The sequence below is a fragment of the Neopelma chrysocephalum genome, unplaced genomic scaffold, assembly GCF_003984885.1.
Source record: "Neopelma chrysocephalum unplaced genomic scaffold, ASM398488v2 Primary Assembly neopelma1_42, whole genome shotgun sequence".
NCBI classification, from domain to species: Eukaryota; Metazoa; Chordata; class Aves; order Passeriformes; family Pipridae; genus Neopelma; species Neopelma chrysocephalum.
Window position 1 is genome coordinate 3,139,263 of NW_020897700.1, and position 72,089 is coordinate 3,211,351.

At 41.8% G+C, this 72,089-nt stretch overlaps 1 protein-coding gene across 1 annotated transcript; it reads right to left on the reverse strand.

Moving 5' to 3' along the window:
• Window positions 1–6,327: 6,327 nt before the first annotated feature.
• KDR (kinase insert domain receptor) lies at window positions 6,328–36,627 on the reverse strand. The gene is made up of 30 exons (XM_027676401.1): window positions 36,537–36,627; window positions 35,228–35,318; window positions 34,525–34,721; window positions 33,240–33,364; window positions 32,764–32,932; window positions 31,398–31,537; window positions 31,035–31,203; window positions 29,464–29,575; window positions 29,208–29,371; window positions 28,236–28,392; window positions 27,039–27,159; window positions 26,337–26,445; window positions 25,249–25,593; window positions 24,296–24,442; window positions 24,013–24,144; window positions 22,276–22,382; window positions 21,715–21,850; window positions 21,349–21,453; window positions 20,032–20,145; window positions 18,912–19,000; window positions 17,089–17,245; window positions 15,520–15,620; window positions 13,833–13,955; window positions 13,584–13,695; window positions 13,111–13,210; window positions 12,889–12,994; window positions 11,658–11,809; window positions 8,074–8,170; window positions 7,889–7,977; window positions 6,328–7,027 (listed from the first exon to the last, which is right to left on the reverse strand). Exons 1-30 carry the CDS (start codon window positions 36,586–36,588, stop codon window positions 6,808–6,810), a joined length of 4,038 nt encoding a protein of 1,345 aa, XP_027532202.1. The 5' UTR covers window positions 36,589–36,627; the 3' UTR covers window positions 6,328–6,807.
• Between the last annotated feature and the right edge of the window lie 35,462 nt (window positions 36,628–72,089).

The following is a 72,089-nucleotide window of genomic DNA, read 5'->3' on the forward strand; positions in this document are numbered from 1 at the left end:
TTACATATATTAATAATTGTATCGCTTTAGCTGCATGTTCCCTGCTGTTTTAGTACTTAACCAAACTGTAATGCTAAATAGTTGTTGCCAGTTTAAGAACTTTGTCAGACAATATAAAGTTGTCTTTGTGATTGTAATATAAAACTACACATAAGTGCACCAAAAAAGTTCTGCTGGTGAAGTTATCTCTTAAAAGCTCTGTTTATGGGTATTACCCAGAGTTTAAAGAGAGTTTTTATACCCCCGAGTCTTAACTCAGCAAGTAACTGATAAGATAGGCCCTGCTTTCCCTCTGTTCTGCTGGTTCATGGTGGTAAATAGTGCTCCTGTTTGTGCTGTGTTTCAGCCATACAACCTCTGCTTTTGCTTCTTATCCTTCCCAGCAGCCAGCCAGGAGCCAGAGCAAGTAGCTTGGGAACAGGACAATGCTGCATACAGGAGACAAGCCCGGCCCAACCCCTAGAAACTTTTCACCGGCCAAAAATAGCAACACTAAGAAGATGCCAGCAAAGTCGGATCTTGACATTGACTGATGGTCGCCAGTGCTGCGGTACATCTGTCACGCGAATTGGTTGACAAAACATGGTCCTCTGCTGACTGTCCCACACACTCCTTCCTCCCAAAGGAAGCCGGGTATCTTGTGGAGACCTGCTTGGGAACAGTGCCAGACATGTCACCTCAGCAAGGGGCCCTGTTTACAAGTTTGGGGAGATGCAAACAGATTTTACTATGGGCTAGGAATACTCTGACTTGAAAGGAAGCAACTGGGGGTATAGCTGTCCATAAAGTCCTAAGTAACATGGAGAAAATGAGTAGGGAAAACTTGGTCAGTGTACTGGAAAATAGCTTGGGCCATCAAGTCAAAATCTGCATGCAAAAAGTCCTTGCTGCGCGATGTTGCAGATGTTAAGGGTTATACATAAGTTCAAAAAGCAAGAGGAAAAGCCATCAACGGATATTGAACATAAGGGTCCATTGCTGGTTCAGATGCCTTGCCCAGTTGATCAGCTCTTAAACCATAACCTGAACATGGTGAACAGAGTAATAAATGGAGCACTCTGCAAGTCTGAAAGTGAAACCCCAGCAAACTTTAGTTATTATCCTTCCTAGGAATAAAGGAGCTCTATTTCTGCATTAAATATGCATTATAAAGCAGCCCCTACGTAACTAGCAGTAAGCAGCTACTCTTCCTTTGTTGCTGATGCTAAAGCAAAACTCTTCAGTATAAGGACCTATGGATATTTGAAAAGGACATACACAATCATTAAAACTTTCTTTTAGCCTTTTGCTCCTCTCCTCTGCTCCATGCAACACAGCATTGCTAAGCCCAGGCAAAGCGCCGGTCCCAAAACCAAAGCCACCACTGCCTGCTGGTTCCCGTCAGCTGCAGAGTTAACCATGGTCCATAGACCTTCGGTCTGCAACCTTCAGCCTCAGCCGAGTCTGGGAAGAGATTGTAGGAATGACATTCTGGGACCAAAGAGATGAAACACGACAAATAATCTTTGCTGCTGCAGTGCATGATACAGGTATAATCATGGGTTAGTGGGGTCCACTCAGAAGTGCAAGAAATTCCAGTAATCAGATATGACATGCATCCCTGTGGTTACTCCCAAATGTGGAGATGCTGCAGTTGAAAGTGTGACTTCAGCACATATAGAGATTATCCTGAGGCTGCCTTTCTGCTAGTGAGCTCGGTGCCAGCAGCATGGACTTTGCTGTGTGCCCCACTATCAATGGGCAATGCTGTGCCAAGCAGAAGTCCAGGCTGCCAAACCCTCACTGGTACTGCTGCTTAGCTTGGCAGGATGAAAACTACCTTATGCCTATCTACAATGTGTTGCAATCATGCCTCTGACTGTAGTGTGAAAACAGATCAAGAGAAATAAAAGTAGTTACATTTCCACTTGCTTTTGTGAAACAGTGGCTAATTATGCCACTTAGCATGACTATACTGAAAGAGGGAGCAGCATGGAGCCCAGGGAGACAGCTCTGCAGGGTGCTGAACAGCTTCAGCTCTCCCTGAAAGAGAGAATTAAATTTAATTGCATATATTCCACCTTCTAAGAAAGTCTTTTATTTGACCAGGACTTAGGAAACCACATGGCACTGCCATTTTACCTGGCACCAGAGGCTGTGTGGGTGGGTCCGGAAATCAAATTCATTCACTTCCGCCACCCACATCCTAAAACTTCCAGAGCAGCAATCATCCACCACAACACATCATCCTAACAAGCTGCAAGGCAGAGATACTTCACATTTTAACCAATCGGTGGCAGTCAGTGAATAACATCTAGGTAAGCAGAACACCCTTCATCATGAATCTGATATGTTTACCAGCTAATTAAAGCTGTGTAGGGATTAGGCTTTACAATGTATAGTTTTATGGCAACAAAACCTGAGCTTCCTAAGATTACATTGACCAGCTCCTTATCTCTGATGCCGAGATGTTTATCAGCACCATATGTTACAAGCTCCTGCTATGTTTCCCAATGACCCTCCTAGGACTTAATCAGCCCAAATGTCAGGGGTTGAGAAGCTGAGGACATATATTACAACAGAGAATGCAACACTCAGCCAGACAGAATAAAAATCCAGGGCTGAAGTCCAAAGAAAAGGTCTTTGTTGGTTAACTTCTGTCCCTAATAAATTTGTCGATTAGAAAGAACAAACATTAGCTTTGTTTTTCTTGCCCTTGCTTTTGCTTTGTGAGGTCCCATACTGCGAGGTAACACAGGGTGTGTACTCAAGTACCAGTGATGAGGGGAAACCTCAGATGATTCATGGTTTGGGAATGTTTCGCATAAAAATAGTGAATTTCAGCTTTATAGCTGGAGCATGTTTTGCAGCCCTAGAACCATCAAAAAGAGATGCCATTAGGAGGAAATTTTTGTCCCCAACATCAACAGCTCTATGATTGTAGTCGTTTTAGTCACATACTGCTTTTAGAATTAACAAGCCCACTGTCCCAAAAATCCCAACATGATCTTTGGGGACAACCACATCAGAAGACATGGAGTATCATCATAATACTTTTATTTTTGTGTGAAATGCACTTGCTTGCAATTCGAGATGCATTAATAAGAAGAACTTATGCAAGGACTGGATTTGCCAAGACATTTCCATGCAAAGAATGGAAATTTTAAGCATCTTTTGCAGGGAGAAGAACCTACCTACCATACTTGAATGCCCCTGCATTCTTCAGGTGGGATGTGTTTACATCGATAAGAGCTGGCATGAGTCATCTTCAAGCCCTGAAACTGCCTATTTCTGGTATGGCTCTGCTTCATTTTCCATGTCCAAACGGACCAGCAATCACCGTTCATTCTGGCAGTTCTTCTGAACAAGAGGAGTCAATCTCATCACTGCTTCTCCCCAGTCCTATCCAGCTGCTCGGAGTGATATGTTTGGATCCATAATCTCACAAGTGTCCCTTCTATTTGTAGCTCATTGGGCTCAGAGACAGGCTGGATTTCACAGGTAAGGATGCTGATCCAAATGTTGGCACTTCACTGCATTGCTGGAGAATGGAGATAAAGCTAGGACTGGTTTGCAAGGCATTTGCAAATCTGTGGACTATGTCTGTTGTTTCCTTAAAAATATCCTTTTTGGAATTTAAAGCATCTCAAAGACAAATGTGTCATGACGAGGGTTTAGCTGAACGTGCTGTATTCAGAATATAACAAAAAGTCCAGGTGTTTTAAAGGATGTAATGACCGTGATCTAAGAAAAGAATTGTGTTACTGGATGCCAAATATATGAACACACTTACAGAACCTTTGCTAGCTCCTGACACTGAATATATGGTGTGGGTTGTTTTTAGGTTTTTTTTTAAAAGAAACTAATTTCCTTTCCTAAAGCAGGTTTATGTTAGTTCCCACATTTTCCAGGCATATTTAAAATTATTTGGACCCACAAGAGAGTTTCACTAGCTGACAAGGATTATAAGTGAGAACTCACTAGCTGGAATGGCTATCTTGCAACTTCGTCAGTTTGCATTACAGTGGACAGCTGTTTTGGAAGTACTGCAAACACACAGAGAAGCATCTGACTCCATGTATGTGGCATGTATCCTGTATTACACCAAGCTGGAGAGGAACCAAAACTAGAAAATGAGATATTTAAATTGAACATCCCAAACCTTGGGGAGTCCAAGTTTAGGGCAGATGGATATCAATGACAGATCTCCATCTCCACCTCACTGTCAGGATTCTCTAATAGGTGGCTCATCAAGGTTCTGCCAGTGTCAGTATTTTATGTCCATTGTATAATAATAATACATAGAGGAACAGTTTCATTAAAGATATTGAAGACTACTGCAGAGGGGGGATGTTAAAGAATGCAGCATTGTCTGTTGAGCATACTCTACTGGCTAGACTGTTGCCTGGGAAGCAAGAAAAATGTCAAATATATACATGAAAATACAAGTCCTTCCTAGAAGCCCTTACAGAAGTCCTAGGAAGACTCTCCCATTTTTTTTCTAGCTGACCTCCCAGCTCCTGATTTCCTGGCTGTAAAATGCTTTAGATTTAGGAGTAGGAATGGAGAAACATTTGAAGCTTAATATCCCACAGCCTTGTATTTGGGGGATGCATGTTGTGTGTAGAAGGTATTACTCGCATATTCAGCTTGAGAAGAGTTTAGCAGTGAGATCTCCCACTTCCTAGATAACTGTTCTTACTATGCAGTAGCCTACAAAGGTCTCATTTCAAACTGCAATAAAGAGAAGCTGAATTAAAGTCTGCAGTTGGTGGCTTAACTTCACTTGCACTTTAACATAAGATGTTATAATTCTTTGAGTCCTGATACCCCAACAGTGAACAACCTTGCACTGAGAACAAAGACCTACACAGTGCAGAAGAGAAAGTCAAAAAGTGCGCAACAGAAGGAAAGGGTGAGAGCTTTTAAGTACAGATTTAAAATAAAGGAGGATTTCACTGCACAAGAGCAGGGACAATATTTAAGCTGTGAGAAGTGAGCTGGAAGAAACACAAGTGGGAAAAGATGAATAAGGCTTTAAGGGAAACTGCCACTTCCCAGGCAAAATCCACAATACAATTAGATCAAGCATTTCCTAACAACACTATAAACTCTTTCAAAGGAGATGCATCCTGTACAAGCACTCTATTCCTCTGATCATGTCTCTAAAGGTATTCCCAATTGCTAAAAGTCACAGAAGTTTCTTTACTACACATATCCACTGAAATATTCGTAGACCTGGACGATGGTATAAAAAATTAGATTCACTAAATGGCACTTAAAATAAGTAGTCCTTTGTAATCTTCCCTGTCAATAGAAAGTATATAAGAAAAGCAAACAGATCTACTGTAGCCCCCAACTCTAAATTTCCAGTCCCTTTTAATAAAGTGAAAAGTTTTAGGTATTAAAGAATTTTGTGACCTTTGCAATGCTACAGAACACTGATACAAAGTGTGAATAGTACAATATCCATTATATAATATATATTTATATTTTAATATATTACATTTATTTCTACATAAAGAGGCTATAAATACTGTATATGCCTTATATTTATAGTTCCCAGCATTTGACACTTTAGTAAGTACAAACAAAAAAATACTTATAAAAATACAAAAAAACTTCAGTAGAAATAGCTTTACATTTTAAAATCCTGTAGTCTGCATTGTGTCTATCAATAAAGTTCTGGGACTACAAGAGCACAGGTAACAAGTTGTCCAACAATTAGGCACAATTTCACCACTCATAGAAGATCAGAGCTGCCATGAAACCAGTCATGAATTCCCAAGGCTACATAAACCGATATCTCTGCCATTGCAAACAGACTTAGAGTTTGCAAAGAGAATGAGTCAGACCTAAATCTGAGGGAGGGGGGATGAGACAAGAAGGTAGGGTGCCCTTAGGATCCCCCACCAGAACGACAGAGCTTCCTATGGTCCTAAGGTAGATCACATTTGCTTTTCTACCTGTTGCAGAGGCTGCCCAACTGGTGATTTGGGGGGAGGAGAGTATTTTCTGCAGCAACTTCAGGCTAGCTCAGAAGCAGGTAGGCATCTGGCATGTGACAAGGGTGCCGGGGATGATGGAGGTCAGACCCATCCTCAGAGGTGAGGCATGGCCCTGCCACCTGTGTTCCATCACTTGGCTCAATGCTTTGCCTTGTCCCTACTAATCAACTTCACCATGCAAGTCTTGCAAGCAAATGCAGCTCATGAGGTCTTATACAGCAACCCTTTTTCCTCTGCCAAGGACAGAGACCATCATCCTGACCTATATTTAGCTGAGCCTATGTTTAGTCTCAGGCCGTCAGTGGGTGCCAGAACCTTGAGCTGGATGTTCCTTTTTTTGTTTGTGAAGGTACAAGCAAGGAATAACTCTGAGAAACAAGAAGCCAGTGCCGCACTGTTTCCTTCCTGAAGTTCAGCCACAAAAGGGAAAAACAAACAACAACAAAAAAAAAAACAACCAAAAAAGCAGGGCTGTGCCATTATTTCGTACAAGTAGAAACAGTTAAGTTGAATGCTGTGATGCTGCCTGCATTAGGCAGATGCTTGACATATCACCAGGGTCTGCCTCTGCCACAGGGTTGGCACAGCACACACATTGTGGCTGGGGCTTTGCACCCTCAGCCACCAGCATCTCTTTAGAAAAGAACCCCCAGCCCGGCACAGCACAGTTTTGCTGCCAGCTGCTTCTGCATCCTCTTCAGGAAAAATGAATGTCTTTTCTTAGTCCCATGGATGCCATCTTTCTATACATCAAACCTGAATGCTACCAGCCAGGCAGTGAAGGCACATCCCAGGGGGATCTGGAGCTGCCAGGTTGACCCTAGAGTGGTGGGGGGGTGAGCGGCACAGGCCCATCATAGGCGAGGCCATGAGCGCGGCAGAGCGGGGGCGAGGCCTCCCGCACACACAAGAGTTCAGTCTCCTCGCTGGAGTACACCGTGGTGTCCATGTCGTCCGAGTGGTATCCCGACTGGTACCCGCTTGTCTGGTTGGAGGTTTCGGACATAACGGATTCATTACTCTTGCTGGGCACCAGCGTGCTGCAAAAAGACAAGCAGAAAGAGGACTGAGAGAGCTGTGGAGACTGTCTTCTGAAGGGCAGGTGGGAGATTCCAGATGGCAGCTGCTTTCCATCACGGCAACAACCGAAGCAAAATGCTGTACTTAGCATGCCTGGCTTCGAGCCTTTTTAAACATGCATTTGATTGTAAGGATAGACCTTTTCATATGTCCTAATTTCACTAACACATGAAAAAGATGTTTAATTTTATGATGATACAAGGAGTTAGATTGCGACCACAGATGAAATGGAGAGAAAACTTTTAGAGGCTTTATTTTAGCAGTGGTGCAATTGTAACTGCAGTGTATCTTTGTCCACAGTGAAGTTATCCTGGGAAAAAAAAATTCCTGAGAAGTTCTCAGAGAGCATACGTGAGGTTTCAGCTTCATGAACACCATTGTGCTTCCTGTGAACTGCACAATGAAACCCCTGTACAATCCTCTGAAAACACACCCAGGTACATCCTGCAAACTCAAGAGTCAGCTATTAAAAAAAAAAAAGAAAGAAAGAAAAAGCAAGCAAAAAAAGGAGCTCTTTGTCAGTTCAGACAGGCCCTCATAAATATGGCTCAGTTGTGTGCACCAATTCAGTATCTCCAAGGGGTGGTTGATGCTATTGCAGCAAGTCCTTTCCGGGTGCTGACTGATGCTCTCAACAGCTACATTACCTCTCCTCTCCTGGTACCAAATGTGGATGACCAGGCATACAGTGCACAATTTTGCTTTCTTTGTTTTTAAAAGTACATTAAGAAAAGATTTTGTCTTCTAAACAAACTAATCAGTCTTCTAACATACTGCAGGTAAAAGATCATATTCAATCCTATGTGTAGCCTGAGCCTTACCTAAAGGGTATTTTCACTTGTTTATCATTCTCTTCCAAAGTCTTCAGCTCTTCAGATGCAAGAACCATCCCGCTATCTGTCTGGTTTTCCTGCAAAGGTATTAGAAATGCATTAAATGGAAAAGGATTAAAAACAAGAAAAAAGATATCAATAGAAGGAAAATATGTACAAACAGATAAACTCACCTCCTGAACAACTTTTACAGTGGTTACCAATGGGACATCTTCAAATGTTTTCACACTCACAGGACGGCTTTTTCTCTTGCTACCTTGTCGGTACTGACTACAAAGAAAACAAAACAAAAAAGTTTTGTGTCCACTATCCACAACTTGGCTGCAAACAGCACAATGATATCAGAATCCTTTTATCTCTCTTCAGAAAAGTTAATCCTTTTGTCAAAACATATTATGCAAACCTTCAAATATCCATTTATTGAAAAGGATGAACAGCCTAGAAAATGGCATGTTTCTGACCTTTTGCTCCTGACAATCTTGATCTCTGAGCAAATTCTAAGAAACGGCTTTGAGAAAACAGCTTCTTTCCTCAGTTACACTGGAGGGCTTCACTTCCTGCAAGGTTTGCTTAGAAGTACAATAAACAGAGGAGCCTGGAGCACAGACATGTGTCTCTTCCTTTGGACTGCACTTCTAAGACCCCTGGCTGGACCTAGGACAACAACAGCAGACTCAGCAGACTGCCGCCCTCAAACCGTGAGGATCAGGACAGGGAGTGCTACATCTCTCTTGAAAGCTCTTCTCCTAAAGAAGCCCTCTGGTCAGGATGACATCCATAAAAATTACTGGACAAAAAAAATAAAATTGACTTTCATGGAGGTACTAATACAGCAAACAAAATGGCGACCCTCAGCTTTCTGCCTAAGTGAATATGGAATAAAATGGATGTTGTCCCAGTTAAACAGGACAGTTAATCAGGACAAATTTATGTTCTTAACAGCTAATGAAGGAAAAGCCATGGAGTTAGAAGAGTAACCTGCATCCACTTGAAGGGCAAAGCTGAAGGAAATTAAGAGCATCATTCGCCATATTTCCCAGCTTTGAGTCCAGCTATGCTGAGTCCTGCCTATCTCCAACAGCCATTCATTTAAACTAGTGGGGATTTTACAAGTTCCATTTGGAGCCTGCTCAGGTGCTCAATCACACTTCAGAATGTTTTTCAAATATTAAACCCAAGTACTTGCTGCAAATAAAATTTATCCTAATGCTGGTGACACAGAAAGATTCATTAGCACCCTCTTTGGTGCAAATTTTCATATTCTGAAAACTGTTACTATGTTCCCTCTCCATTTTCTCTTCCTAGACTTAACAAAACCAGTTATTTCAAACTCTCTGCACCGGCCATGTCTTCTGCTCCTGTTACTCAGCAGTAGTATCTAATCTACTTTCCATCCAATGCTACCAAGACCAAAAACATCTAATGGACAATATACCTTCCAGGACAGCCTGACCTTGAACGATGAGAAGTTCATTCCACAACTTGCCTTCTAAGTTTGGAAGCTACCTGTGTGCTTGCATTTAAATGTCCATACAGGCACAGAATGGCATAGCCAAAAATACAGTTACCAGGGTGGTGAGGACTGAGAATCCCAGCCTCTTGATCTGAATGACCTCCCAGGTATGGGAGTCCTGCCTCTGCTCAGCACAGACAAAAGTCAGCCTACAAGACTACAATGAATGAGATCCTCTTGCTTAAGCCAAACACTGTGCAAACAGGACCAGAAACAGTGTGCAAAAAGAAAGAGGCCACGTATGGAGTCTGCCTTCTGTCCGGTGGCAGTAAGAGCTCAGCTGATGTCCTGACAGTATTTCCCAACATGCATTTCCATTTTGTAATAGATTGTCCCATTAAAAAAAGGCCAAAAATGTCCTACATGAAATCAAAATCCATCTTCTCTGCTATCCTCCAGACCAATTATTGTCATTAAAAATGAAACAGATTGGTTTGACTTGATTTGTTCTTCACAGATCCATGCTGGCTATTTTTAGTTAATTCATTTTCCTGTAGGCATTTACCATTATTTATATAATCGCTTATTCCAGGATCGTTGCTAGAATTCAAATCAAACTATTTAAGAACCACACATTTGTTGTTCTTGCTAAAAGCAGGCATTATCTTTACACTTTACACTAAATCTTCTATACCTCATCTAACTTTTTAATCACAATCTTTCAAGGTTCAGAAATTGCATATCTATTTTCTAAGCCAAATACAACAGATGTTAGGAGGTCCTGCTGATTTTAATTTATATCAGCAATCTAAATATTCTTTAATATTCTCCATGTTTCCCCTGTGCTTGCTTTCCTCCTTAGCTGTGATTTAGAGATTGTATTAATCAGCCTTTCCTCATAATTAGTACTTCTGTGAAGACTGAAAAAGACATTTCTGAACAGATCGATCTGTTTCACTATCTGTATACTAAGATTCATGCCTATAAAATCATTTTCAGCTACCAGAATGGAAGAATAAAGCCCCTAGACATGTCTTAACCTTTCCACTTTGCCTCTCCTAGCATGGTTTCCCCTAGTGCTTTCACAACCCTGTCACACTGCAAGACAAGAGAAAAGAGATTCAATCTCCTTAAAAGGTTGGCAGAGGGATTTTATTTCTGTTCATAACAGGAAATGGAGACCAGGAAAAGCCATATAGGAAGTATTAGAAGTGGAAAATAAGTGTGATGTTTTCAGTGTTAAATCATGGTTTCTTGTCTTCTAAATATTTATAGTTTGAACTGTCCCATTACTAAAACACAGGGTTGAGAGTTCAGCTGTAGGACCACAAGTTCAATTGAAGGGTGAAATGCAGTGTGCCCTACCTAGTCTTTTCTGGGACCACATAAAAATGTCACCCTTCAGTGACATTTAGTTGGGAAAAAATCTTTGGGAACTTTGGTGGGTATAATACAAGCACTGAGAGAGAGGGCTCCACTTCATGGAAACCACATGAAACCTGCCAACAGAGTCCATCTCTGCCCTGATGGTTGTATCCATCTCTTTCTGTCCTCCTTCTTCTGAGATTGTATTAAGCAATCCAGGGCTCCCGGTATCTAAATGGCTGAATTTTATCTTAGGCAGCACTGGATGAGAAAATACTTTTCTCCTTTACATCCCATGCCTGAGGTCCTTAAAGGGTCCAACATAAGCCCCTTCAGTGCATTAGTACAAACTCCTTACTGGGGAATCACTTCTGCCATGATATCCAACAGCATCCACCACTATTGCTCCATTGTGGATGCCTCAGCATCCCACCAGAAGCAAGCAGTGGACAAGACCCAGTGACAATACTTTTTATGTTATGTTCTCCTTGGATATCATTTCATGACCTATTTTCCAACATTTCACTTTAGGAGAAGAAATGCCAGAGAGGTTATTAATGATAGATCTATCACCATTCATATTCTAGGGACCTGCAACACAGGAGTGTGAACACAATTGAATTGGACCAGTAAAACCTTTTATGTGTTCTGATTCTTAAAAAACAAACAACAAATATTCTTGTGTTTTTTGCTTTTTCTTTTTAAAATGAGAATACAATATCTTAAAAGGGTAGCGACATTAAAAATAATTAAAAAGCCACTAGCATTTGGGGAGGTAAGAAACTAGCTTTTGCCTAGAAAATCTCTACAGATTCCTTCTTATCTGTATCGAGAAGGTTAAATATGGACCAGGCAGCTGAAGTCTCTTCCTTTCATTTTCCCTGCTCCCCACATGAACAAAACCAGAGGCCCCAGTAGGATGTCCACCATATAAAATACCTAATTCCTGCTGTGTTGTCATAATGGAATTTGGGATCACAGACTTCCTCTTCCTCCCTACAGGAAGCAGGTGAAGTTGGGAAAGAGAGACCTGAATCCTCTTCCATATTCAGCGATACTGACAAAGGAAGGACAACGTAGTCTTTACCATCCTGTAGAATGCAGTGAAAAAATACAAAAATTAAATACATTACAGAGACACACAAATAAAAACAGCTACGTATGTGCACGTATGTGGAGAATGCATCAGACCAACAGTTGTTGGTTGTTTTATTAAACTATGAGCATTACTACACCTTTGCAGGAGCAGTTACATTAAAAGAAGGAAACTTAATAAGAACCACTTACAAGTAGTTTTAAATTTAAAAAAATAGATTTTTATATAATATACTGTAACATAATGTATAAACTGAACTTTTTACTGATGTCTTTGAAAAAAAATACAGATTATAGTAATGTTTGACTCCCAATGCCACAAAGTACATGAACCTGATAGTTCGGAAGGGCAGGTAATTATCATCATCATCAATAGGTTAGAAAGGGAGAACTTGTCTAATAGGGAAGCACATGGCCAAATCCAGTGTCCTTCATCCAGTGGGTTAATATCTATTGCCCTGGCCTTGTCCACTTCCATAGTGAATAAAAAGGAAGCTACAAGGTAGAGAACCTGGTAGAGAGACCCATGTACCCCACCTGGTCACAGTGAGCTCTTTTACTGCAATGCCCGCACCCAGGACAAGTCTTAATACATTAATTTGCATGGAGTTGCTCACAGGCAGTGAAATTCCTGCATCCTTGTTTTCCAGGATAGTCATTAAAAGTGTTGCAGCCCACACCCTCACATACACTAAGATATCCATCTTTGGCACAGTAAGATCAACAGGAGCTACCTGCTGAAATGCGTCTGCAGCATGCAGAGAAATCATCAGCAGAGCAGGGAATTGAGCCCGTGCCAGCAACTCTCTGGCAAGACAGCAGTGGTGTCATGGGAAGCCTTTGCTGGCAGGACAGATGGCTTTTGGTCACAACACAACTTCTGGGACCTTTACCCCACAAGTATTCTCTGCAAGTCAGCAACCCAACTGCTGGTCAGTAATGGGAGTGGTGGAAGAGGCCCAGGCTCCCTGACAGTTCCAGCAGACAGTACCCAACTATGGGATGATATGGTGACTGGTAGGACAGGAGGTGTTCAGCTGGTGGTTTTAGTAACCAGAGAATACAATTAATTTACCTGACGGACATTGGCTTGTAGTAAATTTCCCAGGTGCTCTACCAGCTCGGAAAAAGTGGGTCTCTGTTTAGGATCTCCATGCCAGCAATCCAGCATTGTTTGGTACCTAAAAGGACAAAACCAATTAAAATATCAGCATAAAGAAAACATCACCTACTGCTTGCTCCAGCACCTCCTATTATTGTAGGGTTAATGTGGGTAGTTGGAAGAACAATTCCTCACATTTCTGGTGTTGTATAATCTGGTGCTCTCATTCTTGTTCCTTCTTTTAGTCTTCTGCAAAATTCCTCATCAATTTTCACTCCAGGGTATGGTGATGCACCTAAAATGAAAGCATTGGTAATTTTAATGCATTAGACTCTTAAATTTTGGGATTAATTTTCAGACAAATAACTTGCCATGGCCTGTGTTAATAAGACAATTCAGTATATTTGGATGTGAAAACAATTTATATTTATGATGGAAACAGTAAATGAGGCACATCATCACATACTGAAATTGTATGAAGAAACATTGCAAGTCTGTGTTCCTACATTTGCAATTTAAACAAATGTGAGTATTTTATTTTGATAGAGGAAAATATACAGGATTTTTTCAAGAAGTAAAAGAAAATGCTAAAGAGGATCCAAGAACACTTTGACTATTTTCTTCAGACTCTTGTTTAAAGATGGCTCAGTAAAATTAAAGTGACTCACCTAATGAAAATATTTCCCACAGCAGAACTCCAAAGGACCATACATCACTTTGAATGGTATATACTCTATCAAAAATGGTTTCTGGTGCCATCCATTTTAGTGGTAGTCTGGCCTGAAAGAATTTCATAAACAAAAATGTATCACAGTTTAGCAAAACACTGAGATTCCACAAACCCGTTTGAGGGAAACACAGAAAAAAAGTCCTGACTTCATATTAATTCTCTATTGAACAGAGAATCTGAAACTTACATCTCCTTTCCTGACGTAATCTGGGTCTTTGTAGATGTCTCGAGCCAAGCCAAAATCACAGATTTTGACCACATTATTGTCTGACAAGAGGATATTACGAGCAGCCAGGTCCCTGTGGATGCACTGCAAAGAGAAGTAAACAACTTCACATGCTGCCTGTTGTCACAGCTCTGTCCACAAGGCTGATCTCTTTCACATATGTGCTCTTCTACCCTCAAAGGCCAGCTAATTCTTAAAACCTTTTAAGAAAAAGAACCCTCAACATCAACACTTGCTGATTTTAAGTGCTTTTTTGATGGTCACAACTGATTTGGCTCAGGGAGACTTGTATTCCCAAGTCCAAACATACATCTGTTTATCCACTGTGCAGAGAAGGCCTTTGAAGTTGTCTAATTAATTATCCTAGGCAGCTGACACAAAACAGGTTCAGATCTGATTACCTTTAGATTTACTTAGGTTCACTCAAATCTATGTACTCCACTATTTTTCTGAAAAACACCACACTAAAATGCAGACTTGATTCCAACACAAACTAATCTTGACTACAGAGAAAGAAGTCCACATCTCTACCTATGCATAACAACAGCTTAGTCAACAACCCCAAGACTTCAAAAGTCAAACCTCAATAGCTTGAAGTAAAAAAATCAGGCTCTGAAAGTGGCTGCAGATTTGCTTTGAATATGGACTAAAACTGCAGATTCTGGAAAGAGGCATTTTTACATATGCACACCGATCAGGATGTATGAAAGATAGACAGAAGCGTTTTTAGAAAAAGACTCTGAAGTCTACTCTTGAATACCTAGCCTGAACTCTAGAGCAGTGTTGTATTCCCCCCTTTGATTTTTTTTCCCCATTTAGGTTAGATATTAGAAAAAGGTTCTTCACCCAGAGGGTGGTTGGGTGCTGGAACAGGCTCCCCAGGGAAGTGGTCACAGCACCAAGCCTGACAGAGTTCAAGAAGTGTTTGGATGAGACTCTCAGGCACATGATGTGACTCTTGGGGTGATCCTGTGCTAGGCCAGGAGTTGAACTTAATGATCCTTGTGGGTCCCTTCCAACTCGGCATATTCTGTGATTTTGAAGTACTTTTTGTTCTATACAACTGCAGGCAACTCCTCACTCTTGCTGGAACTGACATTCTTTGAAATGTGGGCTCTACGTACACAGAAAAGCTCAAACCACAGAGAAGCACTTCTAGAAGGCCAAAATTCAGGTGAAGTGTTGTTGACTGCCAGGCTGTCTTTGGCAAGAGACTCTCCAAGGAGTCATCCATGAAGTTTCATAGGTGAGCATCGTCTCTCCTCACATTGCCCTTCCAATACCACTGCACAAGGTACAGGCAACCTCCTCAGAGCAAACTTCTTTACTCTTGTTTAGCTTCAGTTACCAGGGATTTGTCCCTAATTCTTTTAATAAAATCCATATAAGTCAGCTCCCCTCCTCCAACTACTTAACCATTCTTCTGTGAACTGGTGGCCTTATATAGACCACTAACATTTGTGTCAATAAACGCATGGGCTGTTTCACTCTGTAGTATTAATGATTTGAGTATGTCTTACAGCAAAAAGAAAATGTTGCGGATGACTGCTAGTCCAAAGATGAACATGCTGTTTCCTTCTATAGACCTACAGCACTACTTCCTACAGTCAAATAAATAACATGCCACCCTTCCTGAGAAGTTCCTTACTTTGCGTGAAGCCAAGAACTCCATTCCCCTCGCCACTTGGAAGCTATAACAGATGAGGTCCTCCATGGTCAAGGGGTTCTTGCAAAGGTCTTCAGGACCAGCTGCAAAGAATCAGATGACAGTCAAACATGCCCTTTGTCACTGATTTCACCTATAACTGCTTGTTAGGTAAAAGTCCATCTTAACCTTACACCACATTGAATTGGAAGAGCAAATCTTTTTTGGCTGTATAGTTAACACGAAACCCATTTTTCACCAAATTGGTCTTGTGTAAAATGAACTTTGAGATGATGGGTTATATCCTAGTCCTCCTTCCTTATTTTCAGAGTTCCCACCAGTGGAAAGATTTGCAAAATAATCCCAAAAGAGAAACAACCAAAACTCAGCTCACAAGTTCCTAGGACAGTAAAGCTTGCTGTGGTTTCAACAGATGAATTTGGAAACAAATGAGAGGGTTTTCTTAGTTGTTGAAGGGAAAGAAAATGCCATGGGGAGAAAGACTTGAATTTGGCAAAAGGCCCAGCTAATTCAGGGTAGAAGAACCCTAACCTCATCCTCTAGTGACCTGGAGGAATAATGTACTCAAATATCTAAAGATATCTAGGCATTTAGTTCCTGCTGAAATAAACAACTCTGTGACTTTGCTCTAGTAATCTACCAGGTAGAAATCTACCAGGAATCAGAACACTGGCTACACTCCTCATCCTAAGGGCTGCTTCAGGTCTACATACTTCTTACAATATCCCATCTTAGAGGGTCAATGTTTACACCAGAGAGTACTAAAAAGGACCAAAATGGTGTGGAAATGCATAAAATGCATGCCTGACATTACCTATTAGATCACATTGAAACTGCAAGATCATCCTCCCCATTCACATAGTGATGTTTTAATTTGCATTAAATGATACTTAGTAGTAGTTGAGGTACAGTAAGTAGAGCTACAGCCTTTCTTTCTCCTGACTAGTCTGATCCTTCCCCTAGGTGAAATTAGTGCTGCCTCTGAGATAGCAGCACTGAGCACTTTGTGCTGCCTCTGCTAAAGAAGGACGTGGCAAATGCATCAGTGAAACCACTGCAGAGGGTATGTATATGCCAGGGAGACTTTGAATGAGTGAATAATTCTGGTTTTCTGTTCCAGACAGACCACCTGTGCCCAGGGAAGGCAAAGCAACCTCTCTGCTAATAAGCAGCGAAGCAGATAGCATTTCACAGCATTTAACTTCTGCGTAAACACTGAGGAAATTCAGCTAGCATCCCTTCATTCAGTGCATCCCTTTCTGCACTGCCTTCAGAGTTTGTGCTCTGCAATTTTCCTGAAGACACTGGGACATTAAATAGACATATCTCCAAAAGGCAGTGCATTAACAATGCACCCTTTTCAGATGGGACATTATCTGGGATTGGGCTGAGGGGTCTGGGATGCTGAACTGAAAGTTCAGGAACTTTGGTCATCCAAATAATACCCTACACACAGCTTTGAGGGAGCTTCAGGAATCACACAGTCCCCAGTGTCCCTCATCAGCCCCACCAATGACACCTGTTCCAACACCAGGAGAAGACATATCCTACCATCCTCCTCTTCCACGTCACTCAGGGACCGCTCCTCCACAAAGCCAGAGCTTGCTGAGCTCTGGCTGCTCGTGATGCTGTCCAACCGTCGCTTCAGGTCTGCAGAGACATCACCAACGTAGTTCTCTTTCCCCTGCCGAAACCTGGCACATTTGGTCTAGAAATATGAGGGGAGGGTGAGAAAAATCAAAAGCTGAAAGCGTGCCAGAAGCTTGGTCTGTGCCAAGGTCACCACTGAAGGCAGGGAGGGCAACCCAGTGCTGGTGTAATCAGTTGCTCTGCTCCAAGACAGCTCTGGTTGGGGCACCCAGCTGGTGCAGTGACAGTACCAGCAAAACCCAACCCGTGGCCACACGGGTTCACCAGCTGGAGCACCTTCTGCCACTTCGCAGCTCAACTTTCACCTCCTCCTTTTCCATCCTCCCAGACAAACTCCAGCAACATCTCCACATGCCAGGGAATAAATGCACACTGAGGACCTGGTCTCCTCAGCCTTGTGAAGCACTCATGGATGAATGCTCCTGAGCTCCTCTCATATGCTCCAGCCTCTCCGTACTGCTACAGCTCTACTTCCCACTGCTGGAAAGGCCCTTCTACTAAACCTGTACCTTGGCCAAAACCCTAGCAGCCATCACAATCTGAGTTATTTCCTTCTTCCCCTAAGCCACTGAATGCCTCCAGGGAGAAATCCAACCCCACAGGCTTCCTCTACCACATATCCATTTTCTCCTGCTTTGGTTTGGTGATTTTTTTTTCCCGGCAGGGCTGGTTTTTAACATTGCCAATTCCCATTCCCACTGCTTGTGTAAGCAAGGGTCAGCACCCTCGTCAAACCCTGTCTCTTCCTTCAAGGCCTCTCAGATATTTATCTTTTTACCTCACAAGAAGATGCAGAAAGTTGCCTTTGCCAATATAAAATAGTAAACAATGTCTCCAAGGATCAAGAAAAATAACCCCCTGGAGAACCAACAAGAAGCTCTGATCTAAACACAGCAGCTGCAGGGAGACTCAGGTCTACCAGTGTGTCATCGCACAGCCCAGGGACCTCCTTCTCGGCTGTGCATGGGGAGGGTCCTGAGTGTGATGCTCAGCATTGGGTTCATGCAGCCATGTTCTTCATCCAGCAATCTCACCCGTGGGGAGGATGGATCCTCTCAACCCTCTCCAGAAATCAGACCCCTCTTAGAGGTGCCCAGAAATGAGTTTGAAAATGCCAGTCTCCATCCTTCCCCTTCTTTCAAATCAGAGTGCAAAGAGGGGGTGCAGTGATGGAGCTCCCTTTTGCAAAGGACTTGGGAGGTGAAAAGCTGAATGTAAACTCATGAGATACATCAATTATACCAAACTATTAATAATACCAAAGAAACATATAGCCTGGTTCAGCAATGAGATAAGGAGACAGTGGAAAAGATAATCACGTGTTAGCAGATACCTATGGATATCTGATGGATATATACACTAAACAGAGAGTGCAATTATTTAAGGTGGTCTGGAGCTTAACTAAGAAAGGAAAAAATTCAGGCTGATAATCAGAAAAAACTTCCTGAAAGATATGGCCAAGCGTAAAATAATCTGCCAAGGGAAATAGTGGAAGCCCAGTTCCTTTGCACATTTTAAGCTAACAATAACAAAACCGCTACATTGCAGGGGCCAGGGGAAAGACTAGATGACCTGTGATGTCTTTCCCATCTCTCATTCCCATGAGAAGTACTAAGAGATTCAGCATCCCCAAGGACTGCCACTTTAGTCTGCACTAGAAAAAGAAACATTGTGCATGGAAAAACCCCACCACTTCACTGGTTTTTTTAACCTTGACTCCTTACCTTGTATGGGACAAATTCACTCCTCTTGCTCCGTAGGTAAGCTGATAGATTTCCGAACTTGCAATATTCCACAATCACCATGAGTGGGCCTGTACAACATACAAAGCAATTCTTTAGAAACACCATTTATATCCCACCTTATTTCACAGCATAATTTGTGACTAGAAATATATACATTTCAAAAAGCATTCTGCTACCCAGAGATTTTTAAAAATACCAGTAATAATAAAAAAATAAAATCTAATCAAAGCAGGGAAATTATTCATTTTTCTGCTCTATAAGGAAGGAAAACAAAGCAGATACTTTTGAAAATCATAGGCTTAATTTCATATGTGAAAGAACTAAATATTTAAAACAGGAATCTTGGTTTCAGACATATATGCCTTACTGTACAGTATAAATGTGGTATTTCATCCTCAGATTTACCTCATATAGACATATGCTACAATGATAAAATTCCATCCTAGGTTCCACATGCTGGCCATCTCTATTTTATTATGGAATAAACAAGGAAATAAATATTTATGGATTATGTTTCCCTCAACAACTGACTTTTCTCATGGAACTTTACAAATTAAATTCTGATCCCACAATGAGCCAACAAGTCAGCTTCCCTGAAAAATTATTACTTAGTTACTGTACACTGAATCTCTTCCAAATTAGTCTGTAGTACTGGATTTGCTAAACAAAACATCTGTCCTGGATTATAAAGTTAAATAGGTTCATCCACACAGAGCTGGACTCCAAAATGCAATTTCCCCTCCTACACACACACAGAGGCACCAACAGTCTAGCGACAGTGTAGCTGGTGACAAGAGTAAGAACAACTTGTTAAATGTGTTATTAGACTCAGCTCCAAAGTCTGTTACATGTGGGGTGTCCAGTGTAAAGGTGGATCTGAAGTACAGAAAAGCAAAGTGATAGAACAACTAAGGAATGGAACTGCATGTTGAACTCAGGGCTTCTGAGCCCTTATTCCACCTCTAGACCTGCTCACCCTTATCAGATTTTTTTTTTTTTAAAATCCACCCTTAATTTTGAAACTCAATTTTCTATGTAGGAGAAATGGCAGAAATAGGGTTTTCTTTAACACCTTCTCACCCTTTGAGAAGTTACTCACCTCCTGGCTTTGTGCAGGCTCCAAGTAAATTGACAACGTTGAGATGATGGCCAATATGAATGAGTATCTTCAGCTCTGACATAAGTGCTCTGTGCTCACTATGGGTTGCCCCTTCTGCAGAGGTAATACAACACAGATCAGGAGCAGCACAGAGAGGAAGGTTCTGCCCTCCTCCCCATTCTCTTCTCTTCTTTATCTGGCCCATCTAGTGAGAAGCCTTGTTGGCTGGTAGCCAGGGCCAGCTATGCTGCAGGACACTGATGAAAACTAGGCACGTGCCTGACAGGGTTGAGTTTGCTCTGCTTTTAAATGTTTCCCAAAGCTTGCCAAGGGCAGTACATGAGAACAGGGACACAAACAATTCAGGGTAGCAAACATCTTTTTTCCTACAGGTCTTTTGAGCAGTTTGTACTCTGCTGTATGAGCCTCACAGAAACATTGTCCCATTGTCGTTGCTGGGGTCCATGCTAAGGGTCCAATGGGTCCACAGACTGGGGGAGGTAGAGCCAGGGCCAAACACGCCTGCAGCCTCACCAAAAGCCTGGAGATATGGCTGGTGTTCTCATCACCCAGATATAGAAGGGGAAGAGGAAAGAGCTGAAGCAGTGGGGAGAGAGGGGCAGAGGAGGCAGCTCTCTGCTGGTTGCCTGAGCACTGGGAAGCTGGAGGGACAAGGCTTTCCAATTTTTACTGACAGTACGGCATGTTCATCCCATTGCCAATGAGTTTGCAACAGCTCTTGCCTGCGCTTCTGACTGCTCACACCATACCATCAGAAATCCCTTGTCTTTTTCATCCTTCTTCCAGTACAGCACAGAGTGGAATACAGCCCCCAGGTGCTGGCAGACCCATTTTGCTGTCCCAGTTATGTCTTTTTTAGGAATAATGTGTGTGGGAACCGCACATTTCAACATTTCTATGGCAAATGTGAGGCAGTATAATATGATTTAAAGCGAGGAGAAAGCTATTCCAAACTACAGCTCATTTTGGAGTGTGCCTAAGCCATTGTCTTGAGACTTGCAGAAAGCTCCCTACCAAGATGCATAAGGCAAAAATGGACCCAAAATTGATTGCAGGAGCAACTTTATCTTCTGAACCTGAGTAGAACTATAAAGCAATGGCTATGAAACCACAGTCACAGTGCTCCAGTTATTTATGAGGAAAAGGCATGTACTTCCCCTAATCATTGCTTCATGATAACAACTGTTAAGCTAAACTTGTATAACCACTGGTACAAACATTTTGATTTTTTTTTATCTACTGGTTATAGCATTGACAATTATCCCTATATTGTGTATTCAAGGTCATTATTTTTACCTTTAAGCATTTTGACAGCCACTGTTTTGCAGGTAGCAGTTTTGTCAATCCCAAATGCATCTGCTTCTATGACCTGGCCAAAAGCTCCACGTCCAAGAGGTTTACCTTGAAGTGAGAACACAGACATATTTGCTTGGCACAGCAGGCAAAAGATGTAGAATAAAAGGCAACTCCAAACTGAGTTCATGTATCAGAAATTAACAGAGATCTTATAATGTAGAAAGGATGCATCATATTCTATGGGTACACAGAGTTCACCCGGGGATCCTGCAGCAGGGCAGCCCCATGGCAAGCCAGCACCTGAACCAGTCCCCAGCACAGGGCTGGTTGCAGTATCACTAAATGGTTCATGCAATGAAGACACACCTAGCTTCAGCCGGTCTCTGGGAAACTCCCACTTGCTGGCATCATACGGGAGCCGTTCGCAGTGCTCGTCTATAGGGACTTCATCAGGATCCATGATGATTGACAAGTAGCCAGTCTTCATGTCCCCTCCGTTGGCCTGGAAAATGGTATTAGTTGCAGTTGCACAGATTTTTTGCTGGCAATGTGCAGGCAAAGTGCCATTTAATCACTTTGTAGTGTTTCATTAGTTCCCAGAAATGCCAGGCTACCATTTCCCTACACCATGTCATCATGAGTGTGATCACTGTTAATTATTTGCACTTTTCTTTTCTTTTTCTTTTTTCTTTTTTTTTTTTAATAAACAAAATCAAATGAAACATTTTTTCTCTTGCAAGGGCCTGTTCAATTAAAAACAAATTTCTGTGCCCTGGGTTCCAGGCAAGAATGTTATGGCATGGAGTGAAAAAATGTGTCTGTTGATTTTAGAACAATGGAAAGAAGCAACACAAAAGGCCTCAAGTCAGCTCTCATTTGTCATGCAAGACCAGTGCTGATAGGACAGTATGAGAATTTTTTCATTACCCGCTTAACGGTTCGGAGGATGATTACAAGAAGCAACCAGAAGAACATGGCAATCACTGCAGTGCCAACGAGGATAATGAGCTCCAGATTTGTTTTCTCTTCAGCGCCTGGGAAGAAATAAATGAATATTTGAGTGATAGTTGGAAGCATATTTGTTTTGTTCATTCATTAAAGTAAAGAATGGAGGTCCTTGTTCAGAAGGTTCGTTTTAAAAGTACAACATGGAGCAAGGAAACGAAAGCAAAACAAAATAAAAAGCTTGGCGGGTTATGTTGGAATATTACGGTTTCATGCTGTTTTGCACATCACCCAATTTCTCAGCATCAACTTTGTTTCAAGGACAGTGCCTGGACCCTTGGCAATTATAAAAAAGTAAAATCTCACATTTTGAAAAGAAATAATTGTTTTAAAATACCCAAAATTAATTACTCTTTTTCCAGAAACCAAAAAGCACCCCCATCATATAGTAAATAAAGTGCTGTGAGAATGACCCAGAGAACAATCTCTCCCTTGTCTCTTGACATGATTCAGCTGGGGCATGAAAAAATGTGGTTCTACAAGAACACATGATAATAAGGTCTTATTTACAATGTCTCTTTTCCAGTAAAATAGTTGCCAGCAGACACCACTTGAACATCTATTAGTGCAAAGAGGCAGTTTTCTTCGTCAGCTCTTGTTTGCCACATCATGCTCCTGTACTTCATCCTTTGCACCATACAGATTTTTATACACAGTAGCACACTTCATTGCACAACCTCAATGATCTGCACTATAAATTTCTTGGAGTGAAACAGTATGTCCTACACAGATTTCCAACTTTTACAGATGCACTGCAGCCATATTTACCACATCAGCTGCAGATATTTTTCACCCCATCTAAACATTTTTCTAACGTCTTAGTATCCTAAAGGGACCTACAAGAATAACAGGATACTGCTTTAATTACCTTAACAGAATAGATCAATCACCCTGACTTATAAGACAGAGGTTTGTGAAGGGTTCAGTGACTAAGTTATGCAAATGTACTAATATCAAGGCAAGGAGCTTTTCGTTTGAGGCTTCTCATTGCAACTCTTAGTGGAAAGCCCATTGTGGTTCCAGCTTCTCAGACTGCAGACTAACCTCTTGCTAAGAATTATTGCATACCATTGCAAATTGCACTGTGTAGTGCCACAATAGGACTGGACCAGGTAAGACATGGGTCTCGCAAATGCTGCTTTCAGAGCCTGCTGGACTAAGGCTGGAGCCCCCTAAATCAAAAGCACTATCTGTTTCAATCACTGAAATGGGATAACAACCACAACAGTCTTCACAGTTTTTCTTAGATGCTGTGAGAGCAATTATATAGTTTGAAAAGGTACAACATACTGTGTTAAAAAACTTAGTATGATAATTATGTTACCAAGACAACAGAGATGTCCCAGTATATCTGCAGGTTTAAGTAGACTCTGTTGCACAGGTTTGCATGTAATACAGATTGACAGAGTTTTCTTTGCAACCACAAGTAGGATGGATTCAGCTTTTGTTGAAAAGCACTAAATAATATGGTGTAGAAAAAAGCATCAACCTCAACAGCTGGGTTTATGACAGCACCCAATTTGAGCTTGATAGGAATGGTCAGGACTCTTCACAAATTTAATTGTGTATTTTCAGATCTCCCATCAGGATAGCCAGTAGATTTTCCTTTTACTGATTCTAAAGATTTCATGCACAGTCTAGAAAGAAGCTAACACTAACCTTCTACTGAGAAAAAAGCCACTGCTTTACTGCATCCAAGGATGTTGCATGCAAGGCAGGTATATAGTCCTCCATCTTCTTTCCTCACTCGACGTATGGTTAGTGTTTTGTTTCCATCTTTCAAAACAATACCTGGAAAAAAATAATGATTCTTAGTTCTTTTTATGCCATTTTATGCCACTTTTTGTTAAAAATTCAAAATTAAACTTTCTATGGTGAAAATCAGCAGTGAGTCCCATGAAAGAAAGCCTTTAAATGATAATAGCAAAGGAGCAATCCTCACCTGAATCTTCCACAAGGGTCTCGTTATTTTTAAACCATATGATAATTGGAGGAGGAATGCCATTCACTGTGCATGACACTTCTATAGTTTCACCAATGTTTGTTGTTTGATTTTCCAGATTTCCTACAAGTGTGGGTGCTGTGGGTTCTGTTGGTTTACAAATATGGTAAAATTACAGACCATTAAAGAAAACATCCAGATCATAGTTAAACTTCCACATGACATGAAAAAACATAATAGCCAAGAAAATTTCAACAGTGTTTGAAATTTGTTGAAATTTGCTCTAATGGGTTTGTAACTGCTTAGACTGCTGAAGGAAGAAGAAATAGTTGAGAAATTGCTTCCTTCACATTTCTATTTCCAGGGCCATTACAAGAGGTCTGATATTGTTGATCCATTTAATGTCCATTCAGGACAGGCCATGAACATGCATAATCAACCTAGACATTTAGGTCCCAAAGCAAAGTCATCACTATTTGCATGAAAGCCGATTGATTATCAGCTCGCATTGCTTGCGCCTGAATACCAGTACCACTTCATGGCAGTTCTAAATTATAGACACTGCTTCAGACTCAAGAGTTAGTGACACAAAGCAGTAGCATTAATGATACGAATGCACACATGCATGTAGAGCTACAGACAAAAATGTGTTTTGAAAAGTAGAGTTGAGGAGTTATTGAGCTAAACACATGCCATTGTTTGCGCAGAAACCAAACTCACTGTGCACAGCACAGTGGCTCGGTCAGTGTTTCCTCACTCATACTCATGAAATAGTCCCTGCTGCCTGGACAAGCCCCAGAAGTGCATGTTACAATAACAGTCTAAATCTATTTAACAAACTGAGTGCATCATAAAGCAAACACATGCAAAGCCTGAAGATACCAAAAACTAACACTACTGCAGTTATTTTCATACACAGTCGCTCATTTTGGTTCGCAGTAAGAGATCCCCACCTTGAACAGTGAGGTGCTTCACCAGGCAGTGCTGTGTTTTAGCCTTTTTGTCCTGAGCAATGCAAACATAGTCCCCTCCATCTTGGAGGGAGATGTTACGAAGGATGAGCTCTAAGGTGACATTTTCACCATTGGTATTTGAAACTGTCTCATTCAACTTCTGGAGAGCATTGAGGTTTTTGCAAACAGGCATGGGCAGCCCTCCAAAGGGAGTCTGTGAAACGTGAGTGCTGAGTTTGTACCATGACAACTTCTCAAAGGTGAATTTATCTGCTGTGCATTGCAAGGACATGTTATCCTTCTCTGTGAGTTGATTCCGAGGCTGGAGACTAATTTCAAGGCCCCCTGAAAGTTAAATAAGTAAAAGAAATTCCTATTTGTTTGCACATTTTGTGGTTAACATTAACTTGAAAAAGTAATTTTGTAAATATATCCTTTCTGTCATGCTATCTAGTTGTAAATGAGGAAAAGAAACACTGAAAAAATTAATCAATCAGTCAACTAATCAATTATCTAAGGAGTACAATCTCATTAAAAGCAATACATTTCAAATAGATCAAAGGAAGGCCTGTGTAATGAATAAAGTTACCCTTCCAATAGAAACTTATAGCAACCAAAGACAATTCTTAGCACTATCTTATGGTTCACTTTTAGATTTGGATTAAAATAAATTTTGGCATGTAAATATGGGGACTGATTTTTAAGGACAGAAGCTCTTTGCCACCGGTTTTGGAAATTTTAGTCTTAGCTCTTACAGTCTTTCCTCATTTTGTGACACTACCGTGATTTCTCTGTAGCTCTTTTAAGTGACTGCAAAAGCCCAACAGTAATCACTCTTGGAGAAACAGTGCCCATCTTGCATCATTTTCACAGGACTGCCACTCCACTGATGCCAGTAGAACTAATCACTTGGCTCAAATTAAGCAGTGACTTCAAAGGCTGCCTAAAGAAAACCTTAGGAAAACCTAAAATCCTACAGAATTAAAGGATTTTATAAAGGACAAGAAAAAACAGTGTTGAAATGCCTTTCATTAGTAAAATAAATGAACATTAATTTAACATGGCTGTCCTCAACAGGGTACACTTACTGGTCACGTGGAAGGAGATCACTCTCTCACTTGACCCAGCCCTGTTCGTAGCCATACATCTGTACAAAGCAGATACATTCGCTGCTTGAATCATGAGGGTGCTCACAGTCTGAAAAAGAACAATCAAGCAATTTCGTACTGTATCCATGCTCAAGTATGCCTGATCACCTCAACAGCTCAGCAAAGGGCTCTGCAGGTACCTGCACAACCAAAAATCCTTCCAAAGCACAAATCCAAGACATGGCAGGAACACAATCCCCTCCTGAAGTTCACATTTTTGTCCTTAAGTGTGTAACAATCAGGCAAAAGAAAACAGGAAAAAGCAGCCTGCCAGAAGACAGACTTTGCTATATGTGTTAATGGATGCTGAACTCACAACTTTTTCTGCTCTTCAGTCTCCCTAGCTTCTCTCTATTAAACTTAATTGCCAAGATTAACTCATCTAACTTCAGACCACTAAAAGGTAAGCACTGAAATCTAAGTAAGTTGTGTTCCTCAATGGAGACTCACTTCAGGTCAGTGTCCAAAGGATCTGAGTGTATCTCTGCCTCTTGGCTTTAGTAGGAGCTTGCAGGACTAGCTGAGAGTAGATCCCCAAGTTTAACAATAGGTGAAAAGAGTCTCTAGTGATATATTTCCAGACACATGGACTGCTGAACAGGGTTAATCATCCCCAACCAACAGAAAATAAAATATGCTAACCTTTGTTTTCCCAGCAATAGTAACGACTCGGTGCTTAATTTCAATCTGATTCCCACCCCTTCTCTCTGAGATCACTTTCCATTTCTTGCATGCATATGGATTGGCTCCTGAGCGAACTTTCCTGAAATACAAATAGACATATGCATTAGATAAGACAAATGTCTGCCTTTCAAGAAAGTGATTTTGTGTGCTCCTATGCAGATTTTTGTAAGTCAGATGCATCACTGGCCATACCCTGTATCTGGGAATGTTTCTGGAAACATTTCTATTAAATTGCACCCTATATTCTGAGACCTTCATGCTTTGTAAAATAAGGAGCCCCCAAGCCTAAAGGTGAATTTCCTAATTAATCTGCCTGTGTCAGCTTAATCATGATGCTTGGAGGAAAGCAGCTATTCTGGGAACAAACCTCCATTCATAAATGGATGACTCAAACTGATTTAGTTCAAAGGAAGACAGAGAGACATAGAAATCGCTGAACTCCCTACAAGAATTTCTTGAGGACAGTAGCCATTGTGTAGGAAGCAACCAGGCACCAAAGGAAGAAACTAGTGGAATCATTTTAAAAACAACAACAGGAAAGAAGAATGCTTTTTTTTTTCCCCTGGGCTTTTTTTTTTTTTTAAAGGAAATCTGGGCTTATGGCAGGCCCAGATAAGAGAAGTTGCGTGAATCTCAGTCAGGCACTCTCTCTATCATTCCACAACATCAATCAGTGCACTTCCTCTGTGATACACTTTCACACAGATAAAGAACACCGTCATACTCAGCACTTGAGTGTAAGAAAAAAACTACCACAAGGACCTGTAATTAGCATAAACAGCAAATTTCCTCTGTTTGGGATGGAGTTTTGGGCCTGCAGCTCATGGGAATATCTGAAGGGAGGGCACACAAACAGCTGGATTTGAAACCCCATGGAAGTTGAGATGCCCTTCAAGAGAGCATGACAGCAACATTGCAGGCACTGCCCTATCCTTGCTGCGGGTGGCCCTTGCCTCTGCCAACAATGATGACCTTGGCAGAGCCTGCCTGCAACAATCTGCAGATTAAGTATAACAATCTTTTCTTCATTGGCCATTGGGTTTGCTCTGAGTGACAAGCCTGGACAAAGGAGGCACCCAAAAAAACCCCAACGCAACCCAACCATCCCTCAAGACCTACATACGCTGCAGAAGATAGCAAGGACTTAGCACTCACTGGGGGCTGAATGTGCACTCCTCCTCCAGCTGCCAGTGCCAGAGGATGGCGGTGGGCGGTGGGACAGCGTAGACAGTGCAGGTGAGCGCCTGCGTCGAGCCGTACTTGTAGGAGTCAACAGGGGCCATCAGTGCGTTCTCACCAATCTGGGGGGGGACTGGAGAAGAGAGCAGCAGGTTACACCTCCTGCTAATTACTCCCCAGTGTGCATGCATTAGACCCATGGTGAATAATTCACACTATGACCCACATCCAAGTGCACCACAGAGCATCTCCAAGGACATGTTGGGAAGCAGTAAACCTGCCCAACACTTTGAGGATCAGGACCTCAACATGCAATACTTAGGATCTCCTATAAAATCTCCCTTCATTACCCCATGGTTAAAAATGCAGTCCCTGGACTCTCACTACCATTCCCAACCATTAAATGCATATTATTCCCCAGGCCCGATCCCACTGCATGTAGCCTCACTGCCTTTTTCAAGACCTGCTGTCTTCAAAGCATAGGCTGCTTCCTGGGGAGCAGAAAGAAGGAGGTAGAGGAGGAGGAGGAAGGTTGTACAGGGCAGGACAGAAGAGAAGCAATAGCCTGTGTGAGGCAGGAAGGATGGGTGAGGCAAGACTGGGCCAGGATGGAGTGGGGTGGAGGAGGACTCCACCAGCACAACCAGCAAGAAGGGCAGGAAAAGAGCAGGACACAGAGGCAAAGAATAATATACAGCAAAAAAACTCAAAGCAAAACAAAACATACAAAGTATCATCCCAACACCAATACCAGGAATCTGCAGCCCCTTGGCCTGGCACATCCTAGAGCCAGGAGAGATGGGCCACCTCTGCCCTCCCAGGGCTGAGGTTCAAGTGCTGTTCTTTGGCACTTAAATCTCCACAGCTATGGGATGAATTTAAGCCTAGGGATGGTAGTATACCACATACACACATGAAAGAGAGTCGCCTCTTTGGTATTCCACTTACCATTCACTAGCAGGGCAAACGTGTGTCTTTTCTGCATCTTGTTAATAGGGTTTGTAAGGACGACTGTGTAATTCCCAGCATCCCTTTCAGTTGCTGCAGTGATCACCAATGTGTATCCAAGTTTAACTGTATGATTTGCATTGATGGCTTTTCCATTTTTATACCTGAAGAAAATACAGAGTGCTTTGAATATTTAAAGACTTACTTTAACTAAGAATAGCTCAGTTTCTCAAACACATTATATGCCAGTTCTTACCATTTAGCCTCTGGTGAAGGATATCCTTTAAACTTTACAGGAATTTTGACTGTGTCACCTAGCCTTGTCTCAATCACATTCTCCATTCTCTCCAGATGAATAAAAGGACTTTCTGGAGAGAAAAAAAAAAAAAGAATTAAACTAAATGGTCTTTCCACATGGACAAAAGTGTAAGTGCTCTCCATTTGGGTTAGCACTTAACAGGAGATGACAAATAGAAGCTAGTGACAAGATGTCACTGGTAAAGAACAGTTGGCTCCAAACTGGGCTCTGAAAAGATGCCACTGTGAAAACCTAGTCCTTTCCTTCACACAGAGGAACAGACCAGTTCCCCCACCAAGAAGCTCTGGAGAGCAGAGACAAGACTCAGCTCTCAGGATGGTATGTCAGCTGTCAGACCTAGTGTCAGACCTGTATACACATATACAGATATATCATAAAACTCTCTCAGTATACTCATTACAGGAAATCAGAGTATTCAAAACTACAGTGTGATAAAGTTAAATACTTTCAGCCTCTTTTTAAGTATGTATTTGAACCACTGCAGTCACAGACAATTTTGAAATGATTTACATTACTTGGCATAAGTTATAAACTTTGTGGGTCCCTTCCAACTCAGAATGTTCTGTGAATATCTGTGAACTTCCATTCAGACTAAGACAGTGATTAGCCTTTCGACTCAATTACCCTTTTGACTACGATTTAGGATGGTACAGACCTAGTATCTGCTACACTCAGTATAGCACACAATCTCATTTTGGCTCCTGAAGAGAAACAAAGAACTCAGGAGAAAATTCAGTATATCTTGAATCACTGTGCCCATAATAATTTTTAAAGTTTTGTTGGGTTTTTTTTAAAGGGCCATTAATATTCTGGCCCCTGAAATCAGAACCTCTGGAAAACCAGTCTCCTCCAAAATATAAACCTCTTTGTCTGACTCAGTGATTAAATATGAGCCATTCTCTTGCTGGCAATTTTTTTTCTAGAAGAAAGCCAATGGAGCTGCTGGGGCTGGGCCCAACAGGGGCTTGAGAAAAGGCTGTAGGATGTGGCCTCGTACTTATCTATGCACTTAGCCAAAGTTGTTTCCTTTGCATCATTTCCGTATGACCAAAATTCCATTTGATTCATCTATTCATAATGTAAAAGCTGCAAGTTTTATTTTCCTAGCTTCATTCATGCTGACCCAGACTCTTGTCTTGCAGAGCCACCAAAATCTAGCTTAAGGTCACCAACAGTGAGAACAGGCAGCCCTTATACAAAGCCACCTACACAAATTCAGCTTTACAGGACCTTAAGAAGGTCAACACTGAAGAGAATCAGAGTCTTACATCAGTTTATTTTACTGCCCACTTTCCAATGGGATTCTACAGCTTTCAGTAACATACAGCGTACTTTAAAATCTTATTAGCTAAGCTTGTGGTACAAAAATAATCCCATAGCAGTTGCAAGAGAAAATACTGTAGCTGTAGTTTGGTTCATTTTGGTCATTAGATTCATCACCAGAATGCCTTCTCCATCCCATTCTGAATCTGAAACAACAAACAAAACTGAAGCGGAAGATGTCATACCATGGATAATGAAGTCACTGCTGTTTTTCATGTTCATACGACCACTGGATGCTGCGCAAGTGTATCGACCTTTGTCGCTTAAGGACACACTGTCAATGGTAAGGGTGCTTACAAACTTCTTTATTTCTCCTGCAGTGGTTTTTACATCCCTAATAGTGGCACGTTTTTCCTGTAATAGATAAAAGACAGAGGTGTTTGGAAATGTCATTGTTATTCCTTCTGTCACCTTTTGCACACTTGTATACACCAGCAATTTCTTTGTGTATTATCATCTGCTTTGTCAACATTTTAAAGGGGAAGAGACATTATATCTAAATCAAATTTCGTTGTGATGTGGGCACCTCTAAGTTATTATGACTTTACCTTGATGGAAGGGTAGTCCCATTTAAAATCAATTCCTACATTCAGCTCTGTCCTTACAGTGCAATTAAGAACAAGTTTTTCTCCCACTGCCAGCTCTACTTGGGAGTGGGGGTTCATCGTCAGGTCATAAATTCGGTATCCTAGAGGCAGAAAAAGGCACACAAAAAACATGGGGGTAAGAAGAGGTTTCTTTATGGCACTCAGCACCAAATTTCCCAGATGAATTGATCAAAACTCCCACTGAAACCCCAGCTACAAAAAAGCCCCTCAATGCCCCCATGCACCATGATGATGGGTGTAAAAAAGAGCCTGAAGAGAAGTGATGCGCCCACCCTGAGCATTTCCCAGCTGAGAGCCTGTCAGACAGTGACACAACAGGATGTATACACTTGACCAGAGCCCCACCAGTGGTGGGAGCAGGCGGGGAACTGTGACACACACAGTTCCTCTGCTTTAGACACATTCTTCTTATCCTTGTGAGACCTAAAACTAAAGGAGATATATACCCATCCCCCTCAGTAAGCGGGAACTTTATATAAAATAACAGTTGGGCATTCACAAAATTATCTAAAATTTACTTTGTGCAATAAAATACTTAAAATATTTCAAAATAGAATATTCTGAATGCAGAAATTCTACAGATATTCTGAATTTGCTCCAAGTTAGAGTGGGGATTTGTGAATTTGTTAGAGAAGCAAGCACCTGCCGCACAGAGTAAAGAGGGGAGGGCTGCTATGCCTTCCTGACAAGCCAGGCAAGACTGCCTTGGTGCCATTTGGACACTTGAAATGGTCACTGTGTCCTCAGCTGCTGAGTTTCAGCTCAGGCTTAAGCCTCCACAGAATCATCATGTTATTTCTAGGTTTTGATGAACAACCGACAAAATATACCAGGAGAGTACAAACCCCTGTGAGAGTTGGGACACAGGTCTTTAAGGAAACAAGACAATCTAACCCTTAGTGCGACCTTCAGATCCCCCATTCCCTTGGTACCACCTCAGAGAAATTTCTTTCCATTTGCTGCTGATGGATGCTTGCCTCCAGTTCCCTTCAACTATGACTTGCATCCTAGATAACTGATTTTAGGAAACAGGCTTGCATTGTCAGAAAAAAACCCAAACCAAACCGTTAAATTCCCTGACATTTATGTAAAACGCTAAAAATAGAAGCACTTATCCCAACAATCAACCAGAAAGAGCACAATACATTGCATTTAAAAGAAAAGTAATATATATCTCAACATCCATTTTGCATTAGCTGCATTGTCAGTATTGAATAACCTAGTGTCCAACTGAATGTAATTGGTTCAGTATGCTGTAGCAAGAAAAAGAACATTGGCTACAGAGAAATAAAAAACTTTGGCTTACCTACAACTGCGACTATGTATATCACAGACTGGTAGCTTTCATCATCTATTTTAGCTTCACAGAAGACCATGCCCGCATAGTTGATTAAATGACTGGGTATAGTGAAGCCTTTTTTATTATTCCACGAAATGGATTTACCATCAGGAACAAATATCTTTTCTGGATATTTCTGTTTGAAATGTTGATAAAATACATAGTCAGATTTCACAGATCAAACAACCCTGAATTTTCACCTCCAACATTTTCCATAATGGCAGGGTCCCCCTTTTAACATCCTAGCTCAGGTAATCGGTACGCACTTTGAGAGCACAGGACCATAGACAAGTACAGTTACAGCACTCACCTTGTAACCATAGGCTGTAAAATTCCCAAGGATGGAAAGAAGTTTTTATGAAATGTATTTATACTTCAAGGAATGCATTTATGCCACAGTGATTTCAACTAACTTTTGAAAAAATAACAAGCTTTTTCCTTACCGCGTGTAGAGATACATTGAGATTTGATACAGTTCCAAGGCACGGCACTACCACAGTTTTATTCTTAGTGATGTACACAATGCCAAGCTGATCGCTAACTGAAGTCACAAATGGTGATCTGTAATCTAGAAGAATATTCAATTGATAAATGGATTTATTTGTCACATGATTATGGAGGAAACTTTTCCAGTTTTGTTCTTTCCCTATGCATTTTTTCTCAAATCAGTTTATGTGGTGAAACACTGAAGTAATGAGACTAAATGAGGAGTACATATTTTGACAGACACTCCACCCCCCAAATTTAGAATATCGTTATTCTCAAAATGGTTATCAGCAGCAGTGCACACTTTGGAAAATGGCTTCCTGCCACTGCAGTCCTTTTGCCAACAAAAAACTGATTTACCCTAGCATGACTTTCCTTGCATAAGTATTACAGGAAATATCAGTTAAAAGTAGTGACATGTTGCATTGGCTCCCCTGATGGCAGCATCCTTTTCAAAGTCAGACAAAAAAAAAATTACCTTCATGATATAAAACATAAAGGTAACTCATGTACATAATAACATCTCATTTCTCAAAATGGTAATTTTAAGTTAACAATAAAAAGGAAACAGGACACATATGGAAATGAGGGTGAAGCCATCAGTGCAAAAAAGGCAGATGCCTCAGTGAATGCATGTACTGAAGCTGAGTGTATAACTGGAGGCTTTTCAGTGTCTGCAACACTCAGCTGCATTGCCACCAACAAAACTGACAGCCTGAGTTTGAAAACTGAGCTCTTACAGCCTAAAGAGATTTTACCACCACAATCAGCAAAAGTATGGAAGTTTATGTTTTGGGGTTTGGATGGTTTTTTGAGGCTTTTTAATGGTATCAGTACAAATTGTAAATGGGATCGTTTCTGCCATTTTTAACACATGTAGAATCTCTGTAATCCTCTCTCATATGAAACTCCTGCTCAGGTCAGTAATAGCTCTGCATTCATGAGGACAGGCTCAGAGCTCAGTAGAGATATGTATCCTAAATTCTGGGTAGAGGAGAAAAGCAGACCATGTACTGCATATGGCAGGTCGGTTCAAAATTATAGGTACAAAGGTTTTTCTGTTGAGGGCAACTAGAATACTGACATTTAATTACTCAACATGAAAACAAGGAAAAAGTTTCACAGAATCAAAAATTCTAGGATTAATAAATTCTAGGATCAAAACTGTTTTGAGACACTTGATATCCATTTTTTCTCTTGAAGCTAGGGAAAGAGACATCTGAGAGCTGTGTAAACACGTACCTTGAACATAAACATAAATGGTTGTAGCTGCCTGATTGTCCATGTAAAGGCATCTGTAGTCCCCTGTGTCATTGCCAATGACTTTGAGAAGAGTAAGTGTCTTGCAGTAGGGGCCATCACTGCAGTCTGTCACAGAGATACGCTTCTCAGCACTGCTCTGGTTGTTTGGCCAGGACCACTCCAGTGGTCTCTGACCGCTGGGAAAGCAAATGTTAGAGGAGCATACGTATGTGATAAGTGCCAGTACTGATGTCTGGGTGGTGAACCCCAGCCCCAGTAGTCGCTATGGAGAGGAACGGACTTCACCCCGTCACGCAGAGCATCAAGCCACGTAGAATACATTCACATACTCAACCTATTGTTAATAGCTATAAGGAAGCTTCTGAAAATTTACATTCTGATGAATCTAAGTGACAAAGCACCCAAAAGAGAGCATCGAGAGTATGGCTCACCAGTGGGCTCCACAAAGACCCAGCTGATGCTTCCTCCTCCCAGCTACCCTGCACTCCCCAGCTCTCTCTTGCTGAAACCCTCTCAGACAATTTCTAAAGCCTGTCAGGGAAAAGTGAGGCAGGGACACAAAGGGAATGGGGAGAAACAGGAGTAATGACAGGGAAGAGATCACATCATCTGTGATTCTGTACAAAAACTCTCTACATAAATTACCAATCATCAGAATCACGCTCAACAGATTTGTCCTTACCTGCAAGTAATATTTAGTGTGTCATTTGCCGTTATTGTGAGGACATCTTTTTGGATGCTAAGGGTTGGCTGATCCAGAGAAATAAATAAACCTGCAAAAACACATATGAAACCCGTTAAATAAACCCAATAAACAAAGTAAGTGGTACTCAGTCAGAAAAGTATTATATCTAGGAATATGCTGCATGTTTTAAGTGGACACTTTCACATCAGCTACTTAGCAGTGAAGGGTAAATAATGACTTTTCACACATCCCAAAAAGTTCAAAAACTCTGTCATAACAGGAAGCAAAGGCAGATGGTCAGGAGCTAGCTGGAGAGCACTACAATTCAGCCAGCCAGGGTGGAGTTCCTGTTTTCTTGCGTTGCCAACTTCAAGGTCTAACAGGAGGATGTGGGACATTGAAACAAAGTGAACCTTCATCTGATGATCTCACTCCCCTGGGGATTACCAACTTTTCTTATAATAAATTGAATATACTTTAGTCCTTTGAAACTGCTGATCAATGAATTATGCGAAGAAACTATTTTAAAGTTTTTCAAAAATTCGAGATCCCATGATATTCTAAGGTTATTTCTTTCCTCCTAAGCAGTTAGGCAAAAATCTATTACTACCAGTCTATTAGCACAAGGGCTTGTATCGCACACACCCAGAGGCACTGGCGCTCGTGAGAGCTGTGATCTGGATGGCAGTGCTTGCACTGAGGCACCAGCCCAGCCGCTGGAACATCTGGGAGTACCGTAAGGAGAGACTTTCAGTGGGCCCTGGCTGCTCCCATCACCTTCAGGAATCCCAACCCACCAGGGCAAGCCGGCAGCCCCAACTGGGACAGCTCGACCGGCTACAACGGGCAGAAGACGCGCGGCCAGACCGCGACCTTGCCTACTTCGCTAGTATTTGCCCGTGCTTTAATCACTTGCATTCCGAGCAGGTTCTTCGCTAATGACGGGTTTCCCGCGTTTGGCTTCAGGGACATTTCGCTCTCGGAAACGACAGCTGATGCTGGAGCCAAGCGAGTAGGACACTATGCCATGGCAGGCAGTCCTCTCCGGCGAGCCAGTACCAGCCGGCCGGACAGGAGAGACCAAGAGGACAGGACAGGAGAGGTCGGCAAGCCCGCAGCCAGGGACGTCCCGTCCCACCCGGGGCTCGCACTGCCCCATCCGCTCAACCAGCCCTGACAACCTCATGGGAAACCCGCACCCGCGCCGCTCTCGGTACCCTCTCATCTCCGCGACCCCACTCCTCAGGGTCCCGTGGGGCTGCCGGACCTCGGCGGCTGCCCGACACACGGGACCGCGAGGGCTTACCGGGAGCCAGGCACAGCAGGACCGCCAGCAGCCGCGCCGTACCGAGCTCCATCCCGCGGCCGCCGGGGCTGCGAGGCGCAAAGAGAACCCTCTGCCCGACGGCAGCCGAGTCGAGCCGAGCCGATCCAAACTACTCTACTCCGCTCCGCTCGCCCCGCACGGCTCGGGGGATGCGGGACCCCGGGGAGCGGCACCGCCCCTCTTGTGCCCGGGGCGGGGCCCGGGGCTAGGCCCCGCCCACGCCACCGTGGCCCCGCCCCCTTGGTCCTGACGGCGCGTCCCGCCGGGGATCCCCCGGTTTGGAGGGGCCCCGGGAGCTTTCACTTCTCCCTGCTCGGCGGCAGGAGAGCCTCAACACTGAAATTCAGCGTCGCCTGGTGCTTCGTCATGCCTTTTTGGAGTTTCTTAAAATCCCCTCGATAGAAAAGATCCCCAATGCCAGCCCCTTGGGGCACTCTCGGTGGGACGCAGTCATCTTCCTGCTGGCAGCGACTTCATCCCACCGGGTTTGTCAGACGGTGTCAGTGCTGAGTCCGCAAAATGGGAGTCTCCTAATCATGTAGCATGTACCCATCACCCTAACTGGCCACATCTCATTTGATGGGATCCAACAACTGCCTGCGAAAGTCACCCTTCCCACCCCCCAAGTACATCCTGCTTTCTGTGGGATGCTCCCCATGTCAGTATCCATTCCCATCTCACACCAAATGTTGGATTTGTTTTACAAAAATGAGCCCCCCCAACTGAAACTATACCTTTTAATCAAAATTACTAACCAGTGATTGTTAAAGAGATGTTTGTGGGGTTGTCCTTCAGGAAAAATAAAGACATGGTTATTAATTCATTATCCATACACATAACTGTAAAGCCTCTGGGAGAAATAAATACATCTGCAAAGAGAGATGCATAGCTAAAGAGGTAGAAAATCAGGTAAATAGAAACACACAGCTGCATACATAACTATGCACAAATATACATATATGTATTTTTATGTGCTACCTTTTCCTCTTTCCCTGCAAATCTGCATGAGAGCTTGTCCCCAAATGACTAAGTTAATGAAGCAGTGATTTTATTTTGAATGCAATGCAATTCCAGCTGTTTTACTGTACTGGGGGTTGAGTGTAATTTCCTTTGAAATTACACCCTTGATGCTTACAGAAAGATATAGGTAGTGGGAGAAGCCAAGTTTTTCCCAGGGATCCAATAAAATCCATGGAAAGTCAAAGAAGACTCCTGATTCAAGAGGCAAATCAACACCATGCAAATAAAATGTGTACTTATTATTCTTATGAGCTCCTAAACCAGAATATTGGCAGCCTTCATTAATATCCCTACATTCATTGTACTACAAGTCAGGTCATTGGTATTTCTAAGTGATTTTGGGAACTCTGGCAGTGAGTTCAACAACTGACCTTTGCTGAGACTAGGCTGCACATAGGGTTTCTGTGCTAATGCCAAATACCTAGTGAGAACCAAGGGTACCTACTGCTAAAAAAGCCAGTTTTGGTAACTATTTGTGATGATGCTGGTTTCATTGGGTTTGACTACAAAGAGAAAAAAATTTGATTGGGGATGGATGACCTGCAAGAACCATTTGCCTCAAATGCAGTTGAGCTAGTCAATAAAGAAATGAAATTATAGGGGTAAGTTGAAAACTATTTACATGAAATTATTAAGGATCTATAGAACACAGTAAAATCACTGGTAGCTCACTATAGTGTTTTCTGCATTCCTGTGTGAGTTTCCAAAATGCGACCGTAGAAAATATGCCACTATATTGGTTTTAACAAGTGTCTTCTGAAATTTAGTCAGATGATGTGCAGCTAGAACTTGCTGCAATACCACTTGGGCTCTGTTTTCATGCACAGTCATTGCTATTAAGTGAGTGTTTTGAAGGGAGGTGGCTGGTTTCATTGTTGAAAATTATTTTGGTGCCTGAGCATTATGCGAACAAATACCCACTGTTTTCCCTAAGCATATCTAAGCCAAGATAGACAAGATAGATGAATGCTAGCCTTCCCCAGGCCCTTTGGCACTTGCCATGTACCCTGCCTCCTTCTACCCTGTAGTGTCCCGACGAAGGGAAGTAAAGGAGGGAGGCTGACCCCTCAAACACACAAACCTCTTGGCTGGTCAGTGCACACATCGAACTGAGCAGCAGGCAGCAAAGAGTTTTGATGTTGTGACTGTTGGGCATCCACAGGGAACTGCATATTTCAAAAGCACAAAATGTTTTTAACTCACTGAGTGATCCCAGTGAGATTTCAGAATTTACACCATCTTTCCTAAGTGGGACACAATCCTCCAGTGCTTTGCCCGGCTGTCAGTACAATCTTGTTAACTAGAATAATGCTGCAGGAACTGCTGCTTCACTGTAGTACCAGGGATATGGCCAATGAGAAAAAAAACTTCTTTACACTCCAGATACTTGAATGGGGCCCTGACCCTGTAAACATTTAAGCACAAGAATAACTTTACTCTGGAGAGTCATTCAACAGATGCAGGGCTTTTCATCTGATTCAAATTACTTATATACGTGGTGTTGGTGAGACTAATCCTCTCATAAGATGAAATAAAAACTAGAACTAAGAATCATGGAAAATGGTAGGTGTCTGGGTAAGTGAGAGCTAGAAAAGATGTGAGGTGACTATACCAACACAGGATGTACGATGTCATATGTACTTTGCTACACTGATTTTCCTATTTTGAACTTCGATGAGTCTTTCTCAAGTGGATTGTCACTGGAAGATGCTGTGGGAAACCTCTGAAAGAAAAATCAACCTGAGCACAGAAGAAAGACAGTCATCTAAAATCCAAGTGAAAGATTCATGTTAATTTACGACTACTGTGATAGCTATGGGATACAGATGTCTGGTTACAAAACCAAAACTCCAGTGATTCAAGGGATGACAGCTTTCTTATCCAGCCTTTTAGGCTGTGACCTCTGCCTGGGCATTTGTGTTATCCTTTAGACTTGTAGAATATCTAGTATAGTCCATTTTGCACCAGAGACTATCAGTGCTGAACCATGGGGAGCTAATGAGAGAAGCCAATCATATTAATGTAATTCAATTAGTACAGGATGGGGTTTCCTCCCTCCCCAGAGACAGTTTAAATCTGAAAACAGTATGCAATGGCTTCTAAAGCTACCCTAGCCTCTGTGTCAGCATCCTCACCTGCCTTGAATAACAGGAAAACCCGTCAAGACTTTTTAAAATCTGCTTTACTTCAGAAAAGTGTTCCTGCCTCGGCCAGACAGTACCAGTGAAAAAACAGGGGGACTGGAAGGAGCTCCACAAAAGTTCAGTCCTCCTGCCACACTGAGCAGATCTCTGCCCAGCATGAGACTGGACATGGAGACTTGCAGGAGAGCTGGTAGCCAACAGACGGAATTAAATCAGACCCTATGCATCACTCCATGTTTTGTCAGATTGTCTCCCTGTTCACACAGCATCTCCCAGATCCCCTCAGAGAGCAGCTTCCATTCTGAAACAAGTATGTTCCCAGTCCCTGGGCTTATCCTCCTCCTTCCCTGCAGCCTCTTTCTGCTGCAGCCTGCATGCAGGGGAAGCTCTGTGTCCCTGAAGGGTCCCTGGGAATGGTCTGTACAATGGGAGGGGGCATGAAGCCTTGGCCAAACAGGGCCAATGAGATTTTGTTTGTGTGTCTGCTCCTCTGGTCACCAAAAGCTCGTTAAAAATAAGACACCAAGAAGCAGCAGAGAAACCAGACAAGCCCCCTCCCCTCTTCTCCCTGACCTCTCACGACTCTCCAAGGCTCTCTGGCCCTGTCAGGGCCTCCCAGGCAGCCCAGCTGAGGAGTCCGGCTAGAGGCCAGAGCAACTGCAGCCACAGCAGCGGCCAAGATGCCTTTTGTTTAATAAATTGCTCAAATTAATTATTCAAATTATTCAAACCTGGGGGGAGATAAGGGCTGGCCCTGGGAACACTGATTATGTGCTTTCTTGCTCGTATAGCTTGATAAGTTTGCAAGTGGTCAACATGCCATGCAGAATACATATGGAATGTGGCACCCTGCAGCTGTACCTGCTCCTGGTCATACCTTTGTGCTATAGCTGGGACTACAGCGCCTCAGTATCTAAGGCAAGGGTGGATGCTACCTTCAGTTCTGTCTACATTTCAGACAGCCCCATTGCAGCAGCCTGCACCCTTGGCCTTAGTGTGGCTTTCCTCAGGCACACATCACCAGCATACTGATAAACCTTGCTGAGGCAGACATGGAAGCACATTCAAGATGTTTCTTCAAGAAAATGAGATGGCATGCAATGTTAAATGCCACACTTTTCATGTAAATGACATGCAAAATCAGAAATAAATTTACCATAACACATACTTCATGTATAGACCCCAGAAAACCTGTTGGTTTGCAAGTGATACTACAAAGGACAAAATCTAACCTTCCAGCTAGAAATTAAATAATAACTATCTCAAGTGAGAATAGGCATGGAAGTAGGAAGAAGAAAGCACAAACCCACCCATTTTCAGACAGAGTTGCCTAAAGGTCGAGATCTGAATGACTCTATTTTAAGAGTATGCCAAAAATGTTGTGACCTTTGCTGGAATCTAGGGACATGTGCCTTGTATTTGGCTATGTCCATCTATAAACAGGAGGTGTGAATTTGGCGTGCATGGACATCCCAAAAGCAGCTTTATTGTAGCTTGGCTGGATGCTGATGGTAACAAAACTGGAGGAGTAGGTTCATTGCTGTCAAGCTCCAGACTAATCTAATGTGCCTTGGATATGTCTCTCTACTCCTAGGCATGTAATTATGGTTGGAGGCACGTGGAATTTTAGGGACATACCTTTGAGAAATTCAACGTCTTTCACTGTTTGTTTGCTTGTCCCCATCATGACCTAAAACTGCATAACTGCTTATGCCAGGACAACAGGATCCTACTCACCCTCCATTCAAGGAGTTGTTCCTTTTTCCCCCTTCCAAGCTGGTTTTCCCCACCAAACCTTTGTGGGGCAAGGGTTTTGTGGAGAAGAGACAAATGTTTTGGTTGTTTATGCGGCTGAAGTCTCTGGAAATTTCTCTGCCACTTGCAGCAGGAAGCAGCTCTGAAGCATCACTTTCTGAGCAGGAAGCAGAGGGTAATTCAGTGTCTGGGCATCGGGTCAGTTAGGCTAATGGATGGGCAACTGGTGACAGGGACAGGCCACATAGTTTTGCACAGAAGTAAGTGACATGCAATATTTTTTTTCCTGTTTATTTTGTTTTGCTTTGCTTTGCTTTTTGGTGGTTTTGGGTTTTTTGTTTGTTTTTTTTTCCCCTTGTTTTTTCTTTTTCTTTTATAGGGCTCAAAGTTGAGTCTGTGAAAAAAGTCTCCAAGCCCAGGTTGACAAAACTTCTAGAGAAGGACAAAATCCTTTATTCTACAGTTCACTGGTGTAGCATGCTTTCACTGTATCCTCTCCCATGAAGCTATTTGCACCTCACAAGAGTACCCTCACCTCCATTCTGCAGGAGTGGAAAGCAGCATCCTTAGACACTTCGTCCAGATGGATGTGTTTTTATGCAAATTCCCTTAATATTCATTGAAGCTGAACAAAGGCGCAAGCATCACACTATTCACAAAGAGAGTCCTGGAGGAACAACCTGGATTCTGGACCTTGCACCTGCAAATTCTGAAGGATTTTGTTCAATGTGGAACAGCACCATCAGGAAACCTGAAATTGCCATCTGCTACAGTGTGGTGTCTAAGGCTTTCTCCAGACCTGAAGCCAGGCCTTCCACAGCTGAATTTACATGGTAGTGGAAGTCTAAATGCTTGGGAAACAGACTGCCAAAGATATATGTTACTAGTTTGTTATGAAATTAAAAAAAAAATTATGAATGTATCTTACAGGGAGCCAGCATATCCAACATATTCTTACAAGTCATCATTGTGTCAGGAGTAGAAGCAATGCAACACAGCTCCCAGGGGGTTTGTGTGTCCAATATCGCATAAGGAAAAATCTCCAGATGAAGGTTTTGTTGTTTGTCACACGTTTCTGCCATGGAGGTGCCTCAGTGTCTGCTAAGGATTTTATCATGTTGAAGCCTTTCACTAGTGAGCAGTCTAATGAGACGTCTCTCCTACATCTTACCACTTCTTAAATGAAATATTGATGAACCTAATATCTTAGAGATATTTAAACACTGTCATGTTTGCTTGAAACTGGCAGAAGAGTTAAAAAATTATGAGTCAAGTAGATAGAAAAAATAAACAGACACACATGATTAGGTAAGTCCTATTTCTCTGGGGAACCGGGCTTAAAATTTACACGTCACACCAACTGGAAAAAACTGCCAGCACTTCATGGGACAGAATTAGAAGTTGAAACTGTAGGCAACTCAAAGGAGAGCAAATTGTTGTCAGAAATTGTGAAAACCCAACCTACAAGGAAAAGCTGAAAGATTTGAAACTTGTTCAATCTAGAAGAAGAGACCAGATAGACACATGTGATAACAGCCTTCCAGTGGGGAAAGGCTGGAGGTCCCTGACCTATTATCGTTATAGCCACCAAGGGTAAGAGAGGAAATAATTTTCTGGACAGGAGATTTATCTCAAATAATGGGGAAGATTTTCTGACTTCCAGGGCAGTTAAGCACTGAATAGTGTTGTCTGTGGAGTCTGGGACTGACATCAATTGCAGTGTTTAAGATCAGGTCTATCAGATCTTTGTCAGGGAAGAAATTTAATTCTGATTTACACTAGAAGTGGTATTAGAGAGTCTTCTCAGGTTTATTCAAGTCCCTTGTATTCATAATTGATAGAAATACAGTTTGTGGTTCCCTGTTCTTTAATAGGACAGCCCAAAAATGAAGCACTTCTTTATTGAGTCAAATGTAACATTTCATCCAGCCTACAATAACATTTCAATATTTTTTTTCAGCTAGAAGAACTAATATGATCAGAGGGAGCTGATACCTCTTCTATATCTTTTTTTGGAAAGTTTGAAGTGACTGGATTTGTTGTCATTTTTTGTGTGTTCAGCACCAAAACTGAGAAAAAAAAACCAAAAAAGCATCCAACCTTCAAACCATTAGCCACATCTCCCTAGTTCCATCTAGAAATTCTGGGAGAGACCTCAGGGCACAACTTGATGAGGACTTCTAAAATATGTCAATAGTTGCCAAAGTACAAATAACATTTTATAATGATGGTTCAAAATTATATCAAACAACTTTCCCAAATCAGTGCCAATGGCACACAGCGTGTGACTTCTTTCTTTCTCAGCTAACTCTTGCCAGTCCATTTAAACAGCATTTGGGGAAACTTCCAGACTGGTTCCTCCCAGATAATTAATTTTCTTCGCAAATATTTTCAAAACCAGGATAGCTGAATGGTACCTGAATTGTCTTACGGGACACAATGTAGGGGCATAAGAACATAAAGAACTTTTAGATCCATAAAAGGCACAGCAAGGGCTCCCACAGACACAGGAGAGACCTTTCTTCCATTCTTCTAAAGACTTCTAGTACAGCCGGCTCTCAGAGTCCCTCTGAAGAACTATTTTTATCGCAGCAGTGAGCAAGCTTTGTTTTAAATATGATATGGTCAAAATTTATTTGTACAGCAGATATCTTAAGTGTGATTAAACCCTTTAAAGTTGTAATATAGGAGTTGATTTTTAACACCTGTGTCCCAAAAGCCTTTTTTTTACAAAATATAAAAGTTCATCACAACTAATAGTGTATTTGCTTGTTAATATTTTCTTTGTTTTATCTTGTACCCATTTTTATGAGATATTTGCTATCATTTGTTCCTAAAAAAAAGTACTGGTCCACTCAGGGCAAGTTCAGCTTCTGTTCAGACTTCCCTTTCAGGACACAAATTAATCAGGTTTGAAAAGGAAGAGGGAGAATATCACAGCTTCTTTGCTGATCAAATTCCTCTGTTTACAGGGGTACAAATCAACTTTCAACAGTCTGGAGAAGCAGACCACCTCAATTCTCACATCAGATTCTTCACCGCAAAGCCAGAGACCCTAACCCAAAACTCTGGTTTCTATATATTTTGCCTTTGTGAACAAGGTGACTGATTGATTACATCTTTTTTTAATCACCTGACTATTTTCTCACATATCTCATTCAAGAAGAAACATCATAGCAAGTGTCAATCCACCTTCTCATTGTTTTCTGCTGTGGCTGTTGCTAAATGAATTCTCTGAACATTTAATAGCTGATGTGTGGCAATGTGGGAACCAGAAGAAAAGCATCAACAGGAAAGGCAAGGAAGTGATCAGGCACTGACTGTATTCTTCACTGAGTTTGTCTCACCAAAGGTTGTCATCAAAGGTTAAAAAATACATTCCACATTGTTTTCTAGAGGGGGACGCCTGAACAAGCCATGCACAAAATTCACAGAATAATCATTAAGGCCAAAAGGAAATATTAGAACATATAGTCTGACCTTTGAAAACTGCAGGCAGCAAAAGGAGCCCACTGGGACACGATGCTTCATTACAGAAGTGAAAATTCTACTACAAGAGAAGAGGAATATTTATGACCAGCTTGAGCCTTACTGAAGTTAGAGCCAGACAGTTAATAGCAGATGAAGGGCTCAGAGCCTGCACGTTATCCAGGAAGATTTTAGGATCATATGTAGTAGCAACCTTAGCACTGTGTTGAGATTATTCTAAAAAGACAAGTAGTAACTGTACACTCATATATATGGGGCTATAATACATACATTTATATACACACATATATATCTGTACTTCATGAGAGGTCAGGAACATTCCTGGAATTCTACTAGTATAGCATTTATTAACTACACAGTAAATATAGCTGATAAGCATTTTGAAATTATTTCGTTTCACTGAATTGCTGATTCAGTGCTTATAATAAACTACCATTCCCATCCTTCAGTTGTGGGAGTAACCAAGGTGACCCTTACTTGTTACACTCCTGTCCAGATTCAAAGGGAGCTGATTAAGACTAACAATGCCAAAGAAACTATAAGGAAAGCACAGACCCTTGGGAGGGGCTGGAGGGTTTCCTAGAGAATCATCCAGCATGTGAGGAAGCAGTCCAGGAAAGAATCCAGCTCTGTTCCTTTCCATCGCTGGGATCACATTTTCCAAGCAAGCCCTGGAACACCACAGACCAGGAAAAATGATACACAGGAGACCACGTGGTGGAGCACTGCCAGGCTGTCCTCTGGGGCATTGCTTTCTCTGCAGAGGCTATAATTTGGTGGTAGCTTTTGCAGCTGAGACTAGCAGTGAAATGCTGGGCAATGGAGAAGGGGTGAGATGGGAATTGTGAGTCCAGGAATGACACAGTGCAAACTATGCGGGTGCAGAAGTAGATAGGGATGCCAAGGCTCCAGGCTTAAATTAGTAGGAAGAACTTTCTCCGGAAGCCACAACTACTGCCATTGGAAATTAGTGGAGCAAGCAACCATTTAGGTGAAAAAGGTGAAAACCTTGTAGGATTGTCATGGACCCTAGATTATCTGGTTTGGGACTTTTGTCCATAAAATGCCACGGGATGTGAGTCAGCAGGAATTCTCCATAAGCCTGAAATTAGACCCTTTATTGCAGGAAGTACTGTGCCAGCACTGAAGTGTTGGCACCATACAACACACACCTCCTTATTCTTTGACATCTGCAGACTGTAATGTGCCAAGAAAAAGGTAACTGAGCAGTTCAAGGAAGGAAGACATTGAGATCAGGGTCACTGATATCTGCCAACAAGACTTATTTTATTTCTGTCTTAGAAATACAGGAATATTTGATTTGTAAAGGGTGAGAATCTAAGCATAAAATTGCAATTTCTAAATTCTTAAAAATCACAAGAGTTTTTTTTAACCTAGAAAATGTAGCAACTAGAGTCAGCGAAGAACAAATCTGTCTAACATCCACAGATGTGTGAACAGTCACTATGTAGAATAAGCCTCTGTCTCCTCAATCCTTTCTCTTTGACTCATTTATAAAGTCATTTACTTTATTCACTGTGAATTTGCTATCCTCTTGTCATCATTTCAGTCACTAGATTTTTTTTTTCATGTGAACCTGTGAAAATATTTTGATTGAAATAGTGCACAAATATTTCAGGCAAATCCAAGGTATGGATGTCAAAACATGCTAGGAGAATAATACACCCGCTGGTATATAATAACATTATCTAGTTATTAAAGGAAGTGAGCAGGAAAATATGGGTATATGGTTTCTACCAAGTAGGGAAAAAAAAAAGAAGGACAGCTCCTGATTAAAAGCTGTTAAAGGACTTTGCATTCTGCTTCCCTTCCTTAATCCATTTGACCTATGAAGCATGGCCCCAGCTGGCCAGGAGAGCACAGATAAGTAGGCAGCTTTACCACACCCGCCTGGTGCAGTCAGTGAAAGTCACTTTCTGTAGCTTCCAGCCTTCCCCTTGGATATGCATGTCATCAGGAAAACTAAGCCCAGGCTCCCTACTTTCTCTTCCGCCCCTTTAGCTCCACATGTTTCCTGACCCTTGGCTCTTCTGCTGAGAGGGCTTGCCACCTGCACACCGGCTCTGCTAGCACAACCACATCCTGTACCTTCCCCATGTCCAGGGTTCATTATTTTCATCGGCCCATATGATAGCTGTGTGATGGGAATGTATTTGGGTTCAAACTACCCTTGTGAATGGAAAACAAATCAGTGTTTCCACTGCAGTGTGCAGCAGGGATAGCTGAGCAATAAAAAAAAGAGCCAAAGACCATGTAGCATCGGCCACGTTGCCTCTTTGGGTAGGATGATAAATGCCTCATGGGGATGGGGACCTTGGCCTTTGCAAAATGGCACACAACGGTTACAGTGTGTGTTGAAAAGCAGCGTTCTGTTTCTCCAAATGCATCTGTCCTATTCTTTCAAGGGAGACACTGCTGTGAGTGCCAGAAGAAAAAGAAAAAAGCCATTTGCACAGTATTCCTAATCCCACTTTTCCCCCCTATTTTTTTCTCTGGTAATTATTCCAGGATAAGCATCTCTCCTTCTGAGATGTTTTTACTTAGAAAACAGAAGAGAATAGCCACATCTGGAGGGTAAGCAGGAAACATCATCAAGAAAGTAATTTAATGGAGAAATAATAAGCCTAAAAAGGCAGAGTCAGGAGGAGAAATGTATCTATCCCCAAATGTTCACGCATGGAAGAAAAAGTCTCTTCGGTCCAATTACAGATCAACATCATCTTTTTCTTACCTTAATTGATCCAGCTCTTGAGATGGCTGTTCTTCTGGTGCTACATAAAGTGAAATTACTGCCCACTTGCTGTTGTTCAGGCTATATCATTGAAGGACAGTGACTGAGCAGTGGAAACGGGTCCTCCCAGATGAGTGCCCCATGAATGCTGTGTTCCTCAAGAGAACAAGGCAGGCCAAGGAGCAGCACAACACTCTCTATTTGCATGGTGACTTCAGAAAGCCACGGAAGCCCAGAACATGTTAATGAGGGCTCCACCACAAAATCCTTCTTTGCCTAGAAATAGCTGCTAACTTCCATCCCTCTAACTCTATCACCACAGCACTTGGCCTAGGACTGCATCTCTCTCGATACTGACATCGTCTTCTGTGTACTTGTGGTTACACGTGGAAAAAATGAGTTTCATAAATGAAGCAACCAAACTCAGAAGGAATCCCAATTGAGCATCAAGAACATTTTCAAATCAAAGATCATTTGTGTGTCTTTTGGGCGAGACGGGAATGGAGAACTTCTAACCAAACCTCACTGCTCTGAGAAATCCTACTGCTCCCTGTTGGAACTCTTCCCTAGGCAGGGCTGCAAGTGGTCTAATATGTGCTGACTTGCAGCTTCCCCCATGCCCAGTTCAAACTGGGAAACAAACTAAATAGCTCAAATTCTTGGGAGAGATTTTTACATTTACGAGCTTTAGCCTGTTGTCATAAGGAAATGAACTGTGCCATCACACTGTTTGTCCATCTGTAAGTCCCACTCTCCTGGGCTTTTGAATTCCTTGGCCAATTTGTCTTAAAGTTAAAAGAGGGTTAACATATCACAATTATGTCTGTGGGAATGCGCACCTAGACAGAGAAGAGAGGCTCAGCTCACTATTCCTCTAGCAACAGGCAGTGCTTCTGACAGCAGCCAGACAGCTAATGGGCATACACATATCAGCCTACCAGTCAGCCTCTTCCTAGCTCCTCACTGCTCACAGCACAGGTAAAGCTCCAGCCCAATGGGCATGGAAATATGCATAAGAGCTGGGGTCACACTGCAGGGACTGCTGAGAGGACACAAGTCCATGGGAAAATAAGCTCTGCTAGTTCAGCTGCTCAGAAACTAGATGTGTTAATGTATTATTATGTTCAAATGTACTTCAGGTGCCAAATGCCAAAGCACCTTGGATTTATTTATTGCACATCATAGACAAATGAAAGGCCAGAGCCTTCCAAAAAGAAACCACAGTGCTTCCAAAGGGAGTCTAGTTCTGACCTCCTGTGCATTGATGCAGACTGGAAAAGTCTGCATGAACATCGGTCACTGGTTAATGCGAGTGTATCTAAAATGCCACTTAAAACTAACTCCCCCTGAGAGTGCCAAAAGACACAGAAAAAAATCCCCAATATTTCTGACAGGCTTATTCTGCTTTAAAATCCTTTTGACAGTAACCCAAATTCAGTAACCCTAATTTCTCTGAAGTCAATAATGACTTTGGCTCAGTGTGATGAAAGAAGAAATGCCAAGTAGTTCTTCATCTGAAATATGATCATCTGGTTGCAGTGTATAGATCCTCACACAGACATTTCCACCAACTAGTAAAAAGAATTTCACCCTTGAGCTGATGTCAGATCTATTTTCTCAAAAGCAGCAGTCAGTGTTACATGTGAGAAAGAACCTACGCAAACAAGGACGCCAACTTCCACCTATCAGGAGGTGTTTGCACAGCCTATAGGAAACTGCTGGTTTTATAAAAAGAGACACAACTGCAAAAGTTGTGTACACGGGGCAGGAGCACATCTTGGAATTCAGCTACAACTGGTTTGAATGTATGGTAAGGTTATTTCCACTGGTAAATTTAATCTAGATTTCTTCAGTATGAACAGGTTATATTTCACTCTTAATGGTTGGATTTCATCAAGTATCTACCTGAAGTCATTACTTTTATAAATTGTAGTAGAGAAAGATATAAACCTCCACTCTAAGTGTGGTGGGGCTTTTTATGCAGTAGGAACAGAGATATCATTTTCTTCCAAGTGAACGTCAACACCCAGTGCTAGACAGTGAAGTTCTGATACATGGAAAAGCTTGTGTCAAATCTGGGAGGTGATATTTGGGGACAGCCTTAACCTGGAAGAGATTTACTTTGAGAGATGACACGATACAACAGCAAATCAGGCTGCTCCACACTCTACCCATCACACTGAAGGGTTTGTACATTGTCCTCTTCCAGGGGTAAATGAAACTGCCCCTATGTTTAGCTCAGTGATCAACATTAGTAATATCCATATAGTACTTTGGAAATGCAGTCGTTATGCCTCGGAGGACTTGCAATGGACTGCATGAGGAAGAGCTTTCATTTGATGTCAGACTCCAGGAAAGGTTCTGCAAAACGAACTTTTATGAAGGTTGGAAATGTCTAGGTTTGGTAAGTTTAGTGGTAGAAAAATGCTCTAGTTGTGAGAGAGGAGGTTATAGTGGAAAAATAATACCATATCTGAAGAGTTAGACAACCTTTTGAACCTGTAAGTAAGAAAAGTGTCTCATGAGCTCTCACCTAATTGATATAGGTCTTACAGGCACAGAAATTTTTCCTGCTATGAAACATTTCTCAAAATGACATTTGTCAATCCAGAAGTCACAGTCTCTAAGTACGTAGGTTTTTCATAGGTTGTATTAGAGCCTGATAGTCCAGTGTTAGCAACTACAGTTTTGAGCTACCATTAACCAAAAAGAGCATACACCCCAAGGCACCCGTTTCTTGGATACGTGAGTTGATTACTGTGTTGTATAATAGACTACCATGGTGGACCAGAGGCCACTTTGTCTAATTTCTGAATCACAGTGGAGGAGAGAGATACAGAGCTGCTGAAGCAGCATCACTCTGGCTATGGAGGAAGCACAACATGCAGATAGAGTTTGCAGGTCCAACAGGGACCTCCAGACAAGTTTAGATGCTAGACTGAAGTGGTGGATCAATGGAAGTTCTTTTAAATCTTTGGATGGAGAGTCCACATAAATCCTGTTTGAGGTGAATATTTTCTTTTTGTGCTTCTGGTCCTTTGATGCACAAAGGATTTAAACAGCAGTGGTGTATTTATTTTACAACACATTCAGCATGTATACTTCTGAATGATAAGATGGTTTATCTGTAGTTTGCTTAATCTTTTCCTGTCATTCATGGAGATTAAGCACCATTTTCATTGTAAACACTCCCTCTGCTCCCCTCATGATTCCCTAAGGATACACCAGTTCAGATATCCCTTCAAATAATGAACAGGCAAGGACTAATAAATATTTCACACATAAAAGGAATCTTGTAGGAAAAGGCTCTGATAGCCCCCTTTATTATGGGGGATATTTCCACTTGATTTTTACTTCTTGAATCCTTTCTTAAAACTCAGAGATAAACATGGATTTCCAGTGAAAGTGGCAAGCACGCCCAGACCTAGATAAAATAAAATGATGGAAAATAAACTGTCAGGAAGCAGAGCTCTTATTTTGTATGCCCATCCCACTTCCTATAGTGCATTTTAAAGCAGGGGCTGCTCTATATAGTAAGCTCAGTGAAGCTTACTATACATTTGTCCATAAACATCTGAAGCACACTGTGCTTTCAAGACTCAAGATTAAGTAAGGGGAAAGTGATAACATAATATATGGTGAAATTTCCACACTTATTAACTCTGAGTAAAAGTAAAAAGACTAAAATACAGGAAGGCTCATATAGTTTTCCCTCAGATGGTTTTTCAGTAAGAGTTGCCAGTCTATTCAATTTCTAGTCATCAGAGAACAATTAATTAGTAAGGCATAATTAATGTACGTTAAGACATAATAATGCAAATTAAAGAATCTCAAGGCTCAAAAGTGAAACTAGACTTACAGAAGGCATCAGGCTCTTCACAGACAATCCAGTCTAGCACAATGTTTCATGTAACAGTTACACCCATTTGGGGCTCAATTCTTTTGATGGTGAAACAAGCTGAAATCTTGCCTTTCATTTCAATGGTTCAGATAAATTCCTAATGCTCATTCTAGGCAGGAATCATGCAAGCTTTGGTATTTTTTCACACATTTTCAAGTTATTGTTTCCTTAATTTTGTCTACTATCCAAGTACTTGCTTGGGCATAAATAAGTCCACAGATACACAAAATTTTATGTGTAGTCTTTTGTTTTAAAAGAAATGTAAATGGTTAAGAAAACAGAGTAATGCTGTTTTTTCTTTGAAAAAAAGTCTGATTTATGGGTTGGAGAAACTCATGGTGATTTCTGTCACCCATTTTTCAGAAGCTGCTGCTTTTGTTGTAGGACATCTTATCAACCTCTATGACAGCTTTTGAATCCATGAGGTTTACAATCCAGCAAAATAAAATATCTCAGAATAAGTGCCTAGTTTGTGAAAAGATTATAAACTGCAAGGGTTCATTAAGGGCAATATCCTTTGGGACAGAAGACGACTGAAGAGATAGGGAACTGGACACCTAAATCCATCACATCTACCCAGGTATGTATCCTGCTTCTGAGGTTTTCCACAACACAGACGTAGCTAGAGACCTTCCAGTCATGTGATACGTACATCCAGACAAACACTTCTAAAGGAAGATGACAATGGAGCATCACTGAACACAGAAGTGGTTTTGAAGCTCCCTCTTCCACTTTCTTATATGCTGCTGATACCAAGTCATGCTCACCATTTGCTAATAAAAAATATTCAACAATCAGTCACTGCCAATATGGGTACAAAATCTCTCTGCTCGCTCAGAGGTGTGCTGTTGATGCCATGGCTTGATTCCTCATCTTCCTTTTATGTATTGAGTGCCACTATGCTCCCTGCCATGGTAAACGTACCTGCACATCACTATGAAGTTATGTTTTCTGGCAGCTAAACAAATTTTTGACCACATAGCTGTAGAAATAGCCAAATCTGCTGGATGGTCAGCTTTCAAAATCTTGTGCTTGAATCATTCACCATGACATACATGTACTGACATTAATGGAAACTTTTGATTTAGGACTTGTGTTTTACTAGTTTTACTAGTAGTATTCATTCCAACCACAGAAACTCACCTACATTGCCCACAAACAGTAGGAGGTTCAGACCCTGATGTTGTGCTTCATATGTGGGATAGCTGAGATTGCTTCTGAGAAAGATGGTCCCAGCCTCTCCCCCAGCCTCAGCCATACATCCTTGTGGCTTTCTTAGGGACAGCATTAGTGCTACGGTCCTAGAGGAAACACAGATCCTTCCCACTCTCAACACTGGTATCCCTAGTCCTGGTTTTAGGACTAATCTGAATACTGCTGTCCTGCCAATGCTGCACATGTGGCCTCTGAAAATGAAGTTGAATATTTCACCTTTTCCAGCATAATCCAGGCCACACTGGAAGGGAACAATCTCATGCTACACCCATAGGCATAAGTTGTCACTTCCCTTTACAGTCATAATTATACAGTTACAGTGAGTTAGTCCATTGAGCTCATCTGGCAGAAAACAGACCCACCTCCAAGAAACAGTTTTCCGTCAGATCAACAGATCAACACAACCCATAATCATGCAATTACTAGAGAGTAGGGAATGTATGATAAAAGCTGGGAAGCAGCGATCGATCCCTTGTTGACAGAAAGCAGTTAGGTCTGATTTGGTAAATCATGTAATTGCACCGTAATGCTGCTGTCTCAACTGAGTCTAGTGGATCATGCTCCCTGCAAAGCTTCCTGTTTTCCAAAAAAATCATGTCCAGAACTGGCATAAGCAGCAATGTCACTTGCCTTTGCAGACTGAATCATATTCACGATTCCCTCTTTGTACTCTCCTGTTCCTTCCTGAGGGCACAGAGTCTGGAGGACTGCTCTGCAAACAGCTTTCACCAACCTTGACTTCATACAAGTTTTGCTTTTCTTTCTCCCTTTTGCAAGCTGTTGATTTAAAAAAGTTTACACCTACTAAAGTCTTATCTGATACAATCACATTTCAAGACTGTGTCAAGTTTTGACCGCTTGTGAACACCTCGCTACAGTAACCTGGTTCAGAGTGCCAGCAGGCTTTGAAACAGAGAGGAAACCTTTCCAGCAAGCTCTCAGTGAGGTGTGCAGGCAGGGCAAGAGCAGATGGGGAAAGAGACAGCTCTGGGACTCCTGGCCTGCTTGATGGAAATGAAATAACATCAGCAAATTTGTAAGAGCTGACTGAGGCCTTTTTCAAAGAAGCACAACAGCTGCAGGGCTGACTTTGAGGCTGTCATCCTGTGCTGTGCGGTGCACTTTGACCACAGTCTCACAAACACCGTCTTCCAGTTACAGGCAGGCTCAGTCACTTTGCTGGAGCAAATGTGGGGTAAAATGATACACCAGTACTGCAAAACATACAGCAGTGAGCAACAAGCAGATCCATGGTAAGAGTAATAATTAATAAAAGCAGCAGCATCACAGTGAAGGAAGAAGAGGTGGGAGAGGTCAGAAAATTTAATAGGGTTCCGTGACAAAACCCTTTGTTTTTCAATAAGCAACTTTCTTCCCTAAAGAAGGGAATTGAGTTTGGACCTCTAATGTGTCTTGCTTTTGACCCCACATAGGTCCAGTTACAATGGTTTGGTTTAGCTCAGTCTTACAAGGTCCTGCCCTTGATATTCCTAGAGATGTTTGAGCATGTGTCCTCAGTTTAAAGCATATATGTGTCTCCCATGCCTTTCACAAAAAATGAAGAGTGTTTTGAGGTTGACATGTACTGTGTTGACATGTACCATGGGACTGCAGCTTGGACACTCCGCTGCAGTACCTTATGAGAGCAAGCCTTGCAGGATATAAAGCTGTGACTCAGCATGTTGTCCTTTAATATGGTCTCATTGGACTCAGGGAGCTGACCCTAGGCTGTGTGTTATTTGGAGCAAAAGCAACTTTTGCACTGAGAGCAGGAATATGCCTTAAGGAGTGAGGAATTTTGCTGCATGCGGCAGTTTCCATTACAGTGCTTTACTTCAAGTACTGCTTCTTGCCTCAGGGAATATTTTCCCACTCTCCAGTGTTTATAATAATGAAAAGGCTGGTCTTGATTTGGAAAGAGCAATGTGTGTAGATAAGATAAAATTGCTGCTGAGGAAGTAAGAGCAGTTCTTTCTTTGCATTACCACTTGCTGAAGGCCAGCACTCTCATACCCAGCCTCCCTCTATCTCAGGAGCAAGCAGCAGAGCCCAGCACTGTGTATGCTGCTCAGCCAGTTTCCCAGACATCAGGAAATGAACGTTTTGACAACTTAGCCAAAATAACAAAATAGCTTAAGTTAACAGGATAGCAGCTGTGAGGACTTATTTCTCACATGGGGCTTACCCACAACCGTTATTGCATGCTGAGGTGGAATGATGGGACCCCAAGCTCTCCCTTAATTTTATGTATTTATTAATAGAAATAGCTTTTGTAGCAGAGGAAAGGCTTACACACCTGAAGTTTGAGCTCTGAAGCCCTCTGATTGCTTACAGAGAAAAGACACAGGCAGCCTTTCTCTGTTGCAATACCAGAATTTTCTGTCATCCAGGTGACCACATTTGGAAAGGGTTCTGCTTCAATGTTAAGTCAGTCCTAAGTCTACAGGTCTTAGCAAGAGGTTTTTTATTTGCTGTTGGCTTAGATTTCTTTTGAAAAGGGGACAAACAGGAAACGGGATCTCTCCTGCAAGAAGCCGTGCCCCTGCTGAGTCCTTCCACCCCACTGCACCAGGCAGGAGCTGGGCAGTCCCCACTCCCCACCTCCCTGTGGCAGTGTGTTGAATGATGCATTCCCAAGGCTGCAGCTCAAAAGGCAGAGACCAGGAAAATCCTGCATCCCTATGAATCATGAAGACAAGATAGGAGTGCAAAGCCTTTTGTTGGAGGGCTGGGAAAGTTCCTGCACATCAGGACTATGTACACCAACAGAGGACTGGTATCCCAGACTCAGACAAAATGGGCCAACATGGTCTCTTACTACAGCAGCCATCGTAGCAGGATTTCTGGCCGTCTGTCCTGCTATAATGAGAAGCAGATCAATGAACACATGGCATCACCATGAGTGACTGTCATTCCAACACAAAACAGCTGTAGGATGATTCTCTGAAGCAATGAATTATGCCCAGGAGTAGAAATTTAAGTTGCTGGAAAATTGTGCAAGTGCTTAGCCTGCAGCTCTGGAACTAGGAGCCACAGGTGGCAGCTAGGGAGGATGTGGCATCTTGCGGCTGAGTGATGGATGAAGTAGAATGCAAAATGTTCCAGATTTTCCAGATTACATTCTGATGAATAGGTCTGCGTGCACTGCCACAGGAGAGAGCTTCTAGCTGGATTCCACAGGCATCCTCATTCCCAGGTTGGTCACACCTACTCTGGGTATTTCTGTTCTGGGCTCCAGAGCACAGCATGCTCCTATCTGATTTTATGATGTCAATCCGCCAGATAGATGCCTTCCTGAGCTAAGGAGTTTTAGAAAGGGACAAGTTTGCACTTATAATGGAGGAAGAGAAGTGTCATGGGACAAAGCTGGGGCTGCTATAAACTGATGTAATTTAAAGTCACTGAAGCCATCTCCATTTATACCAATCGATTTGGCCTTCAAGGTATGAGAGAAGAATTTACCCAGTGGGCAGCTCAATTAGAAGAGCTGAGAAGTGGAAGTAGAAGCTGTTTATAGGATGGCCTTTCTTTATGAAATTCTCCCAACAATTCTCAAACATTAATGAGAAACCTATCATGAGATGACAGTGTTGAAAAGAGTTACCTTTGGCCCTAGCTATGCTATAATTCAGAGAGGAGAAGCAAAGGCAGTGTTTGCAATGCCAAACAAACCCTGGAAAGCTCTGCCTGGTCTACACAGGCTTCTTTCTGCTATGGAACTTTTGTAAAGTAAGAAGTATATTCGAAAGGTATGGCTTGTTCATTCTAGAAGGTTGCAGAAGCTCTCATTGAGGTTTTGTAAATATTTGGCGTTGATAACCCGGGCTCTTTGAGTGCCTTGGACTTTAGGCTTTTCATAATGCCACTGTCCTTAAGACAAATGACAGAAAATATGCCTTTTATACACAAGAATTTCTACAATAAACCTGATTCTAGGGGTTATATTCATTAAGCTAAGAGAGAAGAAATTTCTCATGTAGCCTAAAGCAAATCATCTGAAATGTCCAATGTTAATTACAAACTATTTGCAAATGGTCTGCAGCCAAAAGTTAGCTGCAGAAATTGCACAGCTAAAAATTTAGGACAAATAAATCTGTTTACCAGTCATTTCTGTGGGAAATAATGGGACAAGTTCAACAAGTCTTTCAAATGATTTCATATAACTTTATTTCTAAACAAAAGCTGCTTGCTGTCATGCTGGGAACATCAGAGCAATGCCCAAACTAGGCATGCACGTGTGCACACAGGATTATAAACAAAAGCATGGGCTGGGCCAGAAGAAGATCCTCCAAATGTGAGGAAAGACTTAGTCATCACTAAAATCATCAAAAACTGAGAAAAGTCACGATGAGAAGGTAAGACTCAGAGGGGTGAAATAAATTTGGGTTTTCTTATTTTACTACTCCATTCTTTGTGGTACCAAAAGAGTATTTTGTTCAATCAGTCTTGACTATCTAACTGTATTTATTCTAATTAGGCTCTAATTCTAACACATATTCTACTAATATCCTCCGCAGCCATGTACAAACAGAGGTTTGCCCAAATTCACCTCCTGTTGTCCCTGAGAAACAACACCCACACACAGCCCATAGGTCCTTTCCTTCTTGTGCTAGCTGTATCCCTGCTGAGAAGCTTCTGTGGCCTTCAGACTTGCTTTATGCACTGCAGACAGGATGGTGCTGTCTCTGTCCCATGGTAACAGCCCATATCTGCTCCTGCCTGGAATGGCCTTCAAGAGTCAGCATGGGTCCATTAAGAATTTAGCAGGATAACACTCTCTAGCTGTAGTCCCTGAGAAACTTGTATTCATTTTATTAGTGAAAACAACTGATGCTTTTACACTCATGGTGCTGGTCACCTCTGTTAGGGTGACCATCATTGGGTCCCTGAAGCCTGGGATGATAGTATGGCTGAGAGGATGATATGAAGAGGTGAACTGATGGCCAAGGAAGGGTCTGGGTGAACAGAAAAGCAGTGTCTCCAGCAGTCCACAATACCCTGCAGAAGGCAACAATTGTTTTTCCTGACCATAATTTTGAAATACAGGTGTGATACAGCTGCATGAGAGGCTTGGACCATACGGAGGTATATTTTATTACCGAATAATCTTGAAGTACTTTACCAGCAGTTACTGTCTGTTGTTGGCTTATTAGTCACTTTTCCTTTCTTGCAATATGGCAAGAAATGTTAATAAATAGGGTCTAATTTCACCATCTTTCTCAGCAGCCATCCTTAACTCCAGTGCATGCCCACTGGAGGTAGCCTTGCTTACTTGCTGGCTATTGAGTGCCTGTTTAGTCATCACTTTACTGATACTTACAGGAAAGAGCCATTGTTCCTGGGCTTCCTTGTGGATAGCAGAAGTTCCTGAATTTCGACTTGTGTAAGTTAAAGAAAACCCACCTCTGAAGAAAGCATTTGGTTCTGATTCATAACTGTCCACATTTTCTGACTACCATCTGAATGGATTGGTTTGATTTTTTAATTCATAGCCTCTAAAGCAGCAAGGAGAATCTAAGCAAACTTCTTTAGGCAAGATTATGGTGCAGCTTGCAAGAATTACAATGCTAAAACGATAGAAACCAGCAAACCCATGCAACTGGCTGGAGGACCCTTCAGGACTGAAAGATGCTCAGCCCTCCATTGGTATTTGGAAGAGGAAACCAAGGTCCTTCTCAAGGTGTATTTTCAAAGCTGCCAACATATCTATCAGGTTAGTTCACAGGAAAGGACCATGAGCAAAAATGGATCATCTTAATTAATTAATCAAGTTGATATGCACAATAGTTGTCTGGTTCAACATAATAAGGGGTGCAAATCATTCAGTCATTTACCAATACCCATCTGGTACATTTGACTGGTTTATAATGTTAATATTGCTGTTCAGCTAGGAAGGGAAAGAAGTTACATCTTCTGGAAATTAGTCAGGAAGAAGAGAAACAAAGCATAGATATCACTCTATAACTCAAAAAAAAATCACTAGGTTAGATGGGAATCTGAAAAAGCTGGGTAAGAACAAGACATTTTTAATAAAGCAGAGACCCATATGGCTATTTTGCTAAGAATTTTTCTGCAGGCTATGTCCTAAATATGCAGCAGCCTTCTTTATCTGGCTGACATTGGAGATATGGAATTTAACTAGTTAAATGTGCTCAGATAACAAGAAGTTTTCATGTAAGTGCTGCTCTGTAATAGACATGTCCTCTGCTGAGATAATGAGTGATTTGGATAAAAGACGGGCATACTGTGTTGACTTTGAAGATATAATCTTCATTAGGAAATTCTGGAAACTGAAACTAAATTAGTCTCCTAATAATTGCACATCTCCAGGAACATTTCAATAGATAAGTGCAACAATAGTAGCTGAAAATTGTCAAACTTTTTGGCTGCTAAAAATGTGATCTACATGACATCTACATAAAATTACAGACTCATGTCAGCCATACCAAGAAAAAAAAATGAAAGCAATAATATTGTAAAATGTTTTGATGTTGCCTTGCATGTTTTCATTGGTAAAGGTTAGGAGTTCCCCACAGAATTGATGTTCATTATATTAAGGCTTTTACAGACTCTGACTGTATTTTCCTCTCAGACACACTTGCATGTGTATGATGAATAGCACAGCATGGGCACAGTAAGTCTGTACATGGAGTATGATTTATCTGTAGGTGTGCAATAGCCATTTTTCCTGACAGCTGCCATCCTGCACTCCCAAGCATCTGAAACAGTGGTTAGTTACTGCAAAAATACAGGAAAAGGCATATCCCGTGTGCTTGTCACACAGTGCATGGGATCTGACCACACAGTACAGGAAATCCTATGCAATGTGAGCAGTGCAGCAACCCTGGCACTAGCTAACAGGCCTTGGGAGCGTGTGTAGAGAAGGGGGTGGCTGAGCCTGGGTTGCAAACCTGTGAGCTCATACTTCGTGGTGGTACTGTCCCTGCCTCCTCAGGGTCCAGCTGCACCAGTCCCTAAGCATCCTTCTCAGGGAGCCAGCAGCTCACTCTACTGCTCTCACCAACTTGAAAGAAGCTACTCATATGCTTAAAATTAGCCCTGGAGCAGCGCCAGACTTCTCAGCACATTATGGGACAGAGCTGTTGACAGACGATCTTAACTCTCTCGCTAGTGAGAAGTTTGTACACACGCTCGGCGGAGCTGCAGGACCAAGGTCTTGGCCTCACATTTTTGCTGAAAAGCCCGTGGTGCTTTTCATGAGAATTAAGATGTCAGGATCATCAGTCAGATCAGATCAGATGCTGATGCCAGTAAAACTCTCCTGCCCTATCCTGCCTGGATACCTATAAACAGCTGCTGTGAACCAGTCTGCCCTAAGCAGCCCTAAGCAGCCAGACTTTTTAAAAAGTCTGGCATTAATTTGACATTAATACTGAAAAGTATTAATGAAGAAAGAAAATACTCAAAGATTGATATTCCTGACTGCTATTTGAGTTTGATGTTCTGTGTTTGTAGTGTATGGAGACAAACTGGAAAGTACAGCTGAGGCATTCACAAAAAGCAAGGTGCTTCTCTGGTGGGATTACGCCAGCAAGAAAGCAGTTCAGTAGAAAAGTTAAATTGGAGTAATATTTCATTGGATTGATCAGCAGATTTTTCTTTCCGCTATTAATTTGGGCAGAATAATCTTTAGAGACGAGAAACGGAGAGGAGGGGAGAGGAGAGACACATTCTAGACTTTGCAGTATAAGTCTGTTGTGTCTGTTGTCCCCATAGTGTTATGCTGCGTCCATAGAGTTACACTCTGGTTAAGAAAGAAGACCAAAGGAAGGAAGACAAAATGCTTGGCCTCAACAGGACAGCAGCCTTTTGTCTTGCTACCCTTTATAATACTGATGATACAATGAGGTGCCTAGGCAGAAGTGCCACGAGGCAGGCTCTGACTGCAGCAAAAAATAAGGCTGTCTGAATTAGCAGTATGGAGCATGTTTCACTTCCTGGGCATTTTCTTATCTGTGTCCTACTCAGGTTTTTGATCTATGGATGAGTGGATCAGGAAATGACCTGAAAACACCCTTTTGCCTCATGCATGGAAATTTTCTAATTATAGGGCTACATCGACAGGCTCCCACTCCTGTCATGACACTTGGCATTGTTTATGTGGTTTAAACAAGAGAGGGAAAGAACTCACCTCCCAAAACCAGTGAAATAATGAGGAACAAAATGCACTCTTTTATCTTTTTGTCAAATGAGGAAAGTCTATTATCTGCCCCAGCCTGTGGCTGGGATTGCCGTCTCCCCCAGAGCAGCCTTTTACAGGTTGATTAGTGTATAGCTTCCTGCAGTAAACTGCCTACAGGGACCAGAGCACAGGAGAGGAAAGAGAAATTCAGGGACAAGATTTAAGCTCCAGCCTTGGTTTTTATTGCCTACACTGTATGTCAATACATATTTAAGTGATAATCCACGGATAGTATATGACATGCACACACAAACAAGCACGTGAGCACAAAATAGCCTACATGGGCCCCAGGAGTCACTGGTGACTTTGCATACAGAATAATGTTAAATCAGGAGGGATTGAACTACCTCGTTCTAGAAAAAGCAGTTTGGTAGAAATGCCAGACAAGTTTGTAGGGCAGTGCTGGAGTTGTGTGGAGTCATGGATTTCAGATTTGAAAAGACCCAGAGGCAATGCACTTGAAAAGAGCTTCTGCTATACTAAAAAAACAAATAGCTTTTAGTATTTTATGCTCTTGAAGAGTAATTATGCCATGAATTGCCTTGAATTGTAAAGGATTTTCTTTAATAATCTTGTTATTATTCAATTAGAGATGCCAGTTGAAAATGGCTAATTGTATAGATACAACCAGATAAATATATTTGTGGCAACTGGAAGAACCAACTGCTCGTTATAAGTGTCTAATTTGTATGACAGAGCAGTGATATGACAGGAAATTTCTTACACCTCCAAATTGCTAAATGCTTTATCATTAGACATGCTAATGGAGACTTGGGAAGGTAATATACAACTTTAATTCCTTCCAAATGAAAACATCACCTGTGGGTTTAGGTGGTAAAATATATCCCTAGCTGTTGAGTAAGATAATACCTCTGTTTGAATAAATGCCGGGCTTAAGTGGGTGAGGAAGTGCTCAGTAAAGACACAAGGTGTTAGAATTACATTTTTCAGGGTTTTCTAACCCTGTCACTATAGCCAGGTGCATGGTTGAACAGTATGAAGCAAGACAAAGCTTAAAATTTAACAGGATCTTTTGGCTTTAATGACTGCAAATCCTTGATATACTCGAGAATAATATTTGCTGTCAGAGTATGGACTGTAAGCAGTCCATGAGCACTGTAACAAAAGGACTGACACAATTAAAGAGGAGCAAAAAAATGGCATTATTACCCAAAAAAGCTTCCTGAAGATGTCTCAACAGTGGAAAGAAGTGACTTGAAGACTAACTGGGAGCAGCTTGCAGCAAATGTCTTTTTGTATGAGCTGAAGCACAGCAAAAATCAGTTCCGGTTTTGTGGATGCAGCTGCTGTACAGGTTTAGCAGGAGTTTTTCTTTACTTAAACCAGAAAGATAATCAGCTTTTAGATTCTGGATGTGATTTTGCTAGATTCATTGATCTTGATTTGGAAATACGCTTCAAATGAGCCCTTGTAACAGAAGCTAAAGAGCCCAGAACCCTGTCTCCTTTTATTTATTTATTAGCATCATTATAGACTTTTTTTTGCTCAGATGTAAATGTTTATTCCAAGTAAATGGGATAACCTTGGAAAATCATGGTGATGATACTGCATGTATTAACTCTGTGCATTGCGCAAATCTGATTTACTTCAAATGTTTCTACATCATCTTTGCTGAGATTGTCACAAAAATCAACTGCATTGGTTTCCCAGCTGAAGGTGAGTTAACGTTGCTCTCATTATCCAACTAAATCCAGTGGGCTACCAGGATTATAGAGGAGACAGCTTGGGTGCAGACCCTGGATCAGTTCCCTGAGCTCTCAGCTCCCCGGGAGGTGCTGAGAGGTGCTACCTCACAAAGCAGAGATAAATGAAAAAGGAGCAGCAAGATAATGGGAAAGATAAAATTGCACGAACCTGCTCCCTCACTCTCTCAATGAGCTTTAACATACACTGACCTTGAGCTAGTTAGGCATGCAAACCTTTTGCACATCCAGAAAGGAATTATAGACCATACAATCAGCCATTGTGAGGAAGAGAAGCTGTCCTACATAAACTATTCCAGCTTTTTTCACAGAACTGTTGCAGACATTGCAGCTCTGGCAGGTAGCTGGACTGGGCATTCCCTTCATGTTCAGTCTTTTGGCACCAGTCTTTATTAATTGCTGTATTTTTCGTAAAGAACAAGTCCAGTATTTTTTTAAGCATATCATTTTCACCAGTAGATTTTCCTCATCCAGAACATTTTCTAGACATCCAGACTATTGCCAGAACCATACTGAGGCTATGTGTGCACTCTCAAGCAAAGTGTGACACAGATAAAGCAAATTTAAATCTAAAAGGCTGCCAAGACAGGGTCTTGACCTACCTCACCACGGGATTGTGTTCTCTCCCTATGTTGACTCCTAAACAGAGCAAGTTATTCCTGTTTACTGCAAAGGGACAGCATGTGCATCAGCAGTTTCTGCAGAGGAGACAGTACGCTGCCGGCATTGAAATAACCTGCCTGTGGTTGACCCTTGCTCATCTTGAACTAGAGAGAGCAGGTACAAGGAGAACACTTTGTTCAACTTCTTTTTTTCTTTTCATTTCCCCAGAAGCAGGGCAAGCTAGCTAGGGGCAGTCTGGGGCACCAGGAGTAGTCAGGGCATGGGACTGCAGGTCAGGGATCTCACCTCCATACATACTTGGACACACAAGTCACAGCCTCACATTCCCTGGATGCAAAACAGGAGCTGTGGCGCACACCCAGGTCTGTGAAAAAGGACCTTCAGATCTATGCACCTGAATGGCAGCAGCAGAACTATGAGCTATTCAATCATTTTAACATTTCTTACTTTGATATGAGATGAGATTTTTCAAGAAAATAACTGCTAAGCAAGTACAGATGCTGATGAGAGAAATCACAAAGACCCCTTCAATGCAGCTGACATGAGAGCTGGATGCTACACTTGGCAGGGGAAAAGTTGGTGGCAGTACAAGAAGCACTCCAATGAATACTTAAAAGGCGTCAGCTCAGAAGAGGATAAAAGCCAAATTTTATCAGGGCAGAAGGGAAAGGAGGAACTATAGGGAATGGAACATGTACGGGGATCACGAGGTGAAGATGAACTCCAGCTCAACGAAAGACTTATGAATCCCAATGAATGGAAAAGGGCAAACATTACTTTTTTATCCTCTCTCACATACAAAACAGAAGACAAAAAAAGAAAAAATAGACATCAGTTTTAAAACATAATTTCATTTACCAACTCAATACATGAACTTAGGTTAAACTGCATGTGTTGTTCCTTTTTTTCCTCTGTAGATTGAAGAAATTATTGATGATTTGACTGCCAACAGCAATAGTGACTTTCAGAAAATGAGAAAAACCTATATCACTCATCGACACAGCACTTGCTAAGGTAAAGGATTAGAAGAAAGCATCTGGATGAAAGCTGGTTTGAAGCTATCAGTTTCCTAAGAAACTGTTTTTAGCAAGCCCCTGTTTAATTGGTTCCTGACCAGTAATAAAGTTCCTTATTACCTCCTCATTCTGCACATGGCCAGTAAAGGATTGGGGATTTACGTTTTTGGGGATTCATCCTTTATTACCTGCCTTCTTCATAGAAAACACATGTGTATGCTAAATGCATAGTTTTTACAGCCTTATAATACAGAATCAGATCCCTTTCCAACGTAGTGAGTAGAAGAGACTGACTTATATGAAATTATACTTGAAAAAGTGCCTTCGCTTGCAAAGTATCTAGGACTGCAAAAAGACAACTGATGATGAGACTTTTCTTACCTAGCTCATCCTAAAACGAGATGGGGTAGCAGCATAGCTAGAAAGGGTTCTTTCGATTCACAGTCTCTGTGTGTGTTAACTGTACCTCAGTTACACAAGGTAAGCATTTAAGCCATAGGATGTCATTGGATGTGAGATGACAGAAGTAGCAGGAAGCTTTCCTCAGTTAGATTCATTTGCCATGGATCCAGCAAAGCAAAGAGTCCATAGAATATGTCAGTTTATTTTTGGCACATGAAAGGGTCAGCGCTCACTGTGATAAGCTGTAGTGGATGGTGAGCATCAGTTTCCAGGGTTGGGAGTTTAAGTTCTTAACTTGCATCTGAGTATAATGTCTCATTTTTTACCAGGTTATTCTGCAGAAAGCTATGATCTAAATGTTGGGCTTACCCAGCAGAGATACAGACTTTTATCTTGGAAAGTGCAAAGGAAACAGGCTTTTCTCACATGGCTTTGTACTTTCTTCAACCCCAGACAGCAGCTGGACCCAAAACTCAAGTGCCACAGCACAACAGGGAATGAACTTTACTCTGGGAAATATCCATGTGCCTGAAGTTTGGCCAGCTACACTCCAAAATGAAGGTTTTATGCCATTTTTCTTAGGGGAACAATTTACTTACATAACTGACAAGTTCAATATCTGCTGTAGAACTCAAAAGAATACCGTATTTTTTCTTTTGTGGCCACTAGGTGTCAGAGCCCTGTGATGTGGGGATATCCCATGAGGGCCACTCAGCCCACTGCAGCAGCTGAGGCTGTTCCAGGCTCCGCAGCTCAGCACAGAGACTAGAAACATTGAGTTTCAGATAGTGCTATATGATAAATTAAAAAAAAAAAAAGGCAAAAGCAAGGAGAGATCTTTCTTGTTTCTCCTGGTGCGCAGTTTTGATCACCACACAATGTAAGAAAGACATTAAGATCTTAGAAAGCATCCAAAGGAGGGCAATGAAGGTGGTGAAGGGTCTTGAGGGGAAGACGTATGAGGAGCGGCTGAGGGCACTTGGTCTGTTCAGCCTGGAGAAGAAGAGACTGAGGGGAGACCTCATTGCAGTTACAACTTCATGATGGGAAGAGGAGGGGCAGGCACTGATCTCTTCTCTGGGTGACCAGTGACAGGGAATGGCCTGAAGTTGTGTCAGGAGAGGTTTAGGTTGGATATTAGAAAAAGGTTCTTCACCCAGGGGGTGGTTTGGCACTGGAACAGGCTCCCCAGGGAAGTGGTCACAGCACCAAGCCTGACAGAGTTCAAGAAGCATTTGGATGACACTCTCAGGCACATAGTGTGACTCTTGTGCAGGGCTAAGAAATGGACTTGATGATCCTGTGAGCCTCTTCCAACTCGGCACATTCTGTGATTCTGTCATTCTGTGATCTGCAACTCATCATCTTCCTCCTCCATCTCCACATGCTGGCTGCTACCTCACGAGGTTTCATGGAGAGGTGTTTGCCTGCCAACATTTTGCTGCCTGTGGTGGAAAACATACACCCCAACATACAGTTTGATGTTAAATCCACATTCAGAAATGCCTATTTTTTTCTACCCAGGTGCTTACATTGGCAACCAGCGAGGTTGCTCTTAAGTGGCGTTGGCTGCTTAACAACACAGTTTCATCTGTGTGATCCTCAACTTGGATTAGAAACTGGCAATGTTTTCTCAAGAAAAAGCTCCAATCTCCATTGGGATGTTTGCTCTTTTGCATTTTATGTAAACTGCACTTATGTTTGGATCTGATGGTGGGAAGTGAACAGGATCCTTCTCTTTTTAAAACAAGAATAATTTAAGTCCAGCAGGAAGAGCTTAACTACGGAAGAGTCTATATTTAGATTATTTTCCTTTTGTGTACAGTTGAGTGTATTTCCAGATCACTTGAGTGTCCATCATGCTGCAGACAACTACAAAACATATCTCACCTTGAAAGTAATTCCAAAAGCAGAAGAAAGACAAGAAAAGAATAATTAGCTCCAATGATCACAAAACTTAGCACAAGTCCCTTCTGTCCTCTGAACACAAATATACCTTGTTTGACAGCACTTTCAATATTTTGTCATAAGTGTTAAAATTTGCCCACAGAAGCACAAAACCACTAAATAATTTAAGTTAGAAGGGATCTCTGGAGATCATCTAGTCCTCTGCTCAAAACAGGGGCAGCTAAGTTATATCTAACATAAAAATTAGATCATGTTGCTCAGGGCCTTGTCTAGTCCAGTTTTTAATATCTTTGAGGACAGAAATTACATGGCCTTTCTGGCCAACTTATTCCAGTGCCTGGTTAGTCACACAGTGAAAAACTCAAAAATTGCTTGAAATAAGTATAGCAAAGAAGGACTGATTTAAATGTAAATAAACTATTTGGTGCTGTGTGAAAACTAAGAGGCTTTTTTACATTCCTAAAGAATGTATCAATTCCAAAGGCCTCAAATGGGAAATTTTGCATTGTCAGCACCACAGAGCCATAACTTTTATAATTTTTAAAAAAACTTAATTCAGCACATACTCATGTTTCTGTTCTTATTTACTGCTCTTTCTTTTGATCCAGTCAAATACTTTTAGAGAATGAAATTTACAGTTTCCAGTAGTAATATTTTAGTAACTGTAATAGTTTAGTAATAATATTGTAATGGCCAAAAGCACATTAATATCTTCCTCTCCTTTTTAACAGAAGAGAGCTTTAGGATGTGATATTCCAGAAACAAACCAAAACCAGTTAAATTTTTGCTAAACTGAAATTAGTTTGGTTTTAACTTCTGATTTTTATTCTAATCTTTATGGTTATAGGTTTTTAGATGGATTTTCCTTGTATTTGTTGTACAATATTTCTCAGTGCTGTGTTGAATAATAAAAACTTCATTTGCTTGTGCAAGAAACAGTAAGACACAGCAGAATAAATGTGATCTTTAGATATACTTATTTCAGACTTCCAAGACCCTTCAAAATCAATGAAACATACAGTAAGATTCTCGAACAGCATCAAAGGTACGAACATGTGAAACTTGGAGGTAAAAACATAATCACACACTGATATTTAGATAGGTCATACATAGTCCCATTTAGAAACTCAAGCAACCTCGTCGTGGAGATGATGTAAAAGATGAGAACACATCCACTTCAAAGTGACCACACTGAGAGGTTAAATATCATCTTTCACACAATCTTGTAATTTAACTAGTGCTATATCACCATTTAGAAGTTATTTTTACTTGCACGAGTCTAGCACTCTGCTTTTCATATACCACAACAAGCTTGACTTTTCAGCCGCTTACAATTTTTGGAGATTTCTAGAAAAGATTTAGGTCTTTCCTTTCCAAGATGTGCAGCATGGTACAGCTGAACAGGATCACAGAATCTTATCTACATTGTTATGACAAAATAAATAGTCATTACTAGCTGCAAAGAAAATAAGCTCTTCAGTGAGCAGACTGGATCCCTAGTCTACCAACTCACCAATATAAAAATAATGCTTTAGGAAGGGAAAGTGCCATGAAAACCAATTGATTATTAATTACTAATCACTGAGGAAAGAAAAATCCTTACATAGCAGAGACAGGTTGAAGACTGCTGATGGATCAGTGGCACTGTTCACACAAGGCCAGTTTTACTTTGTTTCTAAAGTTCAAGATTTCAGAAGCAAATGCCTGACTGGCACACAGATGTACGCAGTGTAGGGGACACTGGCAACCAGAGGAGATCGTACGCTGCCTGCAGCTGTCAGCAGTGAACATCCAGCCCCATGCTTTGTTCTCAGAGTGGTTTACACTGCTGGATGGAGAAGTAGTTGACCTTGGCATTGCCACAATTAGGTCAGAAAGTACACACACTAATTAAATACAGACTTAATAGGTGTAGTTAATAACACTGAACAATGTCTGACAATTTGCACAGATAAGAACAAGTTAAGGCTGAATAAGCAATTGAACTACTGCTTCTAATGTGATAGTGCATAAAGGGTCCAAGCAGGGATTAAATCCTCCTTCAGCTAGGTACCGTACAAACAAACGGCAGAAAGAGAATTCCTCTACTGAGTTCACCACCTTGAGCAGTGCTTTGCCAATAGCAGTATCATTTACAGCTCAGACTTGGCCACGTTTTCTGGGTTAATAGGCAGGGAAGCAGTATTTAGTATTAGATGAATTTGGCAAGAAATCTGCAAGCTGGCACGTAAGACAGAAGGCAAGCATAATATAATGGAACAGATTATAATTTAGAATGCAGACATCACTTAAAGAGGACCAAAAATCATATTAGGTTATGGTATAACCAAGTGATAGTCCAGGGAGAACAAGTACTGCAAAATAAAAAAATCAGGGAGAGGCACACAGTGCCACTTTAGAGTAACCCAAGACTGGAGACAGGGGGTTTGTTTCAGAACAGAGATAGTTCAATTAGTTTTTTCTTCCATTAAACCCTTAGATATTACTGCAGAAAGGTGTGACAAGAGAAGGAAAAAAACCAAGGTGTCTCTTTTTCAGGAGACACCTGTCTTTAGAGGGAGAGGAAGGAAAGAGTCCAGTAGCACCCAGCCCTCAGCACGGCAGGGGGCTTGCTCCTTGCTCATCTCTACTCACACCTCACCTCCCTCACTCCCCAGGCACTGCAGGCCTCTCCCTTCTCCTCAGGACATGCCCCCATGCCGGCATGTCCCTTTGCCTGAATTAGAGCTGCTGAGGCTTCCCCCCTGAGAAAAGTCACGGCAACTGTGGCCAGTACTACTCCACCCTGCTGTAAGTGGTGTCACGTCTTGAGGGAAAAGCCACAGTGGGGCTAGAATTAAACTAGCAAATGAAACTTTAAGTAAATGGCAATGCATTTGCTTTGTTTTCCTGTCATCCTGCTACCCTTGTCCAGATCTTGTGCTCCATCTACTTTTCTCTTTCTCATTTTAAAGAGGCAACTGGACAGATCCCGAAGTCAATTCTGCTGACCCCTAAAGTAGCTTTTCCTTTGGACCCACGTAACTTGAGTTGCTTGGATCCCCAGCCCTCTCACCACAGAGAGGTGTCCTAGCCATTGAACAGCCATCTCCATGCTCCATATTCAGTGTGGTATTTGCTGCCAGATGGAGACAGAGACAGTTTGTCTTAGCACTACTGCTATCAGGTCATACAGCAGATTCCAGTAAAGGCAAGCTGGGGTACCGGCGTTTAAGTTCAATCAGAAAAAGGACATGGGGGATCGCTCTCAATCCTGGTAAAAAATATAAGTAAAGCCCCATGAAATCAAGGCATTTGAAATGCATCTTTATCCTAAACAGCAGATTTGCTCATTCCTGTAGTCCTACATCACATTCACTGTTCTAGCTCTCATCATTTAATATTTTTAGAAAATATTTTCTGGAATGCAAGCACACAAATACGGTCAGACAGAGTATTACCCTCTAGCAGTCACAAATCCCTTCAGCTAACACAGAGCCACAGAGGTCCATCAAGCAGAGACTCTGCCTTGTAGCCCAGACATACAGGTTGTGTCTGCAGGGAGGTGATGTGGGGATGATGTACCGTGTGAAAACCATTAAGTGTCACAAGTTGTTTGGAGAGTGACTTTTACACTTATCAGCTTAAAGGCAAGCAAAGGCTATTAGATGCACTCTAAAAATTCCTCCCTGCTATTTGCGGGTCCCCACAGCATGCTGTAGACACGCGCCGAAGACTTGCTGCATCGTGAAATCCTGACATTCTCGGAAGGTGGAATCAATTAGCATGTAAGATGCGTGCTTAGGGAGAATGAGCCTTGTTGCAAACACCCGACAAGAGGTATCAACTGGGCTGTTTGCTCACATGGAGCCTGTTAGTTACACAAACACAAGGAAAGAAGATAGTATTACAGGTGAAATCCTGCAGTTATCCTAATGAAAGTGAATTTGTTTCCCTTCCTGTTTTTCCTACTACCCCTACTATTTGACCATTGTTAGACTGCGGCTTGTATGCTGGTTGAATGCCAGTTTTCTTTCTCCCATTTGGCATTTTTTCTCTCTCTCACTGATTTTAACTCAAAGAAATTGAAAAAAAAATACTTGGACTTTTCCTGGGAGCAACACCAAGGAAGCTGTCTCTCATCCAGAAGGAAACTTGCTTCAAAATATAGCTGGGAAAAGGAAACCCTGAGAAATAGATCAAAAGTGGCAATTTCAGGGAAAAAAATATGCTTTTTCAATTTTCATGTTCCAACGATCATTGACCTTTTCATTTACATTTATCTGCTTAAGAAGGAAGCAGTGTTACCAATAGGAAAAAGTAAAGTCCCAGGAACCTCTGGGGAGGGAAGACTTGCTTTATCAGAAACAGCATAGCCTGTACAATGAACACTCATCTTAATGCAAAGCTAAGGAATGAAATTCTCTTTTCTATCAGAGGATATTGGGATGAATAAATGTTAATTCCTGCTCTCTGTTCTGGTGACAGCCCTAAGCACTACTCAATCTGTATGAAAAGTGAGACACAAAGTCAGTGTTAAATGCCTTTTCTTATTCTGGAAGATGGAGTCCATAGGCAAGGAGTGATAATCTTGGCCTTAATGGGGAACAGCAGTTTTCCACTTCTTCCAACTGCTGTCTTACTCCCTAAAACTCGGGGACTGACAGTCAATATACCAGGTGCAATCTGCCCTGGCTTGCTGTTGTCAAGTAACAAAGGTGCTTCATGGAGGTGTGGGGACCCCTGGTGGCCTAGTGGTTAGCATGCAGGACTCTCACTGCTGCGACCCCAGTTCGATTCCTCGGTCCCCCGGGCAGATGGAGCCCGTTAGCCCTGTGAGGCCATCCATCTATGAGAAGGTCACTCTAAACAAACCTATGTCCTGAGGACCTCACTGCCATTGTCCAAGCTTGCTTGGCCCCGGCAGATGAACCTTAGGATTAAAGGGTGGGCTCAGTTCAGCGCAGGCTGTGTCTCACCTAAAAAATCCATTGCGCAGGCTGGAAAGGTAAAAGACCTTTCCCCAAATCTTCGTTCACGAAGATGGGCCATTATTATTATTATCATGGAGGTGTGTATGGCATGAGCTGAAGTAGAGGAAATTCAGCAAGCAAAGACTCTTCTGAGATCTTGGCAATAAATCCTAGATCAAATTTCAGATCATGGCTACTTTTCAAAAGTTTTATAATTAAAAACAAACAAACAAACAAACAAACACAACAACAACAACAACAAACAAACTAGATTTTTTCAGGACCAATGCCCATCTTAAATTTAATTCTTTAACTTAGAAGTGATAGCTTTCCAAACAACTCCACCATTTTAAGATTGGATGATGATGATTGTTGTTGTTGCTGTTGTTGTTAAAACCAACTAAGCTGTTTATAGCCATGCCATTTT

What these genes read in the sequence shown, in the direction of transcription:
- KDR (XM_027676401.1), bottom strand. Translation starts at nt 36,588, where the DNA reads ATGGAGCTCGGTACGGCGCGGCTGCTGGCGGTCCTGCTGTGCCTGGCT. An exon ending in CATTTATGTTTATGTTCAAG is followed by an intron (nt 33,365 to 34,524) that starts GTACGTGTTTAC and finishes ATATTCTTCTAG; the next exon opens with ATTACAGATCACCATTTGTG. An exon ending in GAAGCACCTCACTGTTCAAG is followed by an intron (nt 24,443 to 25,248) that starts GTGGGGATCTCT and finishes GTAAACCAACAG; the next exon opens with AACCCACAGCACCCACACTT.